General features: G+C 37.9%; 2 protein-coding genes across 5 annotated transcripts in view; one reads left to right on the top strand and one right to left on the bottom strand.

Annotated features, from left to right (window-relative positions):
- The window catches only part of olfml3b (olfactomedin-like 3b), a 31,296-nt gene extending 4,996 nt beyond the window's left edge, over positions 1–26,300 (bottom strand). Inside the window, exons 1-2 of the mRNA XM_053653569.1 lie at positions 26,082–26,300; positions 23,458–23,743 (exon numbers count right to left, since the gene is read on the bottom strand). Coding sequence (XP_053509544.1) covers positions 23,458–23,743; positions 26,082–26,186 — 391 coding nt within the window. The 5' untranslated portion in view covers positions 26,187–26,300. The remainder of the gene's footprint in view (positions 1–23,457; positions 23,744–26,081) is intronic.
- Positions 26,301–41,744: 15,444 nt separating this feature from the next.
- Positions 41,745–71,670, top strand: inavab (innate immunity activator b). 4 transcript variants are annotated; one of them, XM_053653568.1, is made up of 11 exons: positions 52,990–55,879; positions 56,583–56,673; positions 58,361–58,448; positions 59,519–59,652; positions 60,661–60,783; positions 61,021–61,249; positions 61,389–61,442; positions 65,330–65,612; positions 66,193–66,348; positions 66,582–67,284; positions 71,186–71,670. In XM_053653568.1, exons 3-11 carry the CDS (start codon positions 58,394–58,396, stop codon positions 71,261–71,263), a joined length of 1,815 nt encoding a protein of 604 aa, XP_053509543.1. In that variant the 5' UTR covers positions 52,990–55,879; positions 56,583–56,673; positions 58,361–58,393; the 3' UTR covers positions 71,264–71,670. The 4 variants fall into 4 exon arrangements, with proteins under 4 accessions (XP_053509540.1, XP_053509542.1, XP_053509543.1 ...); XM_053653565.1 differs by lacking the exons at positions 52,990–55,879; positions 56,583–56,673 and adding an exon at positions 41,745–42,193; XM_053653567.1 differs by lacking the exons at positions 52,990–55,879; positions 56,583–56,673 and adding an exon at positions 41,746–42,360.
- Positions 71,671–72,089: the final 419 nt, after the last annotated feature.

Raw genomic sequence — 72,089 nt, 5'->3', positions numbered from 1 at the left:
TGTACTGTGAGAACAGAAAATGATCACATCAAATGCTATCCTTAATTTACATTGAGTGAAACTTCATTTACATTACGTGCAGAAAACCTGGTTTGAAACACAATATAAAATGTCTGTACTGATATTGTTTGGGGTTCACTTTGACCCCGAAGTGCTTCATGTACTGTGTCACTGCCACACTGCAATACAATTATTCTTCATTGAGATCTTCGACATTCTCATAATTTTTTTCTTACACTAGCTCACATAATCGGTCAGTCAGTGTGAAGAAAAATGATTATACACTGATTTTTTAAAAATAAAAATTTACCTGTAAAGAGATTGAAACTGAAACACTAACATCCTCTTATGCTAAGCAGGAAAACAAGGTGTAACTGTCTACATGAGTGTCATGTTACGTCAACATGAAATGAGCAGAGCATAAGTACAGCTAACATACTCTGCATGGCACTGTAGCAGCTAAACCCATACAGTGATAGCTTAGTTGTGCCTCCTCTTGTCTAGCTTCATCAAACTAGCCTAGTCTCGTGTTAGATAGCCAAAAGGTTTTATATTTTATCGAGCTTTTAGTCCTGCAAACAGTGATAACACCCGAGGCAAGTTTTATGACACATCCAACTTTTTGTCCAATTTTCACATTTTTATGCAATAAAAATGTATGGAAACAGTCTATTTACAAGTATATTTTTTGATGGAAAAGATACTGGGCTCAGCCCCACGTGATTAATAGCCCCTGGTTAATATGTTAGTTAATATTAGTTGAAGATGGACATTTTGTTTCCTCACTGAGGTTTAATTTCCTATTTGTAAAACAGACCATGAAGTTGTAAAAAAAAAGAAACACTTTATGTTCTGTTAGATATGTTTTCACTACTTTTAAATGTACATTGTATAATTAAATCATCTAAAAAATAGCTTATGAAATATTTTGTTAAAATGTTTATATTTCACAAGGGGAAGGGACACCATTTTGAGACTGTGTCCAGCAATTGTAGGGTAGTCACTTTCTTTATTTGTTTTTCTATGTTCTTATAATACTTTTTAATATAGAAATAAAATCTTCGAAACATGGAATCTACTGCGATTCCTCACCGAAGTGAAGGGTCAGAACAATATCTCAGGGTAACAGGAAGATATAATAAAAACATAAATCTGTCAGAAGGGCCCCACACATTTATTTTGCCAGTGTCCCCCACATAATCTAGGTTCACCTCTGACCAGTAGGTAACGTGAGGATTCTCATCTGTGTGTAATCAATGGGAGTAAATTTTTTGTCTCTGTGTGAGTGGCAGAGAGAGCAAACCAGCACAGAGCTGTATGTGTGTGTTTAGAAAGTAAAGCCGCTGAAAAGCCAAAATTAAAGATGAAGAAAACATCTTTTGTGTTATTGCAAGCCTGTCTCCTGTTCCTCATTTCTGACCCACCCAAGGAGAAGTGTTACACTGGTTCCGAAACTCAGGAAGTGAGGAAGATTCATCATCATGTAGCCCTCGCCACTCCCTGAGATCAACACCAGGCCCTCCTCAAGCTGCGTACGGAGCAGGAGCATGCAGATGAGACTGCAGGATGACCTGTAGGCGTTTGCCGAGCTCTTTGAGTATACTGCGGAAGCGTGGGGCTGGCTAGAGTCACAGTGGGTGGTCCGCCTGTTGCCACTACTGTCGGGGAAGCCCAGTTCATAGCTCAACAACTTCCCAGACACCTGCCGAAGATGGCTGCTGGTGAAGGAACACAGCGCTGAGGATGTGGTCAACCTAGTAGTGCTGGAGCAATTCATCATCTGACTACCCCAGGGGGTGCCGGAGTGGGTTCAGTACCACCATCTGGCATTGCTAGATGGGGCAATTCAGCTGGTGGAGGACAAGTTGACCAATCCAGGAGCAGGTGAGCCTCCCTCTTTTCTTTTTGTTGCACGAAATAGGGATAAGTGGCTTGAGCTCCTGTTATTTGCAGTATGAGAGGTTCTGCAAACCTTCATGGGGGCAGTATGAGAGGTCCTGCAAGCCTCCACAGGGTTTTCCCCATTTGAGTTATTGTTACTGGCTCAAGCCTTGCAACGTCTTAGACATCGTTAGAGAAGGCTGGGAGGAAGGGCCTTCTAAGAGCAAAAATGAAATCCAATACTTGACCTGAGAGTAAAACCCCACATTTTGGGACAATTAACATAGGAGAATTTGCTACAGATGTAAGAACATCAATACTGGCTGTATACAGATGTAGCCTTTGTATAAGAATGCACGTTTTTTCTCGTGGTTTCACGCAATTCATCACATGTGATGATGTGGTATCCTGCAGGCACGGTTCTAAGAATTTAAATTCCTTTATTGTGCTTCACACAATAATCACGAGGTGGCACATGGAACAACATACTGTAGCTGAACACAGTACAATTAAAAAAATGGAAGGTGTGGTTGAATGGTTCACATAAAAATATTACGTTTTTCATCAAAACTTATGATAAACCTAAAGTAGACAAGTTTCTAATTACAACATTTAAGTACTAAAGTATAACGATAGTGTAACGTATTTAAATTTACAGAACTATTTAGAATAGTGTAGTGGTAACATGCAGGTTTAGTATGCCAGTAACTGGGATTTGAAGCCCAGCTCAGTTTAGTGTTTCTTAAATGACCATTTTTTTTTTCACAGATTGGACATTGTATGTTTGAGTTAAAACAACTTCCTTTTTCACGGCAAAACATAAAAATTATTTGTGAGGCCACCACGCCCACGCCGTGCAGCAAAAACTCAAAAGCTCAGTTTAGCATCTTCAAGGCCTTTAGATGAGACTGACCAAATATGATGTCAATCTGATTAAATCTCCAGGAGGAGTTCGTTAAAGTACGAGGCTTGGAAATGGCAAAAACACGGCAACAATTGAAGAGAAAAATCAAAATGGCTGACTTCCTGTTAAGTTTAGGGCATGGGTTCAAATAATTTTTTGTACGTATTGGCATACAACACATAATTACCGAATTTCGTATATATGTAGGTGAAACGTAGCACACATGGTTGAAGATTTGTAGGTGGTGGTATCAAGCCATTTTGCCACACTCAATTCTGGAACCCCATCTGGAATCAGATGTAAATTTTCAGCAGTTCTGACATGTGTGCAAAGCTTTGTGAGTTTTAGGTATATAGCGTCAGGCCAAGTTTTGTACAAAACATGTGAAATTTGGTGCAGATTGAACATTGTATGTCTGAGTTAGTGTAAAACGTCAATTCATGCTGTCAGCAGGTGGCGGTATGGCTATAACTGAACCCTGGCATGTAGATAGGCTCAGCCCCAGATTTGTATCAATTTGTGAAATTTGGAACAGACTGAACATTGGATTATGTTTGCATTATAACAATTAACAATGCCTGTTTTGTGGCATTAATTGCATGCTTTATTACATAGGTAAGTGTAGCCAACATGTTTCTAGTATGTTAATAGCATATTTACCACTTGCTGGCATATTTTAAAATGTTGACAGGAGGGCATCATAGGTGGTGCTATGACTATAACTGAATATTGGCATGTAGATGTCTTCAGGTCTTCATATCAAATATTTGAAGTCTGGTGCAGATTGAACATTGTATGTCTGAGTTAATGTAAAATATGTCAGTTCATGTTGCCAGCAGGTGATGCTATGACTATAACTAATCTTGGTATGGAGATGTATACAGGCAGGGACTTTTATCAAACTTGTGAAGTTTGATGGCGAAACATTGAATTTGTGACACTGCCATGCCCACGCCGTGCAGCAAAAACTCAAAATCTTCGCAATTTAGCATCGTCAATGCCTTTAGATGAGACTGACCAAATATGATGCAGATCTGATGAAATCTCTTGGTGGAGTTCGTTAAAGTACGAGACCTGGAAATGGCAAAAAAATTGAGCAAAAATTTAAGAGAAAAATCAAAATGGCTGACTTCCTGTTGAAGTCAATACATATTGACAGGTTACACATGCGTACTGAATTTCGTACATGTAGGTGAAACGTAGCGCGAGAGGCACATCGGTGAAATTTTGTAGGTGGTGCTATCGAGCCATTTTGCCACACTCAATTCTGGACCCCCTATCAGATGTAAATTTTGACCGGTTCTGACACGTCTGCAAAGTTTCGTGAGTTTTCGGATATGTTTAGGCAATCTAAAATGCAATTTATTTGAGAATGGAAGAAGAGGAAGAGGAATAATTAAAGCTGCAAGCAGCGATGAACGGGCCTCGCACTCGGGTGCACGTTGGAGCTGCTCTGCCAGGGGAATGACATTCCATTTTTTTTAGCACTTCTTAGCACTCATATGTTGTTAGGACTGTATCACGATGTAAAAAATGTAATTTCCTGTTGGCAGTATGTGGTGCTATGACTCTAACTGAATACTCGTATGTAGGTGTCTTGAGGCCAGGATTCTTATCAAACGTGAAGTTTTGGGAAGATTAGGCATTGTATGCTTGAGTTGTAACAACTTCCTGTTCAATAGCAGTAATAACACGCTTTAGCACTTGGCTAAGTGTTGCTAGCATGTTCTAACATGTTCCTAGCTTGTTGCTACCATGTTTAGAATTTGCTTGCATATTTTTTTATATGTTGCTAGGAATACATTACTGTAAAACATGTAACTTCCTGTTACCAGCAGGTGGCGGTATAATGATGAATGAATATTGGTATGTAGATGTCTTCAGGGCAGGATTTGTATCAAATATGTGAAGTTTGGTGCAGACTGAACATTGTATGTCTGAGTTAGTGTAAAATATGACACTTCCTGTTGCCAGCAGGTGGCGCTATGACTATAACTGAATATTGGCATGTCTATAGCCTCAGACCAGGTTTTGTACAAAACATGTGTCGAATCCTACTTCAAGGACAGGGACTACTTCGTGTCTATAGGCAATTACACATCTGACATGACAAAAATAACCTGCGGAGTTCCTCAAGGCTCCATTTTGGGGCCTCTTTTGGAAGCATCTACATGCTTCCACTGGCTCAGATTATGAAAAACAAAAAAATGTTACCATAGTTATGCAGATGACACACAGATTGACATAACCATTTCGCCAGGGAAATATTATCCCATACAGGCTCTAAGGAGCTGCATTGAACAAATCAATGATCGGATGTGCCAAAATTTTCTCCAATTAAACAAAGAGAAAACTGAAGTTATTGTTTTTGGAACTAAGGAGGAGCGATTAGAGGTCAGCGCTCAGCTTTAGTCTGTAATGTTGAAGACAACAGACCAAGCCAGAAATCTTGGTGTAGTCATGGACTCGGATTTGACTTTCAACAGCCATATTAAGACAGTTACAAAGTCAGCCTATTCCCACCTGAAAAATATTTGAAGGGTTAGAGAACTAATGTCTCAGTAAGACTTAGAAAAACTTGTCCATGCATTTATCTTCAGTCGACTCGACTACTGTAACGGTGTCTTTATGGGTCTAAACAAGAAATCAATTAGATGGAGGCAGAGTCAGAATGGTAGTTAGCTAATAGGCTCGAGCTTTTCATGAATAAAAAGGCGAAGGCCCTTCAACGCAGACTCTCGTTGTATAGTTTTGCACGTGATGGCCCGCGGAGCTTTAATATTATATATATGATATTATATTATATATTGTATGCACAGTTTTTATAATATATTTTATTATATTGTTTTCCTCGAGCCGGAGGCAGCGCGGATGGGAGGAGTGTCAGAATGGTAGATAGCTAATAGGCTCAAGCTTTTCACGAATAAAAGGGGGAATGCTCTTCCCTTCAACGCGGACTCTCGTTGCATAGTTTTGCACGAGACGGCCTGTATGTACTTTAGTGTTTCATGACACTTTAAAGAATAATAAAAATCCTTACAATTACAATAGGGTTTCAGCCCTTCTGGCTTGAACCCCTGAATATAGCTGCAAGCAGCAATACCGTGCTGAAGCGAATAATCAACACCATGACCAGCAAAAGAAGCTTTGTGATATGTTTCTCATTAGAGTCAGATGAACAGTGTACGAGGAGTTAGAAAAAGTAAACTTTCAATGATAAAAAACATTTATTTTAAAAATAACTAAAAATAGCTACTTCTTTGAAATTTTGTCCAGTGTGTGGTGCTGTTCCAATACTGCTCAGGTAGCCTCTGGGCATGATGGTTATCATGCAGGAAAGCATTCAAGAGTTATAAGCCAAAAAAGGCATTTTTTCTATCTCCTGACCAGTAGGGGGCATTGTGCCGAATCTCTGCAGGTCAGCTCAGGGCCTAATGGCGATGACACCTACCGAGTTTCGTCACAATCCCTCAAAGTGTTGCAGAGTAACAGCCTCAAGTTCAATTATGTGCATTCTTCAAATTCGTTGAAGCGCCATTCGAAAACAGTATGGTTTGTCAAAATTCTGTAAATAAATTTTTGTCCTGAGTGCATGTAGATGATGCAGGCCAATTTTCGTGGAAATTGGACAAACGGTCTGAGGACGAGTTTGAAAAAGTATGTTTTTCAGAATATTCAAAATCGTGGAAAATCTAATCGGGCCGAAATTGAAACCATAGTGTGCACTCTTCCCTTCGATGCGGACTCTCATTGCATAGTTATGCACGTGACAGCCTGTGGAGCTTTAAGTGGTTTAATTAGCTCAAAAGGCAAGTAAAATTGTTCCATCCATCTTTTATATCGCTTATCCTTTTCAGGGTCACGGTGAACCTGGAGCCTATCCCAGGGAGCATCGGGCACAAGGCGGGGTACACCCGGGAGGGTGCCAATCCATTGCAGGGAAGTAAAATTGTTACAGTTAGGTATTAGACACATAACTCATTTGAAGGGATAGAAAAGTCCTCGGGACTGAGTACCACATCATTGTGTAGACGCAAACTGCTTTCATGAACAAGTCCAAAGTCTACCTTTCTCCTAATCTCATAGCTCTCCTGAGAAAACACACTCGAACTCTTACACCACTGAAACAAACACCTCCGACACAGTTGAACGCCTCTCATCTACTACATCTGTAGGAAAGCACCATGTGCTGTCATGAATAATTAAGAGACAGCATTTCTCATAGGATAAGAACACACAGGCTCATGAATAATTATGAAACACCGACACACCATCAAAGTACTATAGTACATTGCCACGTCACTGCCTGTGACTGAGATTTTAAACCAGGAAGACAAGAATAGAGGAAAAAAGCTCAGAATTAACCAGTTTTCTCCTATAATTAAAATTAATGGATGCTAAGATTGTCTATTATGATGTGGGATACAATTAAAATCTCAGAAAATGTAGTTTAGTGTTTCATAACGCTTTAAGTTCTAATATTGCGAGACCGCACGAGCCCCAGCCTCTCCCTTTTCGACTTCCCTCGTCAGTCATCACAGTGAAATTAAACCACTATTAGAACATCCCAATACAGTCAGCCTAAATTAGTCAATAGTCCTCAAGTAAGCTTACCAACAAGCAAGCTAGTCTGGTGTTGGTTTAAATGAATAAAAAATTGCACCCAATATTCAAGATATGAATTGACCTTGTATGAGTTATTGTTTTAAATATTTATAATTTTTTTACAATCAAACATTTTGCTTGTATTTCCTCATTCGTAAGTCTACTAAATGAATCAATGTAAATGTAAACGATATGACATAATATAGTTAAGCAATATCACACGAGCAAGAGTCATGTTTTCCTGAATATCAATTTTTGGAAGAATTGCAAATGTGATTCATTTTATACAACAGTTCAGTAAACAATAGGTTAAGTGACAATTTCTAGACACTGTTTTTGCTTCATTTCGGAAATGAAAATGGTTCCAAACAAAGCAGAACAATTTCGTCTCCCAGCAACACAGTGGTACTTCATTCTCGAATGATTCAGCGTTTTTGAACGAATCTGTTGAATGAATGGATGATTCAATGAATCACTTGTTAATACAGTGACTTGTCACTACCTAATGGCAGTTATAGTTTCATATATAAAATTGTCATTTCCTTGTTTTCCCAACATTTATTTCTGTATTCATTTTATTATTTTCTGTATTTATTTCAGTTTTCGGTACAGTATTTTATTAGTTAAGATAGGCTTTAAAAAAAAAAAATATATATATATATATATATATATATATATATATATATATATATATATATTTAAGTGGATGATACGTTTAAATCTATGTAAAATGGAATATTTTTGTAACTTGTTAAAAAAAAAAAAACAGTTTGGGTTCATTTACTTCTGGTATGTTTGATTAGGGTTAGATCTACACTGTGCTGGAAGGTAGATCACCAGGAGTAGGATTGAGCATCCCTTATATAAAAGATTTAGTTATCAGTTATATATATATTTTTTTTAATAATATAAATAATATTTATATATATATATATATATATATATATATATATATATATATATATATATATATATATAAAACACTCTTTTAAGATGTTCAGCACATGGTCTGTGCTAAAACGTCATGCACAAATTGTTAAGCCCAGACAGAAATAATCAGGTTTATTTGTAAAAGTTCTTGCTTGTATGATGTCCAATTCTCTTAGTAGTAATATGTATGTGCTATTATTTTCATGTCTTTTTAAGTCAGCTGTATCGATTTGTGCCATTAAATATATATTTTTGCACTTTTTTTGCTGTAGGTTGAAAACTGACTCTCCATATATATACCAGTACAGGCTAGTGTGTTTTCCTGTGTTATCCATTGTTGGAGAACATGGATAAAATAACTGTAGTAAGCACTGTATTCAGTTGATTTCTCTGTGTGTATTTATGTAATTGCAGATGCTGTGTGGAAAGGGTTTCTGACGACCCTAGGCTGTGAAGAGGTGGAATGCTGAGCCTAATCGCTGTGCACATTGACTTGACTGATGAGGTTATGCCTCCTCATCAAAAAAAGGGTCTGACTGATGGGGTTATACCTCCCCTTGCACAAAAGTTACCAAGTGTTTACAGAAGTATATGGCAAAAGAAGTTGGCTAAAACTCTGAAATTGAACACGTCTCTAATTCTGCTGCTTATCCACAGAAAGTCATACAAGGCTCTTTCCATCAGGGTGATGAGCGATTTGGTTTTAACAGAAACAGACAGTGTGCAATGAACAGTGTGACAGCAGTAATGATGAGCCAGCTGAAGGATGTGCTGACATGGACAAAAATGACTTGGATGCTGTTCTCTTGCATGGCGATGAGCTGTACACATCAGTGCAATTACAGGGCAAGATTGGTGACCCAACACAGCGTGGTTCTGTCACGATTGCTGAATTGCCAACAATGCACACACTCTGTAACAAGTTTCAATAAATTATGGTGATTCCTACACTGGATGTATTGGTGTGGATGTTTATGATGAAGCACTGTGAGATGTATCCCTGTCTCTAGAAGAAGCACTTCAGAGGGCTTTTCTTCAGTTTGATGCATGTTTGTTGAACGTTAAAGACAACATTTGTGCAGTTATAAAGGAGGGGTCAACATCTGCTGTAGTTGATTCTTATTCACATAATGATAAAGGTATGGCTGAATATGCTAAAGGCACAAGCATAGTAACTTACTGTAAGGACATACACATGTTGTTAAGCTTGCTTTGTCACTGAATGCTCAAGGAATACCATTTGAAGTGACTGGCGTGAGAGCAAGAGCAATCGGTAAGGCCACAACTATTGAGACACCTTGTAAGTCTGATCAACAAGGCAGTGTCACACATGTTTCACCCAAGAGGACAGATGAGCTGAATAAGTCTTGTATTGGTGACAGTAGTAAACAAAAGTGTGGGCAGAATAGCGACTCTGCAAATCAGATGAGAAATGTGTGGATTCAAGTGAAAGGAGACAAGAGCAAAACAAGTCAAAACTAACACTGGTGAGCCAGTGACATGATCATTTGATAATGGAGGACGCCATTGGAGATACCATAATTAATTACTTCAGTTTCAAACCTTTTACACCTGCGGATCAGGATGTGTTGTGCGCACGTTTACAAGTGATTCATGAAAACAGTGGTGTACAAAACAATGTGTTCTTTATGAAAACCCTGTAAAACAAAGTGCATCAAACTTTGTTTTTTTTTTTTTTTTTTTTAGGTCAATTGCACATGCAACATGAGACAATGAAGAGAAACATCTGAAAATATAAACACTCAGTTGTGAAACACCTTGAAGCTAGCAGTTCTAAATTTGTGAAATACTTAAGAGAACAGTACATATCGGTGAAAGATTATTTGACACAGTCCAAATGTATTATTGTACAGAAGTAGAACTTTTTGTTGCAGGAGACTTTTTTCCAATAAATGTGATGACCTTTAATGATGACAGATGGAATTCACATATCCCAAGTGGACAGTTATTGACAGATAATGCAATCTATTTGAAGCACTGTAATGGCAATCACTATGACGTTGTTACATGTGTTAAACATCATAATCAAGAAAAGTTTTGTACAGGAGCATGTAAAAATGAAGTGGGTGATGACACCATAAAGCAATGTCTGAGAAAAAGAAAGTTAAATGACCAAGAACTCCAAATGTAAAAGAGAATGTGACAGATGATTACAGGCAGAAAAAGGTTGAGAATTCTAAAATGAAATATTGTGAAGACAGTAATTACAATGATGATAAACTTCAACAGCTTAAAGGTAAATATCAGAAAGATGTTAATGTTCAGCAGTAAAACAAACATTCAAAGATGAAGTATTCAAGCAGTGTTCATTTTCCGAAATGTGTTCGGCAGTATTCTCAGGTCAAATATAAAAGCAATATAGAGATTAAACTAAGTGAATATTCTAAGGATAAATATCACAGAAATCCAACATTTAAAGCAAGCGTATGTGAATACTCAAAGGAAATACCATGAAAACTTTCTTATGAGTAAAATACAAAAAGGATCTGCAACTTATGCAAAGCAGCAGGAAAGACAAAGACACTGACACTATTAGTCAGTTTCATCAAGAAGTGAGTAGAGGACCAGAATTTGTTTGCTGTGTGTGTCTTTATTTATTGCTCAGAAAACAGGTTATTGAATGTAAAAAAGGCTGCTATAAAATCAGAGGTCAACAAATTGCTGATTTGGCTGAAAGATGCATCACACTAAAGTATTTACATGTATGTAACACTGAATGTGAGGATAGTTGCCATGTATCTGGTAATCCAGCTTGTAAATTGTGGATTTGCTATACATGCCATCGAAAAATGCTTGGTGGAAAATGACCTGAAGAGAGTATTGCCAACAATATGCATTTGGAGGACATTCCAAAAGAACTAAAATGCCTGAACTCACTGGAACAACATCTTATTGCCCATAATATTCCTTTCATGAAGTTGCTTTGTCTTCCCCATGATAAACATAAAGGCTGCCATGGACCTATAGTGTGTGCTCCTATTAATACCACAGTTGTCTGAAATATTCTTCCATGTAATGAATGTGATGACCACATGATAAGAATAAAACTGAAATGGACATTAACATATAAAGGCCATTATGAATATAAATATGTCCATACTGATCGTGTCAGAAATACACTGTCTTATTTGGTGAGACACAATAAGTGATATAATGATGTGCAGTTCAATGAGCAGTGGGTAAACTCATTGAATGCAACTGATGATGTAGAGAATGATGTTGCTGATTATGAAATGGAGGAACATGATGAAGCAGATAAGAGTGAAGATGAGGAAGGAACTGAAGATCACCCAGATGAAGACACATCATTTATTAAAGAGAAAAGTGGTCTTTTTTCAGACATGTCACTACAACCTGTTGATCTTCATCAATAATTGATCAACATTTTCATGATGTAGTAAATGTAGCACCAGGTGAAGGTAACAGACCTGTTAGGTTGTTATCAGATAAAACCATGAGGCAAAGTGCTTCCCTGTTCTCTATCCTACCGGTGGCCCAACATTTCATGAAAAAAATCACATTGTCACGATACCTGTATGCATGAATACTAAATGCAGAGGGTCTTTTTGCACAGAGCACAGACTTCATTTTGTATGCACAATATAGTTGATCAAATTGTGTAATGTCTCAGTTGCGTTGCTCAAAGGTTCTGAGAAAAAAATGTCTTATCAGTGGTAACACCAGATATGCTAACAAACTCTGTTTCACTGCAAAGAATATTGAATTATGATGGATATAAGTTCTTAAGAGCAGTGAGAGGAACTCATCCCTACTGGTTATCTACACTAAAAGATCTGTTTGCCCTGATTAGACAACAAAGCATACCAACTTTCTTTGAATCTTTTAATTCTGCTGATCTCAGATGGCCTTAAATGATAAACACCATTATTAAGCAAGAGGGGAAACAAATAAATGTTGATGACACTGACTGGTCTGAAAAGTGTAGTCTGAAAGATGGCATTGTTTTCTGAAAGATGTAATTATGTCTCCAGCTAAACAGGAATGCATTTGAAGGAATGTTCCCATAAAGTATCATTTATTCCAATACGACAAAATCCTGTAAAGATGAGTTTGCCTTTGCATGTGCTTCAAAACAAACTGGAAAAGGTCAGATGATGAAAGCAGCTTTTGGATGACAAGTATTGTTGACAGGTACAAGAACAGACCAGTTTTTTTGAGTACTGAATTCTGACAAAATCAGAGATTTCTTCAGCAGAAACATCAAAATCAGCAGAAAAAGTAAATAAACTCAATAACAACTGTGACTATGTAAAACAAAGTACACAAACTGAACCTGCAGTAGTGAGGTATCCGAGATTTTCGCCCACAAAAGATCCAGAAAAATATTAACATTCATTACTGCAGATTTTTTTTTTTTTTTTACCACATTAGAATGAATGTCAACTGAAGCCTAGCAATTATGACACATGAGGAGTTCTACAACAGTGGTCTCATAAAATGTGGTCAGGAAGTGCAAAAAGGGAAATCAATTGTTGATGGCAACAGAGCGCAGTTTAAAAAGGAAAGTGATACAATAGATCGAGCTAAACAGCTTTTGGAGCAGGATATTGATTTAGAAGAGGCCTGGGGTCTAATATGTCCTGAAACAGAAAGACAATGTCATGAATGTATAGAACTGATGAAGGATAAAGTATTGCCTGATGAAGATGACAATCAAGGGCTTATTCCAGATCTTACAGGAAACTCTCAAACTACTTGTACTATTGAAACAAAACATATGGCAATGCCTAGAGATGATGCATTGAATTTAATAAGGTCGTTAAAAGAGGAACTGCAGTGTTCTATAAAATCCCGGAGTGGAGTCTACAGAAAGTACATGGACAAAACCCTGAACCATTTTGATTATTTGTTACTGGTGGAGCAGTCACAGGAAAAAGTCATTTAATCCAAGCAATATACTATGAATCCTCCAGACTATTATCTCAGCTGTGTGAGAGTCCTGATGACATTATGGTGCTTTTGACAGCTTCAACAGGAGTGGCCGCATATAATATTGGTGCTGCAACTATTCATAATACATTTACAATTTGACAAATAAAACAAACTGGTGATTACTCTCTCTTTGGAAAAGTGAGCATAGTTGCAGTGGGTGATTTCGATCAGTTACCACCTGTGAAAGGAACTGCTCTTTATGCTGATAGAAAAGGAGTGAACCAATGGGGAGAATAACTTTGAACTTGCTAAATTAACTAGAGTTGTTAGACAACAAGATCCAATATTTGCAGAAATATTAAACTGTCTGAGAGTACATAAGAAAAATGTCCTACCACTGCTGATATTGTCATGTTGAAAAAATGTGAAATATGGGAGAATTGTAATGACCTTCACATATTTCCTACAAATACAACATTGAAAGACTACATGAATGCATCAGTATACGTATACATGCTCAAGATTATGTAAGAAATACAAAAACTGGAAGAATGCATCGTAATGTTGGATTTCACACTAAAGTGTTCAACTCATGTTTATCTAAATGTGTTTCTGTGGGTATTGGAGCAAGGGTTATGTAAAAGATGATGTTGTTGACGTTCTTGTCAATGCAGATTTTCGTACAGTTGTCCAAATAAATGAAGGTTAAAAAATTAGGATAATTACCCATCAGCTATACATGTGGAGTTTGATAATCCAAATGTTGGTAAAGTTCAGAGTTCAAGAACACGTCAGAGATTTTCCCAATATTCAACAGAAATTGAAGAACAAGAAGACCAAGTTACAAATGACAGTGGCATAAGACGTCAGTTTCCACTGAGATTGGCATGAACATGCACAGTTCACAAAGTGCAAGGACTCACAGTAGATAAAGCTGTTGTATCACTTAAGAAAATCTTCACAGCAGGGCAAGCATATGTTGCATTAAGCCATGTCAGATCTATTGATGGATTAAAAATTGAGGACTTTAAGGACTTATATTTTGTAATGACAAAATTGAGTTGGCTATGAAAGATGTGTCAAAATACACTTTGGAAAAGTGCACTTTCCCTACATTTCCTGGAACATTGACAATTGCACTTCATAATGCACAAAGTCAAAAAGCTCACTTTGAAGATGTTCTGGCCCAGAGTTCTAATGAATGCGGAAACATGGCTAACTTTTGATGACAAAGATCCACAAATACCAGGATTTGTGTTCAAACACAACCCAAGAGCTCACTGTTATAAAAAGAACAATCCACTTTTTACTGAATTCAAACACCAGAGAGGAGGTGAAGTTGGAATATATTGTTCTAAGAAAACTGAGTCCAATATCTTTATTCCAAAACTCTATAACTTATAGTTTTTATACTTTGAAATTCTGCATGTCAATTTGACTGCTGCACACTGCTTGTGCAGGCCCAATTCATTCATTTCCAGAGAAGCTCTTACATGTAATTGAAGAGCTAGACAAGCATCCAGGAAAGAAAATCATCATAGGAGAATTTTAATGAAGACATCTTGACTTCGTGTACCATTGTGAAATTAATGGAACAATATGGTTACAGTCAACATGTGAAAAATCCAACAACTGAAAGAGGTACATTGATAGATCATCCATCCATCCATCCATTCATCTTCTATACCGCTTTATCCTTTTCAGGGCCATGGGGAAACCTGGAGCCTATCCCAGGGAGCATGAGGCACAAGGCAGGGTACACCCTGGACAAGGTGCCAATCCATCGCAGGGCACAATCACATACACACTCACACACCCATTCATATACTACGGACACTTTGGACATGCCAATCAGCCTACCATGCATGTCTTTGGACTGGGGGAGGAAACCGGAGTACCCGGAGGAACCCCACAGCACGGGGAGAACATGCAAACTCCACACACATAGGGCAGATGGTGGGAATCGAACCCCCGACCGTGCGGCGAATGTGCTAACCACTAAGCCACCGTGCGCCCCATTGATAGATCATGTTTACATAAAAGATGTAGAAGATTGTAGTTGTAGTTGTGCAAACACAACTACTCTTGTAGTTGTGCAAACATATAGTTTTTATAATGCAATTATTGTTTCACAGGTGTAACAATGAGCAACATTAAACTTTAATAGCTTTGTATGAGTACACTATTAAATATCTAAAAATGTGCAATACGTGTCTAAATATGTTTAAATTAATCAGACATATTTAATTTGTCTAAATATGTACAGTATGTATCTTAACTTGTCTAAATGTTCAAATATATCCAAATATGTGCAACACATGTCTAAATATGTCTACATGTTCGTGATATGTTCATAATTGTAGGTGAAAACATCCACTGACAGTATATTTACTATAGTATTAACATAGGCACTGAATATTTGCGACACTATATGTCTGAGCACTTATAGCACAAAATCTATGTAAGTCATTGTAGATTGTTATATTTGACATATTAAATGGTGAAATATTTAATGCAACTATACACATAGTAATTGTTTATAGCTAGGGAGTATAAAAAATTAACAAGAACCATTAGGGCAAGGTCCTAAGATCACAAAGTAATTTTATTTTTACTAAGCAAATCCAACAACCTTACTTCCTCTTTGGTTTTCCCACATTCAAATGTGTTTGTGAAGTACTGTAAAACATTTTTGAATAGCAAAAATCTGTTTGCTTATTTTTTTCAGACATAGTCTGCAAATAATGTGCAGATTTCAATTTGATGCTGATAGGTGTAGTAAAAATAATAACAATAATAACAAAACCCGCTCTACCACCTGAGCCACAGCCGCCCCACATACAGTGGGTAGGGTTGTCACCAAACTCTTAGGGTACCTTCAGAGCATGGTCCTTTGATCACACGATCCCCCAGTATGTTTTTCTTTGTTTGTTTTTTGGATATTTCTAACCACTACCCCATCAAATTGTTGTCTCAAAAGGGTTAATAATGAGTGGCTGGTGAATTAGCTCACCATAAAATTTGTTGAATCATCACACAATGACTGTTAGTGAATTTGTTGAAAATTCTGTCTAGGAGGTTTAGGAGGAGTTTGAAAAAGTAGGTGTTTGACATGACTCAAACCATATTTGTGAATTTTGTCATATGTTTTGACTACTAGGTTGCACCGGCCCCAAAGTTCTCGGGTACCTTCAGGACATGATGCTAATGACCATTTTCATAACGATAAGCCAGTACTTTTGTAAAATGATGCATTTTACAAATTCACAATGGTAAACACCCAAAATTGTCAACCCCAGAAAATTTTTACATCATTGTATTCTGTATGTCCCAAAAAATCCAAACTATAGAGGAGTCATGAGCAAAAATAGCAATTTTCCAGTATTCAGCACCACTAGGTGACACTGTGGCGAAACTAATCTGGTTGGCTCATAACATGATGGCTATGCTCACAGTCAAATTTGTGTTTAAAAAAAAAGTGTTAAATGAGAACTGATTGATTTATCATCATGAATTCCTTAAATTTTTGCCAGCATGGTGTAATGATGATCTAAGCCAAATGTGGTGAAAATCAGATGTATGGTCTAGGAAGAGTTTGAAAAAGTAGGACCAGTAGGTGGACCAAAACTGTACAAGTACCCTCAGGTCATAATGTTGATGACAACTACCATGTTTTGTCTCAATACTCCCAAGAATTGCAGAGATATAGCCTTCCGCCCATTTTGGCATGCTTGTCATATAATTCAGTTGTGAGATATTCGAGAACAGTTTGACCAATCAACTTGATTTCCAAGTTAAGTTTTGGTTGGAATAGTCTGACGATGATCTCATTCGATGTTGGTGACAATCGGACAAAGGGTATAGAAGGAGTTAGAAAAAGAAGGGTTTTTTTTTTTTTTAGAAATTTCAAAGTGGCGGACAGTAATTTCGCCTGTAGATAACATAATTTGTAAGACTGTTGTTGGCATTACCCAAGGATTCTGTCAAGACCAGTAGCATGGCTATAGGCAAAAGTAATCAAAAGCTATTAGCATTTATTGATATTACATTATAATTTTTGACCACAAGGTGGGGTTGTACTGAAACTTTGTGAGTACATTCAGGGTATGGTGCAGATGACATACCAATTTTTGTAATGATACACCAAGGTGTTCATAAAATACAGCAGTTTAATTCGAACTAATTAATCCAAGTCTAATTCAAAATTGCAGACACAAAATGGCTGACCTAAGAAAATGTCAAATCATTCAACTCAGTATGCCGCAGAGAATCTAATGAGACCAGATTCAAGATTTTACGACAAAAAGCAATCAGAGGTTATAAGCAAAAATGTGCTTTTTTCATATCTCGTGACCACTAGGTGGTACTGTTGTGAAACTGAGGTGGCACTTCCAAGTCATGATGGCTATGACAATCAATAAGTTTGGTATGAATACGCTAAAGTGTTACAAAGATACCCACATGTCCATTTTGGTGTGCTTGTCATCTAATTCATTTGTGCATTATTCAAAAACAGTTGGACTAATCAAATTGAATTACATAAACTTTTGTTAGCATTGTCTGAAGATCATGCCATTCTATTTTGGTGAAAATCGGACTAATGGTCTAGGAGGAGTTCAAAAATTAGGTTTTTCAGAAAATTCAAAATAGTGGAAATTGAAGTATGCAATCGACTCGGAATGAGCCAAGGAATCAGAGACAAAAGGAACTTTGTTTCTTGCCCTTACAGTTCAATAGTTATTAGCATAAACTTGAGTGACATTTTGTCCTGTTGGTGGCGCTAGAGCTTTTGAGATAGATACTTCAAACTGGCTGTGATAACAAGTCAGAGTGTCCTGTGTGCAAAATTTCACAATGTTTTACCATACGGTTTTATGTGCTGCCCTAGATTTCCATGGCGGCAGAATAATAATAATAGGAAAACTAGCGAAAACAATAGGGGCCATTGCCCATTCTTGGCTTGTCCCCTAATAAGACCTTGGACAAGGACAATTCTTGCAAGATTTATTTATCAAGCCTATTGGACCAGTGGTTCCACATTTACTGCAAATTTCATGTTTTGTTCTACTATAGCGCCACCAACTGGTCACACTCAAATATTTTTGCATCTATCTTCAAATTGAGACTATATATATATATATATATATATATATATATATATATATATATATATATATATAGTATCTCACAAAAGTGAGTACACCCCTCACATTTTTGTAAATATTTGATTATAACTTTTCATGTGACAACACTGAAGAAATGACACTTTGCTACAATGTAAAGTAGTGAGTGTACAGCTTGTGTAACAGTGTAAATTTGCTGTCCCCTCAAAATAACTCAACACACAGCCATTAATGTCTAAACCGCTGGCAACAAAAGTGAGTACACCCCTAAGTGAAAATGTCCAAATTGAGCCCAATTGGCCATTTTCCCTCCCCGGTATCATGTGACTTGCTAGTGTTATAAGGTCTCAGGTGTGAATGGGGAGCAGGTGTGTTAAATTTGGTGTCATCGCTCTCACACTCCCTCATACTGGTCACTTGAAGTTCACCATGGCACCTCATGGCAAAGAACTCTCTGAGGATCTGAAAAAAAGAATTGTTGCTCTACATAAAGATGGCCTAGGCTATAAGAAGATTGCCAAGACCCTGACACTGAGCTGCAGCACGATGGCCAAGACCATACAGCGGTTTAACAGGACAGGTTCCACTCAGAACAGGTCTCGCCATGGTCGACCAAAGAAGTTGAGTGCACATGCTCAGCGTCATATCCAGAGGTTGTCTTTTGGGAAATAAACGTATTAGTGCCTCCAGCATTGCTGCAGAGGTTGAGGGGGTGGGGGGTCAGCCTGTCAGTGCTCAGACCATATGCCGCACACTGCATCAAATTGGTCTGCATGGCTGTCGTCCCAGAAGGAAGCCTCTTCTAAAGACGATGCACAAGAAAGCCCACAAACAGTTTGCTGAAGACAAGCAGACTAAGGACATGGATTACTGGAACCATGTCCTGTGGTCTGATGAGAGCAAGATAAACTTATTTGGTTCCGATGGTGTCAAGCGTGTGTGGCGGCAACCAGGTGAGGAGTACAAAGACAAATGTGTCTTGCCTACAGTCAAGCATGGTGGTGGCAGTGTCATGGTCTGGGGCTGCATGAGTGCTGCCGGCAATGGGGAGCTACAGTTCATTGAGGGAACCATGAATGCCAACATGTACTGTGACATACTGAAGCAGAGCATGATCCGTATGCAGTATTCCAGCATGATAACGACCCCAAACACACCTCCAAGACGACCACTGCCTTGCTAAAGAAGCTGAGGGTGAAGGTGATGGACTAAATCTTATTGAGCATCTGTGGGGCATCCTCAAATGGAAGGTGGAGGAGCACAAGGTCTCTAAAATCCACCAGCTCCATGATGTCGTCATGGAGTGGAAGAGGACTCCAGTGGCAAAATGTGAAGCTCTGGTGAATTCCATGCCCAAGAGGGTTAAGGCAGTGCTGGAAAATAATGGTAGCTACACAAAATATTGACACTTTGGGCCCAATTTGGACATTTTCACTTAGGGGTGTACTCACTTTTGTTGCCAGTGGTTTAGACATTAATGGCTGTGTGTTGAGTTATTTTGAGGGGACAGCAAATTTACACTGTTACACAAGCTGTACACTCACTACTTTACATTGTAGCAAAGTGTCATTTCTTCAGTGTTGTTACATGAAAAGATATAATCAAATATTTACAAAAGTGTGAGGGGTGTACTCACTTTTGTGAGATACTGTATATATATATATATATATATATATATATATATATATATATATATATATATATATATATATATATATATATATATATATATATGTACCCCATGTTTAGTGAAAATATATAATTCCTTTATAGCCATTTAAGTAAAAGTGGCCATGCCCACTTCAAATCTTTTGATGTGCCCTTGCAAGGGTAAATCAAAAGTTCAACATTTCAATCAAAAAAGTTGAATCAAAAGTTCAACTATTGATCCAAGAAGTCCAAAGTATTGTCCTGCAATAGTTTTATTTCACTTGAACGAAAAACCTATGACTAGTTCGCAAAAGTAGGTTTTTAACATTATCTGAAATATTTACTGAACGGTTTGACAGACACCAATGATTCTTGAGGCAAATATGTTTAGAATTCGAAGACTTATAATTTGATATATTGTAGTTCTGTTTGTTTAAAACACTACATTATATACAAATGTTAACACCAACAAACATTGTGATAGCACCATCTAGTAGCCAATTTTTAAAACACTTTGGAGAAACCTCTTAGACCAAGAGTCAAATAGGTCCACCAAGTTTCGTTCTGATCGGCCATTGGTAACCTTGTTTAATAGCTACTGAAATTTGATTGGCCAATGGCGGCCATGTTTTTCAACATACGTGAATGTGCTCATAGACATTGATGGCAACTGAGGGAAAGACACTGTATGCAAATTTTAAAGTGAATCGGATTAACAGTTCTATAGTTACAGCCAATTTAAAAATATGGTATTGTGGTAATATAATGGTATTATAGTGCCACCATGTGGCAAAACTGTGGCAACTTTTCTGGCCGACCATAGATTGTCCTCACACATAAGCATGCCAAATTTGGTGAAGATATCTCATTTCGTTCAAGAGTTATAGCCATTTACGTTAATGTGGCAACACCTACTTCCTGTTTTTGCATACAGTAGCTACCTCAAGTTGAAAGTTCAAACTTTTTTGATAATTTTTGATAATGGGTCTTGTAGAATCATTTGGCACTGGTTTAGTCTCGATCAGAAAAAAAACCTAGGACTAGTTGCGAAAGTAGGTTTTACAAAGAATCCAAGATGGCAGAAGCTTTTTATAGGCGGAAATGAAATTGGAGATATACATTTTGTTTGTCTGGTCCCAAAAATCCCATAGATATAAGACAGTTGAATGACAAAAGTTTCAAAAGTTATGGCCATTTTTCTAAACATGCTCACTATTGCGCCACCATCTGGCTGATCGGGCCGAACCTTTGTGACACTGTAGTACTGTGTGGTACTACCTTCCCTCAAAGTTTCAGCTCTCTATGCCATACGGTTTGGTCTTCAAGATCAGTTTTAGGGCAGAATAATAATAATAAATAAATAAATAAATAAAATTATAAAGATCCTTACAATTACAGTAGGGTTTCAGCCGTTCATGCTTGAACCCCTAATAATAATAATAATAATAATAATAATAATAATAATAATAATCCTTACAATTACAATAGGGTTTTAATATTTACAATATGTAAAATTTGTCATATGTTTTAGTGTGTCGCTGCTTGGGCCCTAATAATATAATAATAATAATTGTGAAACTACATTGTAAAAACATTAGGGCTTTAGCAACTCTGGTGCTCAGGCCATAAAAATAATAGTAATCATTAACGTTGCAAGCAGCGATGAACGAGCCCTCACACCCTGGTGCACGTTGGGGATGCTCTGCCAGGGGAACGCCATTCCATACTTTTTAGCACTTATATGTTGTTAGGAGTGTATCACGATGTAAAACATGTAATTTCCTGTTAGCAGTAGGTGGCGCTATGACTGTAAGTGAATATTGGAAAGTATTCAGGTCAGGATTCCTATCAAACATGTGAAGTTTGGTAGAGCTTGAACATTGTATGTATGAGTTAAAACAACTTCCTGTTTCATGGCAAAACATCGAACTTTGTCAGACTGCCATGGCCATGCAGAGAAAACTCAAAAGCTTTGTAATTTAGCATCCACAAGGCCTTTAGATTAGACTGACTGAATATTATGTTGATCGGTTGAAATCTCTAGGAGGAGTTCGTTAAAGTACAAGGCCTGGAAATGGCAAAATCTGAGCAAGAATTGCAGAGAAATATCAAAATGGTTGACTTCCTGTTGGGTTAAGGATAAGGCTCTAAGAGACTAACATGTTACATATACATATCGTTTTTTTATATGTAGGTGAAACACAGTGCGAGGGCTGCTTCGTTGAAATTTTGTAGATTACGCTATTGAGCCATTTTTCCACTCTTAATTCTAAAACCTGTATCAGCTGTAAAAGGCAGACACTTTTGAGGTGTGTGCAAAGTTTCATGCGTTTTCGAGCATGTTTACCCTCAAAAATATAATTTGTTTCATATTGACATTTGTCAGGCTGCCACAGATACACCCTTCAACGAAAACTCAAAAGCTTCACAATTTAACATCGCTAATGCGTTAGACTCACCAAATATGATGTTGATCTGATTAAATCTCTAGGAGGAGTTTGTTAAAATACAAGGCCTGGAAATGGCTGTTGGCCTGGAAATGGCTGTTGCCAGTAGGTCGTGCTTGGACTATAACAGAATTTTGGCATGTAGATGTCTTTAGGCTGGGACTTTCATCAAACATGTATAGTTTGGAGAAGATTGGACATTTTTGATTTATAACAACTTCCTGCTTCATGGCAAATGTCCTGTTGAGTTTAGGGCATGGGTTCAAGAGACTTTTTTGTATGTATTGGTATGTTACACATGTGTACCCAATTTTGTACATGTAGGTGAAATGTAGCGGGAGGCCCACATTGTTGAAATTGGTAGGTGGCGCTATCATGCCATTTTGCCACACTCACTTCTGGAACTCTTATCAAATGCAAATTTTGACCAGTTCTGACATGTGTGCAAAGTTTCATGAGTATATTTTGGTATATTTAGGCCTTCAAAAATGGTAAAAGAAGAAGAAGAAGAAGAAGAAGAAGAAGAATGAACAGAGCAGATCCAATAGGGCCTCACACCATTGGTGTTCGGGCCCTAATAATTGTGAAAAAAACATTCCAAAAACAATAGGGCTTTACCACCTCCGGTGCAGGCCCTAATAAGTGGAGCAGATCCAATAGGGCCTCGCACCATCAGTGCTTGGGCCCTAATAATAAATGGAGCAGATCCAATAGGGCTTCGTACCATTATTGGTTGGGCCCTAATAAACTGTTTTCAAATGAACTTAACTATTTTGAGAGCCTGTTTATATCATTAGCAAATATCTATCACAATATCATTTGAGAAAACATGATTTTATTAGAAGGCCATATCGCCCACCCCATATCAATTTTCCTCTAACCAACACAATTCTTCCAAGCTACTACAGTCCATTTTGTATTTTGTATAGCATACTCCTAGTTTTTCAGCTGTATGCCCAAGTGTAATTAAAATAAATGTTTTCATGGAACATGGGAGCTATACCTGTAAGCTTGGCATATTTGGACTTGTTCTTCTCCCTGGCCACAGTCACCTGCTGCTCCACCAGCTTGTCATCCACATCTACGCAGGGTTGTGCTCCGTTCTGTGTCTCAAGATAATCCATCTCACGTTCCACCCGGTCAACACGGACACCCACCGCATCCAGTTCACTACGCAGTGCCTCCTTGTTTTTGTCTAGGCCCTCAAGCTGAGCCACAATCTGCTGCTTGAGCTCCCGCAGCTCTGAAGTGTAGCGGCTTGTCTGCTCATGCCACAAGGAGATACGATCCTTGCAGTAAAAAAAAGGTGAGGAGTCACAAATTTTAACTTAGCTTAGAGATATTTTACCTGCTTTATAAGCAAGCTCAAATAATCAAAATCAACTGCCTTTTGAGAACAAGCCATGATACAGCTTCTGCTATAGTAATAGATAGTATTCAGTACTTAGAGCAGAATGTGGACTTTTATATTTGCTTATTGATTTTGTACATTATGCTTATAGCGTCTGCAGATATTCTCATAACATCTGTAGATACTCATACTGCTTCATACCTTTAAGATTAGCTTTTTTCACCTCATCATATCCTTTTGCTAAACAAGCTATTTATTTAATCTGTGAGTCACTAGGGGAATTTCTGGAGCATAAATGCAGAGTGAGCAAACAGTGGTGTTTGAAAGTTTGTGAACCCTTTAGAAATTTCTATATATCTGCATAAATATGCACTAAATATTATCAGATTTTCACACAAATCCTAAAAGTAGATGAAGAGAACCCAATTTAAAGAATGAGACAAATATATTATACTTGGTCATTTATTCATTAAGGAAAAGGATTGCATATTACATATCTGTGAGTGGCAAAAGTATGAACCAAGTATGTGAATTTCTAGGATTAGCAGTTTATTTGAAGGTGAAATTAGAGTTGGGTGTTTTCAATCAATGACAACCAAGTGTGAGTGAGCACCCTGTGTTATTTAGATAATAGGGATCTATCAAAGTCTGATTTTCACAACACGTTTGTGGAAGTGTATCTTGGTACAAACAAAGGAGATTTCTGAGGACCTCAGAAAAAGAGTTGTTGAAGCTCATCAGGCTGGAAAAGGTTACAAAATCATCTCTATAGCATTTGGACTCCACCAATCCATAGTCAGACAGACGTGTGTAGAAATAGAGGAAATCACAGACCATTGTTACCCTCCCCAGGAGTGATCGACTAACAAAGATCACTCCAACAGCAAGACGTGTAAATAGTCCACAATGTCACAAGGACCCTATGGTAACTTCTAAGCAGCTAAGGCCACTCTCACATTGGCTAATGTTAATATTCATGAGTCTACCATCAGGAGAACACTGAACAACAATGGTGTGCATGACAGGGTTGCTAGGAGAAAGCCACTGTTCTCCAAAAAGAACATTCCTGCTCATTTGCAGTTTGCTAACAATCACGTGGACGAGCCAGAAGGCTATTGGAAAAATGTTTTGTGGATGGATGAGACCAAAATAGAATTTTTGGTTTAAATGAGAAGCGTTATGTTTGGAGAAAGGAAAATACTGCATTCCAGCATAAGAACATTATCCCATCTGTGAAACATGATGGTGGTAGTATCATGCTTTGGGACTGTTTTGCTGCATCAGGGCCAAGATGGCTTACCATCACTGATGGAACAATGAATTCTGATTTATACCAGTGAATTATAAACAAAAATGTCAGGACATCTGTCCATGAACTGAATCTCAAGAGAAAGTGGGTCACGCAGCAAGACATGTACATAAGTCGTTCTATCAAAGAATGGCCAAGTCAAAGTCCTGACCTGTATCCAATAGAAATGTTGTGGAAGGACCCAAAGCAAGCAGTTCATGTGAGTAAATGCACCAACATCCCAGAGTTGAAGTTGTTCTGTACTGAGGAACTGGCTAAAATTCCTCCAAGCCAATATACAGGACTTATCAACAGTTACTGGAAACATTTAGCTGCAGTTATTGTGGCACAAGGGGGTCACACCAGATACTGAAAACAAAGGCTCATATACTATTGCCACTCACAGATATGTAATTTTGGTTCATTTTCTTCAAAAAATAAATGACCAAGTATAATATTTTTGTCTCATTAGTATAATCGGGTTCTCTGTATCTCCTTTTAGGACTCGTGTGAAAATCTGATGATGTTTTAGGTCATATTTATGCAGATATATAGAAAATTCTAAAGGGTTCACAAACTTTCAAGCACCGCTGTAAAAAGGGGGTGAGTATAAAGACAACCTATTTTAGAACATCCAAGAGACAGAAGGAAATTGTGAGTCAGAATGGAAAGACATGGTAACTTGGGGAAGAGCAGAGAAAGGAAGAGGAGGAATATGAAATCAGGTAGATGCAAAGAAAGAGCAATAATATAATGTCCATTAATTGCGAGGAGCAACAGTCAGGGAAAGTATACTTGTGTTATCGCTGCAAGACACTCTTAATAAGTGAAATAATAAAAAGAGGTGGTCAAAAGTTCAGTTTGCAGTCACAAAGACTCATGCATGCCCATCTAAATGGAAATGACTCTGAATGTGCATTTGATTCCAGTTAAAAAGGAGTTCTGGGTGTGCTGGTATGGCTGGGAGCACAGGCAACTTCAGCCTTACCTCAATCGCAAGCAGTCTCCTTTCTAAGTAGTCCATTAAGGCCTGTTGCTGTGCTGTAGCCAGTCCACCAAATAAAACAACAAGGAAATGAAGGACTCTCATCATGATCCAAGAAGGGAAAGTTCTAGTCCACTGCCTGTGAGTGTGTGTGGTATAAGTGCAAGGAGAGGGAGAAAGTCCTTACACTGAGTGTTCACTTCATCTGGAATGTTTTGAAAAGCCAAATAGGAGGAGCCTGAAACATCTGGAACTGCCACAGCTTTTCTTTACTTAACTCTACTTGACTCTCCTTTTCTGTAATTATCAAGTTCAAAGCTAACACTTCTTATAGAACTGACTTTTTTTTAATGATTAGTATAGCACATAGCATTAAAAAACATGAAAGACAGTTCAAAGTATTTTTGCTGCCGAGAGAAAGCTTCATAGAAAGATCCCAGTTTGCCTTTTCTAAAGGTAAACAGCACTCAGTTGCATTATTGTTTCCAGATAAATAAAGCTAAATAAACCTGAAATGCTCCAACTGCCAGCAGTATGCCATCATGGAAGACTATGCAGGTCTTTCCTCCATGCAGAACATTATGAGAACTTTTATATTCATTAAACAACTTTTCACAAATGGCCTACTCTCTTTAATTTTTTAAAAGGATTAAAACTGGGGACTGTGATGGCCATTGCAAAAAATATTGTGTTCACCAAAGATCCACCACTACATTTTATAAAATGGGTATTAGGTGTTTATTTTTCTTGTTCGCAGTCTCCTTTTTTTCTCCAAACCTCCCAATGGTCTGCATGGTCAATCAGTTTGATTTTAGTCTCATCTAACCACGAGTAAATATGTAGTTTTAATGATGCATGTATCTGAGCGTCTATCTGTATATAGACGGTAAGTACGTGATTTAAAACGCAGCCCACGGCTTCAAGCAGTCATCTATTTGCATGTATAGCATGACAAATAATTAACTGCACTTGAAGCTTTCGTAAAATTAAAAATGAAACACCCAGAACTGTATACGGTTCCATAACGAAGACCAACTGTATGTCGATACGTGAAATCCTGGAGGGATGTCGGACGGCATGTCGCGGTGATGTAATGACATGTGCTGTTAATCATTCTATGTTCTATAACATGTAAAACGGGTACATGAAAGGAGTATTCTAAAAGCAACTCATGTTGCTTAATCACAATATTGTCTTATTCAGAATAAGGTCAATAATTAGATTATTGCTGTCCATGTAAACGTAGTCATTAACACTCACACCATTTCAGGACTATCTGATGTTGAATTACAAAATAAAAGCCCTCCAAAACATATATGCTGTTTTGTCCATACATTTAGACAACCATAAAAAGAATTGATTCCAAAAACTCCTCGATTCCATTGACCAATCTCACTTCAAAATGATAGTACTGAAAACTGAAAGGACAAAAACTATTTTTTATTACAGGGACACAGAAAACAACACATATACAAGTTTTTAAGGGCTCTTTATTCATCTTTTATTTATTTATTTATTTTTATTTTATTTAACAATATCAGTTGACAATCTCAAGTATAGAACAATAATATGCATATGAAAATATACACAACTAACATGTTGTGTATCTATCATTTTGTGTATATATGCTTAAACAGGTTCATGTGTATAAAAGACACAATACCATATCCAGTACAATAAACAAGAAAGTGTAATATTATTCTGAGATGAAATTAAACTAGTCTGTGGAAAGAAGTAATTTGGAGTTTCCTTTTAGTATAAATGTGAATATCAATCTGAATTCATAGACAAAACTTCATAAACAGGTAGAACGATAGATAGATATAACGATAGACAGATAGATATAACAATAGATAGATAGATAGATAGATAGATAGATAGATAGAACAATAGAACGATAGATAGAACGATAGATAGATAGACAGATAGATAGACAGACAGATAGACAGATAGATAGATAGATAGAACAATAGAACGATAGATAGAACGATATATAGATTAAGAGATAGAACGATAGATAGATAGATAGAACGATAGATAGAACGATAGATAGATAGATAGATAGATAAATTTGACAGACAGACTGACTGAATATATGAATGTGAAACCGCGTTCGCCAGATCACTTGTTTGCGGATCAGTTCTCAGACATAATTACCGTAATGGCCAGTATATGTGCAAACCATGAAATAACACGGCGGCTAGATTGACCGTGCTTTTCAAAGTGGAGGCTGGCCTGACCGCGGTGGCCTATGCCACTGTAGACGTTAACTGGTGCACGTCTTTTTTAAATCTCATGTGGCCCAACCAGACATTGCCCTCTGTTTTAGGCAATGTAAAAAAAAAAAGAAAGAAAAGAAATGAAAACACAATTTTTTTTCTTCCCCTCACTTGGGCCTCTGGGTCCGTGCACATAATGCCCATTGGATAAGCTGGCCCAGGTTTAATTGTGCAAACATAAGCATCAACACAGCAGATACAAATTGATTAAATTAACTAGCTTATTATTTAACTATGCCTTTTCCTATGGCATTTCTACAACATGGCTTTTGCAGCCCATGTTTACAGACTTGGACACAGAATGTTCTTTAGCTGTGGCACAATTAACTTTTAATCTCACACAAAAACAACTCTATGCCATCAACATGCATCGATTTAAACAAAATATATTTAGTGACCTACATTTCTTACAGGTTTAGCTATGAATGTCAAATGGCCCACAACAAACACAGCTGTTTGCCGAGCTAAGTCTTAATCAATCCAGTGCAAACTTTAAATTCGGACGACGCTAAACACGTTCAGTGTCAATTAACGTCATTCAGTTGCCACTGTAAAACAAAACATAAAAAAGTCTATTTTGAAGACACTGGCTAGCTAAAAGTCTATTAACATTAGAATCGCTGAATTAACTTAGGGCAAGCTGTAATTTCAGTTTTAGTGTCGTGGTCCGATGATTTCTTGCACTGTGTGCAGATACAGTTGATAGCTGCTGCGATTAAAACAAAGCAAAAATAGTTACTCACCAATAGCCTTAAGTGAAATTGCAAGCACGCGGTTCTCCCGTTTCTCCCGCTCCTTGTGGTACTCCAGCTCTGGCAGCAAAACAAGTCTAGGCAAATTCAAATTCTACATCTTCTAGCGAAATGTAGGGTATTTGGTGATTTGGCCACTGCAACAAATACTTCTTTAAAGCTAAATCCTTAAAGTTTTAATTTTATACAATATACTCTTTTTGAATATCCATCCATCCATCTTCTACCGCTTACTCCTTCTTCAGGGTCACGGGGGAACCTGGAGCCAATCCCAGGGAGCATGGGGCACAAGGCGGGGTACACCCTGGACAGGGTGCCAGTCCATTGCAGGGCACAATCACATACACACTCACACACCCATTCATACACTACGGACACTTTAGACACGCTCTTTTTGAATAAGTAATTATTTTAATTAAGTCAAAGTCACAGCAATAGCATTCACATACTTATGGGAAGACCCAGATTTTTTTGCGGGAGGGGGTGGGTATAAGGCATCTATTGTTGTGCCCAAAAACTATTCCTGCAAATTGATGAAGTGCTGACTATGAATAGTCTTTTTTTGTGGTCAATATGATAACATAACCACTCAATAATGGGGTACTTAGCTATTTGAATAAGAGGTCAAGAATAATTTTATATATATATATATATATATATATATAATATATATATATATAATATATATATATATATATATATATATTTAATATATTTAATATATATATATATATATATATATATATATATATATATATATATATATATATACAGTATCTCACAAAAGTGAGTACACCCCTCACATTTTTGTAAATATTTGATTACATCTTTTAATGTGACAACACTTAAAATGACACTTTGCTACAATGTAAAGTAGTGAGTGTACAGCTTACACAACAGTGTAAATTTGCTGTCCCAGGTATGCCAGGTGCAAAATGCCAGGTCCAAAATAAATACAATGGACTATCAAGCCGCAGATTATCATTTGCATATTTGCAGGGAACAGACAAAGAAACAAACAATGATATTTAGTGTAGAAAGTGTAGTCTAGTGTAAGATCACTTAGAATATATGCTTGCATTTCAGTATAATCAAAAATAGCCAAAACATCATAAATGAGTCGTGAAGTTTTCATCTGCTACTCATTCATTAAAGTTGCATGCAATTATATATAATATTCCCTACCACAACAACTCTTATCAACATTCTTGTAATCGCTGTGGCATTTATCGTAAAGCTCTCAGCGTTCAGAGACCAAGGTCACCAGCAGCTCAACATTCATCTTGCTATTTGCTTGCATCTTCTTCTTTGGCTTCTTTTGTGGCTGTTTTTTCTTCCTCTTTTGTGTTTATTGGCGATTGGCAGAGCAGCTTTTGGTGTATTACCACCACCAACTGAACTGGAGTGTGGAGCATCGATGGGATATTATATTATTACTCTAAATAATAAATTAATATATAAATTATAGAGGGGGAAAAATTATATTCTTGCCTCATTTCCTGTTGCTTTTAAAAAGCCTAAAACTGCATTTTTCATTCGTATTCTCCCATGCTTTTTTGCCAGCAGATTTTTGAGACATAATATTATTTTCCATTACCTGCAAGTTTGCCTGCATTAGTGTTCAACTGTTTCTTGTTCATTGCACTTACTGCATATTCCTGTGGGATGCTTACCGATTTTATGTAAATTGGCATTCAACCCTGTGTGTCCTATACGAAGTCTGGTAATTATTGACTCATGCTTTCTTCGAAATACAGAAGTCAAAACTCCTGTTCCCAATTTTTTCTGAATTTTAAGCAGATGTCTCACCTTTTCCTTTCCTTCTCATAGATTTTGCCATATGTTATTTATCGATTTATGAAAACAAGTATTGGCTTCAGTTTTACTGGTATTGATGGTAATCTCTACATTACAGCATTTAAGTGAGTTCTTTGCAAGTTTATCTGCCATCTCATTACCCTCCACTCCTATGTAACAAGTTAAATAGTCAAATGTTTAAAAAAGAGAGTTAAAAGAGTGTTTATTTTTCGTTGTTGTTCCATTTTAATGTATTAACACATTGATAATTCAAGTAAGTATAACGCTGATCAGTCATCTATTAGGATGATTTGATCATCATGATTTGATGGATATCTACATCATGTGACTTTACTTATTTTACATGTATTGCTTTACCATGTATTGTTCTGATAATATCTAATTTTTCTTAATTTCTTAGAGTAAATTAATGTCTATACAAGGCATTGGAAAAACCCAAGGTGGAATTGTGGGCAATGGCACAGTTTTGCTATAGTTACTGTGGTGCAGTTCCATTGACTGGGCTAATCTAGCCCCTGTCCATCCAAGACTTTGGCTGTTATCCCGAGTATGTTCCCAGCATTCATTGAACACAGACTTGGCTGGATGTCCATCCTTATGCCCCTTTAATGATACCCAATATACCATGGATAGCTGTTGTCGTCTCAGTTTTAGCAGCATCTCACCCATCTCCACTTGCAAAGCTGCTATTGACTATTCTGCATTACCTCCATTTTCATTAAAAGTGTCTTGCACGCTGTACCGTAAGCCATGCAACCATAATCTATTGCAGATCTAACAATGGCACGACAGAGGTTTCTGAGTCAGTTGCGGCTTGCACCCCATCCTGCCAAGGATCTCATGACATTCAGGGCTTTCTTGCATTTTGCCACCAATTTTTCTATATTGATACCAAATGTTACTTTTGTGTCCAGCCATACTCCCAAGAACTTAATTACTGACACTTGCTCAAGTGTATGACCATATAGTGTTAAACCAGCTGGAATATATTTCTTTTTCTTTGAGAAGCATATAACTTGGGTCTTCGCTATAGATAACCGGAATCCCCATCTCATAGCCCACTTTTCAACTTGGTTTATTGCTATCTGTACTTCCACAATGCTCCATCAACCGCATGCAATGATTTCCCCATACTAGATTCTACCCGACTAAAGATATCATTTATCATGAAGTTAAATAAGAGTGGACTACATACACTTCCCTGTGGCGTTTCATTTTCAATTTGATATGTTCTAGAGTAAGATGTTCCCACCCTAACTTGAATTGTTTGATTGAATAAAAAGTCCAATACCTAATTATAAACTACCTCCGATACTCAAGGATTTCATTTTTATTAAAAGACCATATATCCACAGCATATCATGTTTTTCTATATCGAAAATCACAGCTATGACAGTTTCTTTACAGATCTGAGCCTTTCTTGTGTCTGATTCTAGGCAAAACACTGCATCCATTGTACAGCAACCACTCCGAAAACCACTTTGGTGTGGAGAAAAAAGCCCTCTATTTTCAAAATAATACATTAACCTATTTACTATTATTCTTTCCATGAGTTTTGTTGTAGGAGATTTAGATCTCAGTATTATGTAGCCTCAGCCCTACCGTTGTTTCTTGCTTAAGTGTAAAATACAAGCTGATGTATTATGAAATGTGATTATGATTAAACTGTGTTATGATTAAACTATGGAAAGAACCTCAACCTTGACAGCCCAGGGCCAAGAAAAAGAAAGGGCTCAAGCCATTCCCCAGGTACCCAGCAACGAAGACGGATTGGAAAATCTTCTGGTTCGGGGGCCGCTAAGAAAGCTGTTCTTGATGTTCTGCTCCTCCAGCAAGACCTGCGAGAATTACAACTCGACACGCTGGATGTGAAAAGAACTGAAAAGCTGATATTAAAACATGAACATTTAGAGAAAGAATGTGATAGCATATTAGGTGTTTTGAATCAAATGAGAGCTGAAGCTGAGAGATTGAAGGATCGTGCTAAATACAGGAGAGCCGAGGGCATTAGGCAACTAAATCAGAGATATGGGCAAAGGTACACAGAAGAAATAAAAAGAGCCGCTCGTGTAATAAATAACCCAGACCCTCTGCCTTTACTAAACACGTAGATGAATTAGATAAAACTGAAACGGACCAAGTAAAAGCATACATCCTGTTTTCCACACACAGCTTCAAAGTTACAGCTCTATACCACAATCTCCTGTCCATTGTGTCTCTCTGTTAAGCCCAAATAAGGGCATGCATCATGTTTCTTCAAAGCTAGAACATGTAACCCCATTCTGTGACCTTAAAGAAGGCATGGTGGTTTTGTGCGCTAGCCTGGACCCTAGCGCACAGGACCACACTCAAAAAATGTATAAATATCGAGGAAAGGCAAGTGTTTAGTTGCCATGTCTTCGGGTGAAGACTTACTCGTTTTAATTTCTTCTAAAAAGAAAACCATTATCAGACTCTGCGTAGTCTCCGGTTTTTCTTTATTTTTCTTTATATTCTGAGTTAAGATATTTGTAATCCTTTTGTTCTTTAATAAAGAGAAGTCCATATAAAGGACGATTCGGATATCTTACTTCAAGAGTGAATTCCTTTGCTACCAACTTCTTCAGAGAAAGAGAAAGGACTTCAAGGGTTCTCGAGCCCAGCGGCACAAAGACTCCACCTCCTGGGAAGGTAAGAGAAAGTAATTCTACAAGCTCTATCAGTTGTATGACAGAGTAGCGGGTAGAAGGCTAAAAACTGGGATACGGAATTCCCGGGGAAACTCATCAGTTTACACAAATTTGAAGTTAATGCTATTGGTGTGGGTAGTGTGCCTGTTATCCACAACTTGGTAATCACTTGCAGTATATCTATAAGTGCCTCATCAGACAGATGTTATATCATACTATAGCATATTTCATCTTCACCAGGAGATGTCATCTTTGCCCTAGCAATAGCTCTTTTAATTTAAATATAGAGAAGGTAATATCTAGTGGGCTTTCATTTGTGCTACTTTTCTCAAACACTACAGGATTTTCTCTTCTGACTGATTCTCTAATTTCCCTAGTTTCCTCTGCTAGATTACTATTGCTATGCACCTTAACAAAACCATTCACCAACATTTCTGCTTTTTCTTTATTTGAAATTGCCACCTCCTCTCCATTATGAAAAGCAGGCATGTTGCTATTCTTTCTATTACCTCCCATCTTTCTTATCATACCCCATGTATCTGAGATCTGAGTTTCCCTTCCTATTGTATTGCAAAATTCTCTCCAGTAATTTCGCTTTGCCATTCTTATGGTTTTCCTGACTATAACTTGTGCTCTCCTATAATTAATTAGATAGGGGAATGAATGAGATGTTTTCACCTTCCTAAATGCACTGTTTCTGTTTCTAACAGCTGTTCCGCACTCATTATTCCATCATGGAACTGCTTTCCTTTTCCTAACTTTTCCAACCTTACCAATTATCTCCTCTGCTGTATCATGTATTATATTGCTTATCCTTGAGTTGCATTCCTCTACTTCACCTTCTAACTCAACCAATTCAATTAATCTATTACTGCATATTGTGCTAAACTTATCCCAGTCCACATTTCTCAACTTCTATCTGGGCATACACTCTTCTTCAATCATTTGTACTTCCAAATCTAGTGTACAGTAAATAGGATAATGATCACTACCTAATGTAGACTGATTTAAAACTCTCCATGTGCTCTTTCTTGCCACATCATCAGAAGCTATAGTAAGGTCAAGCACAGATTCTCTTCTTCTTACTACGTCCAGTCTAGTACCGCTACCATCATTTAGACAAACTAATCAAAGTTCACCCATCACTTCCTCAATTGTATTAAAATTAACATCAGTGAAAACACTTCCCCAAAGAGTGTTATGGGCATTAAAATCACCACACCAAAGTATCTTGTTATCATTTAAACTCCCAGTATTTTCAAGTGTGTCTTTCCTTAGTTTATTGCATGTATTAACGTCTTGCTCAATTGGGATATATTCGCACATTTAAAATCTGTATACCATGTTTATATGTTTCTGTAAAGCTGCTTTGAGTCAATGTCCATTGTAAGAAGCGCTATACAAATAAAATTGAATTGATTATAATAATTGATAACATTAATACTCCTATTATCATACCATATTTCCACAGAGATCACCTCTTCTTCATTTTTATTAATTTCTCTGTAGTTCAAACCTTGTTTTATAAAAGAAGCTACTCAATTAGCTACTACATTCCAACCTAGGTTGTTCAAATTTTCCTTTCCTCCATCTTCCATCTGACTTCCTGTACCAGCCTCACTTCCTGCCATCTCTGCTCCAGTCACAGCTCAGTGCTGCCTTCCGCCGACTCACTACAACCCTTCCATCGCTTCAGATCCAGCATATGTTGTTGTTCTTCTTCTTTTTCTTCTGTTCTTTATACAGAAGTTGGAAAACCAACTAGAATGTGTGTTTCCGCCACCTACTGGACTGGAGTATGGAGCAGAACTTGGTTGAAGAGAAAAAAAAAAAGAAATTCTATTAAATCCTATTTACCAATCCTCTAGCATTTAAAAATCTGAATAATTCCCTATGAACTCTATAATCTGTTTCATCCCCTAATATGTCCATGAGTGAATAATTTCTTACTCCCCATTCTTTTAGTGCTTGTAATAATTGCAATCTTTCTCTATTGTATGCTGTACATTCTAGCAATACATGTTTTACTGTTTCTGGGTGTCTACAATTATCACATTTGCTCGTTTCATGTTTCCATATTGTATATAAACTTTGATTTAGTGTTGTATGCCCAATTCACAATCTAGTCATTGTCACATCCTTTTTCCTGTTATTAATTGTTCTTCTTTCCACCCCTACATTTCCTTGAATACTATACATATGCCTTCCTCTTACTTCGTTTTCCCATATTCTCTGCCAATTCTTCTTTACTTTAGTTAAAATCAGTCCCTTAGTTTCTGCTTTACTCATTTTTACCCTGACTCCTGGCCCCTTACTATCAGGCTCTTTCAATGCCTCCTTGGCCAATTTATCTGGTTCCTCGTTTCCTTTTACTCCAACATGCGCTGGGACCCACAAAAAACTAACCCTAATTCCCAATTTCTTAATATTATATAGACTCTGTAGAATTTTATATAAAATGTCTTGCCTTGCTGAAGATACTCCACTCCCTAAACCTACTAGCGCTGATTGTGAATCTATACATATCACATTACTGTCAGGCTGTTTATCTTCCACTGTAATGCCAGGGATAAAGCTATCAGTTCTGTCGTAATTACAGATATATGGTCAGTCACTCTTTTTGATATTTTAACATTGCTGAGGAATATATACTGCTGCTGCTATCTACCTGATTTTGGGTCTTTTGGTCCATCTGTATATATTTAAGTCATGTTGTTATATGAGTGATCTTCCTATTCCCATGTCTATTTGTGAATAAATATCATTAATCATTATATTAAACAATATTGGACTGCATATGCTACCTTGGGGAGTATCATTTTCTGTAAAATATACTTGTGAATATGAAGTCCCAACTCTTACTTGTATGGACCTATAAAATAGAAAATCCAATGATCCAATCATACATCTTTTTTGAAATTCCCATTTTTATCAAGTTTCATTAAGAAGTCCTCCTTCCACAACATACTGTATGCTTTTTCTATATCAACAAATACTCTATTACCTCTTTATTCCCTTGAGCCTTTCTTATTGCCGCCTCCAAACTAACAGCATCTGAAAGGAAATGGCATAAATCTAACAATCCAACTGACCTAACCAATTACCAAACACTTCTCTCCTCTTTTCCAATAGCATCTCCACTGCTAAAGCCACATACTGCCAAGAGAAGACTGGCAGTTCTCCCAACACCCGCACTCTCTTCAAAACCTTTTCTTCTTTTCTCTGTCCCCGTCCTCCCCCTTCCCCTACCTCTCTCACTGCAGATGACTTTGCCACTTTCTTTTCCAACAAGGTTATATCAATCAGGAACCAGTTCTCAACCCCAGACATGCATAGACCGGCTCCTCCTCCATGTAACTCCCAACTGACTTCCTTCTCTCCTCTCTCAGAGACTGATGTCTCTAAACTCTTCCTCTCTAGCCGTCCCACAACCTGTCCCCTTGACCCTATCCCTTCTCACCTTCTTCAGTCCATCTCTCCCACACTATTACCTGCACTCACACACATCTTTAACACATCCCTCTCTACTGGCACATACCCTACTTCATTTAAGTAGGCCCAGGTTACCCCATTGCTTAAAAAAACATCACTTAATCCTGCTGTAGTTGACAACTACAGACCTGTTTCCCTCCTCCCTTTTCTTTCCAAAACTCTTGAAAGAGACATTTTTAATCAACTCTCCAATTTTCTCACATAGAACAACCTCCTGAACACCAAGCAGTCTGGCTTCAAGAGCAATCACTCCACAGAGACTGCTCTGCTTTCCATCACTGAAGCCTTACAACTAGCAAGAGCAACCTCTAGATCATCTGTCCTCATCCTACTTGACCTCTCTGCTGCTTTCGACACTGTGAACCATCAGATCCTCCTGTCAACTCTCTCCAGCCTGGGCATCACCGGAACGGTTCTGCGCTGGGTGGAATCCGATCTCTCAGACAGATCCTTCAAGGTATCATGGAGGGGAGGTATTTCTGAAACTCAGCAACTCACAACTGGCGTTCCACAGGGGTCAGTTCTGGGTCCACTCCTCTTTTCTATCTACACTACATCTCTGGGGCAGGTGATTGAGTCTCATGGCTTCTCATATTATTGCTATGCTGATGACACCCAGCTCTATTTGTCCTTCCAGCCTGACGATCCATCCGTCTACGCACATATCTCTGCTTGCATGTCGGACATCTCGGTCTGGATGATGGAACACAACCTTAAGCTCAACCTGGCAAAATCTGAAAATGGTCACTTCCTATATTGCTTTGAGTCAATACTTTCCATGTACTCTTCCTTGCTAAATTTTCTGATACCAACGTTAAGAGACCTTTCCACAACTTATATCTATTCTTGTTCCTGACCCATCATTTATACGCACTAACCCTCTCGAATCTAGCAGTTCCTCCACTACCAACCCATTTTGATCTGTATTTTCATGCCCCCATAATGTACTGTGTGACTTAAAATATCCACACCACACCATCTTATGATTACCTTCCCCACCTATCTTTTCCAAATTTTATTTATTAAGTTTTCCACATTGGTTATTTCAACTATTACTACTTCTTGTTCCTTATTTATCTCTACGATTCTGTATCTAATACCTTGTTTTATGAAAATTGATACTCCACCACCATCTCTATGTACTGCAATATATAAATGTAATGTATAATTTAAGCATGGTTTAAGCCATGATTCTTGAATACATATGATATCTGGGCACCTTTCTTGGTTTAGTATAAATTTCTTAAATTCTTGTCTGTTAACGATCAAGTGTCGTGTGTTCCATTGCAATATTGTTAAAACCATTAAGAACCACCACATGTTACCTGAGTGTTTGCTACCTGTACTTTTAGTTTTTCATTCATCATCTCCACATTAATTCCCCCTAACTCCAAATACATTTCTGCTGCTTTAATTATGATTTTGATTATCTCCATCCGACTTTCTGTTTGTGCAGAGCAATTCACCAGCTCTGCTGTAAATGTAACGAATGGCATTTTATCAACCTCCAGTGAATTCTCCTTAGATATTTCTTGGCAATCCTTCATTTTCAGGGGTGGTACTCCTCTATTTTCTTTTGCTCTTGTTGTCTGATTGACTTTTTTCAGGGCCTCAGCATATGTTAATCCTTCTTCCACTCTGACATTCTGCACTTTCATGACATTTTGTCTTTCCTGACATCCTCCATACCATGCACTATGCTCTCATAGCTCTCATGCTCCCACAGTTACAGCCTTTGGGACTTACACCTTGCTCACATTTTCCATATTCGTGTTCTCCTCCACATCTTTGTTTACCCTACACACTGCCTTCCACATGGCCATATCTTTGACATTTATAACATCTTAACGGTGGTGATACATACAGTTTGACCACATAGCTCATGTAACCTAGATATATCCTTTCAGGCAATTTGTTCTCATCAAAATGAATCATCACAGAAAGGCTATCCTTCCTTTCTTTATCTTTGACATAGTGTCAATACTGTCAATCATACAAGTCATTTTACCTCCTTTACTTCTGCTCTGGAAATATTCCTTTTGATTCTCTTACCCATTTCTTATATTCTGGAATTTAACATATCACTTTTTTCCCCAGGATCATCTTCAACCCCAGCACAATTTTCTGTTGCCTATTATCTTTACAAAATAATAGCAGTTTCACATCCCTCAATGTCTTTGCACTTTCAATCTACCCTATCTCATCTTTAATCGCTTTAGTTCATTTCAATGGATTTATTGTAGATACAGATACAAATTTCAACAATACCTTATATTCTTCCTTCCTTCTCCTTATCTGATTTCTTTCCCTTTCGCTATCAGAATCCAAAACCTGGCCTTTACCATTCAACTTTCACCAAAGGCCAGTTCACACCGGTCCATTTAACGCCCCAGTGGCTGTCTATGGGATTGCTCCCATTGACACCCATGCGTAAAACACGTGGCATCAAAGCGTCAATATTTTTTTTTTATGTCAAAGGGTTTGTTGTTTTTTTGACACGCTGCGTCAAAAACTGGCCGACCAATGAGATTTTTTCTTTTGTTCACATGCCCGGAGCCGTTAAACTTACATAAAAGTATGACTTGATGACGCTCAAGTACAAAACTGGTTTACGAAGAAGAAGCCAAAAAAGAATATGAAGAAGATGCCAGCACCCACCATTTTAGTTAGAGTGCTTAAGTGACATGCCCGAAATTAAATGCTCACTGCTAATAAATCCTTCTGCCTACACATAAACAAAATACTTTCAAATATACACACTAAATACTGTTTACAAGTGTATTTATTATGTTGTGGCTATTTTTAATGACACTGAAATGCAAGCATATATTCTAAGTGCTCCATTTAAGTCTTTCAGTGTTGTTTTCTACACTAAATAGCATTGTTTATTTCCTTGTCCCTTTCCTGAAAATGGTAATACACTGATTGATAATCCATTGTATTTCTTTTGCACCTCGCATATATATCCATATAAGTATTCTTGACCTCGTATTCAAATATCTAAGTGTCCCATTATTGCTTCATTGTGTTATCATATTGACCACAAAAAAAGACTATTCATAGTCAGCATTTCATCAATTTGCAGGAACATTAATATTTTTGAGCACAACAATAGTATACCCACCCCCTCCCAAACAAAATGTATTAAAATAAATAAAATTATCTAGGTCTCCCCATGAGTATGTGAATGCTATTGCTGTGACTTTGAATTAATTCAAATCATTACTTATTTAAAAAAATTTAATTTAAAGATTTAGCTTTAAAGACTTTTTTGTTGCAGTGGCCAAATCACCAAATACCTTACATTTCACAAAAGTGCATACGTGCTTTAGCGAGTTTGCAAAAAGTGTGTGAACTAGTGATGTGATGTGTCGTTCATGAACGATTCATTCATTTATAACGAATCTTCGATATGACCCGGGAACAATGAGTTGTCTCAGAGAGTGATCCGTTCGTTTTTTACGTCGCATGCGCTGCAACATCTTCATAGATTATGTAGAGGAAACAGAAATGATTAATTCAGCTCTCGAGTCTTCGGGTTCGAGTCAATCGTTCATCCTGTGACTGCCCTATAGGCAATGCACCCGCTAGTTGACAGAATCTGATGTGGTCTTCTGCTTTTGTAGCCCATCTGCATCACGTTTTGAAGTGTTGTGCATTCCAAGATACTTTTCTGCTCACCATAATTTTACAGAGTGGCTATCTGAATTACTTTAGCCTTTATCTCAACTGTACTGTTAACTGTACTGTAGCCTGTCATCTCAAACCAGTCTGGCTATTCTACGTTAACTTCTCTCATCAACAAGGAGTTTCCGTCTGCAGAACTGCCGCTCACTGGATGTTTTTTCTTTATGGCACCATTCTCAGTAAACTCTAGAGACTGCTGTGTGTGAAAATTCCAGGAGATCCGCAGTTATAGAAATACTCAAACTAGCCCGTCTGGCACCAACAATGATGTCATGGTCAAAATCATTGAGATCACTTTTTCCCCATTCTGATGGTTGATGTGAACATTCCCCAAAGCTGCTGGCCCTATATCTGCATGATTTTATGCATTGAACTGCTGCCAAATGATTCGCTGATTAGATAATTGCATGAATGAGTAGGTGTACAGGTTTTCCTAATAAAGTGTTAGGTGGGTGTATGTGTTCCAGATTCCAGAACATGCAGTCTCAATTTACCAAACATGTCAGTAAAAATGTGTGTGTGTGTGTGTGTGTGTGTGTGTGTGTGAGAGAGAGAGAGAGAGAGAGAGAGAGAGAGATACTTCTTTAGAATAGGATGTAAATATTTTTGCTTCACATATAGAGTCAACAACTTTGAAGACTTGTGAAATGCATCACGTGCTGACTTATTTTGTTAATTACTGACAGGAAAGCTTAGACAATGTGAAAAAACACAGTACAGCTGAGTGTACAACTTTATGATAGGCCTATCATCAGACTTTAGCATCAGCACCTATAAAGGTCTGTATAGCCTTTCATCTGCCAATATTTCATTTTTACTTTGTATTTATTTTTCTTATTAAACAGAAAATGACAGGATATAAGGTGTAGGCTCTTTTTGTTTAACAGTGAGAGGCGGATTGCTTCGAAACGGTCGTGTTTAACAAGCTCTTTCAAATGATTATTTTTACGGTAATCAGATACGGATTTTACGGTAATCGCTTACGGTAAAAAGTGGAGTCACATACTTTTCAGCTCAATTCGGGGGTGGGTAAACTAACACAGGCCGATTTAGACCATTGTGTGTCTGGTCTCTGTGACTTTTTGAGACGTTACAAGTTCATTACAGTTGTTAGACGTACATTTTAAACCTAGTGACACCGCTCAGCACTCTTGATGTTCCTACGAACCAGAAGGGTTTCTTAATGATGGGAAAACTTTTAGTGAACAGTAAGGATAATACCATTTTGGAAGTGTATGGGGGACACTCTTCCACATATTGCACGTTTTACAAAACCTTGGAATATAACTTAAGTCCATAGTTTGTGAATACCGTAAAATTAGTCATCTCAACATTGTTTTTTGGCTTTAACTATCAAACTACGTAAAATAGGTGTCCGAGAATGAAACTTCAGGAACATCCTCCCTGCAGTGTGCATGGTATGGTATGGTCTTTTTTCAGAGTCTTACCACAAATCTGGAATGCGTTGGTCTGGAAAACGTGGATGAAATATAACTATATATAACTATATATAACTAACTGTGTGTTACACTGTGAAACTTTCTAAAGGTTGAGTGTGAATCTGCGTTTGTTATGACTTCAGGTGGTAAGTCAGCGTTTCTCTTTGTTGATAATAAGAGCATTTTAAATGAACACGACGCGCAGCAGATACATTGAGATGTATAGACAGTAATCTCTGGGGTTTTTGTTTGTTTTGTTTTTGTTTGTTTTTTTGTTGTTGTTGTTGTGTTTTTTTTTTTTTACAGTAGGCCTATAAAATGACTCGATCATTCTTAGCCTATATTCTTTCACATTAGGTAGAGTATAAATCATAAACTTTTAATATTGGAAGGATGCAGCTTCTTTATAGAATAACCAAGCAATGGTCAAGTCGGGAATTTTTTCTAATCAGTAACTTTTCAAAAAGATTCAGTTCTTTAGGTAGGCTTCCTCGTTCCTCGATGTTACATTAGTTAACTCGAAGAAATGTAACTAGGAACTTGTTACAGTGCTTTATTTAACAATAACAATTTCTACAAATGCACGACTCTTGTTTTACATGGTATTATATACATAAAATCAGTCCTAATCTGCTGATCTGTTCCATGAGTAAGATCTGTGTGGATATGAGTCAGTAAATAGTCTGGCAGTTATTTCACAGATGTGTTACTGGAACAGTTTGGGCATTCAGAACCACCAGAACTAATACTCTTGTACAGTGCTGTGAAAAAGTATTTGAGTTCTTCTGTTTTTGTGTTTATCTCATACTAATAGTTTTAGATCTTCAAACGAAATATAAAATAAAACAAAAAGGCAACATGAGTCAACACACAATAGTTTTTATTTTATTTTATTTTTATTGAAGCAAAAAAAAAAAAAAGTTATCCAACACCTATCACCAATGTGAAAAACTAATTGCCCCCTTAAACTTTTAATCTGGTTGTATCTGGAATAGTGTGTTACTGGGTAAGACCTTTAACCAACTTCATGCTGTTGAAGCAGTTCTATTTAAGTGTAGATTTGATTGAGCAGAGCTTCCAGTAATCAGGCCTGGTCTCAGCTAGTCCAGCGGAACTGCATTTTGAAATTATTAACTATGGGGACAAATACATTTTCACACAGGCCCAGTTAGTATTGGATAACTTTTTTGCTTCAATAAATAACATTAATTTAAAAACTAGATAAAGCTTAGATTATGTTTTTGATTAAAATTTCTGAAACAAATTAGTATGAGATATACACACAAAAAAGAAATCAGTAGCGCTGCAACAACTAATCAATAAAATCGATAATAATCGATTATGAAAATCGTTGTCAACTACTCTCATTATCGATTAATTGGTCTTCGAGCGGCATGTTTACTCATTGCGTTAATTCTCTTCCGAAAACACGCGTCGCAGAGTACAGACCAAAGTTTGTCCCAGATAACATACTATAAACTTACACTATGCACTGTGCCGTCTAGCATCTGAATTTTAGAAGGGTAGTATTGTCTCAAATGGAACACGGGCAATTTTTTTTACTAACTGGAAGTATAAGCCAGAAGATGTCACATGACGTCAAACACACGTAATGCGACTCTGCTAGTTTTAGCAGAATACCCAAAGGCAGTGTTACCTTTTATGCATAATGTGACCTCAGTCACCATCAGACGGAGGCGTAATCATCATGTGACAGCGGAAAAAGTGTACGACCCAAGTCCTCTAAGGCTGCAGGGATGCGTTTTATATTAAATGCCATGAAGATGACTGTAACCTGTAAACTTTACAAAATGGAGCTTGTGTAGCCTGGAAGCACGAAAGTGATGCACGAGCACAAACTTATGTTTATATCTAAAATGCTCCAGTATGTGCAAGGGGTAGCAGAAACTGGTGCGAGTTGTTTAAGAGGTTCAGTTTAAATCAAGTTTATTGTCATTATATGCTGTATCTGCGTGATGCAGTGTAAATACTATTGATTATTATAACGGGAGCGATCTGTAAGTGATCTATTAGTAACAAGGCTGTGTTGCTCCTCACTCACAGTGTAGACGCAGTGATAAACAGTGTTGAACGAATAAGATCTGTAAAATCTAATTAAAACAGTATGATCAAAGTAAAATAATATGTCTAAAGGCAGTGAGTAACAGAAAGCATAAGGTGTAGTGAAAGTGGGATTTTATTATCAATTTAGGACTGTAGCCTAATTACCGGTGCTTTTTTGGGCGTCCATGAAAAATAATGCATAAATACATTATATATAATACATTATATATAAAATATAAACTAATATAAAATGTGCATCATCTCTTAAAGTGCATCATCTCGTAGAAGCAAAATATAAATAAAATTGTTCCCAAAATATAGGATAAGTAAAAATAAAAATACCATCAACCAAATGAAAATATGCATCAAATATAACAATATTCAACCAAATTAAAACAATTCAGGCGAATGCAGAAAAGTCAATAACAGTGTTTACAGGAGGAGAGACGCAGACAAATCACCCAATAGAGCGGTGCAGGGACGATGTCATTTTGTACCGGAACCCGGAAGTTATCATCACACCGGTTCCCTCCACAAAAACCCAATAGGATTTTCACATAGACTTTTGGATTACTGCAAAAAAGAATCTCTGTGATCAACAAAAGTTTACAACACTAACACGTTCTGTCCAAGCTCATTTTCACAAATGAACAACTTTTATGAAGTTTGAAGCCTAAATACAATCTCCAGAAATAAACATCTAACCGTACGCTATAAACGAACTACACCACGGTCGCTCAACTTCAACATCACCATCACCGAGCTTCCCACAACTTCTCCAAACTTTATTTATTTATTTATTTTTGGTAATTGTGCACAGCACACCTAAAACAGTTTATCTGCAAAGTTTTTTCCTGTTCAGCGTGATGACGTTTAATGTCCCTGACAACGTGTGTAGTCCCATTTAGCAACATGTTAATGTCGTGATTTCCCCTCGCGTAAGCGCTGGAGCTCGCAGCGTGCTCTTTTAGTGACGTTGACTTTGTTTACTTTCTACATGTGCCTTTGTTATGATTTCTGTCCTGTCTCCGCCCCTGTATTGTCATTGGTTGTTCCCTTCTGTTTCATCATTAGTCTCAGCTGTTTTGTGTTCACCCTTAATTACGTTTGTCATTTAAACCCCTCGTGTCTCATTGCTTGACGCAAAGTGTTGCGCAAGTTTTCCGTGTACCAAGCGTTTGTTCATAGTTTCAGGTCTCATAGTTTTGGTCCTGTTCTTGACCTCGTTGTTTGATTCTAGTTTAGCTTTGTTTACGCCTGTTTGCCGAACCCCTGACCTTTTGCTGGTTTTCAACCACACTATTGTCTCACGTTTTGGATTTGTCTGCCTCTCTTCAATAAAGCTCTTATCTGCACTTGCATCCGTCCTAAACTTACAGCCAGTCACCATAGAGTGGCGCGGAGATGACATCATTTTGTAATACCAAAACCGGGAAACAAGTTAGCATTTTAGCCCTTTGGTTCCATCGGCCCAAATCAATGGGTTTTTTTAAATGGGATTTTGGTTAAAACCCTGAAATAAGGTCTGTATTGAACACAAGCTCAGAATATTTTCACGTTTTATGCCACGATATAAAGTAGGCCAATAAAATCCCACTCATGATTAAAAAAAAAGCTTTTATGTGTATTGAAAAAGGCGGTTGCTAACTGTCACATAATGAGGGTTTAGGAAGCACTTGATTTGATCTGCAGCCAAATTGATAGTGTCAACACTAACAAGTCACATGACACCGGGGAGGGAAAATGGCTAATTGGGCCCAATTTGGACATTTTCACTTAGGGGTGTACTCACTTTTGTTGCCAGCGGTTTAGACATTAATGGCTGTGTGTTGAGTTATTTTGAGGGGACAGCAAATTTACACTGTTACACAAGCTGTACACTCACTACTTTACATTGTAGCAAAGTGTCATTTCTTCAGTCTTGTCACATGAAAAGATATAATCAAATATTTACAAAAATGTGAAGGGTGTACTCACTTTTGTGAGATACTGATACCCTAATCTAAATAATATAATCTAAATACCATAATATGTATACCCTAATCTAAATACATCTAAATACAGCGCATTCACTTCATTTAAACTCACGGTTGCCAGATATCACAAGAAAAGTCATCTCCAGTTTTCATGTTTGGATTTAATCCCCAAAAACACAATATTATCAGTAGACATGGCAACACTGTACTGGGGAGCCCATCTATAACTGATAAACAAACAAAAAATAAATAAATAAAATGTAAAGACAGAAAATGTGCTTCGTTATAAATAAATCATTTAATATATAAAAAAATTTATATTATAATAAATTCATAAAATATAAATAAAATGAGAAATGAAATAATGTTTAATTACTATGGGTTGCATTTAATATCAATTTGGCATTAAGCTTAGTTTGCTATTTCATTAGAAAGCTATTAGCCTTTTTGCTAATATGGATCATTTTTGTGTTAATCTACTTTTAATTAGGACTCTTTATTGTTTAAGATATTTAAAAATAAATATTTTATGCTTGTTTATTTATCAATTAACCAACAGTATTTCTCATTGCTATTATTTTAATTCAGTTAACAGTGACCATGAGCATAGAGCTTACATTTAACTGTTTACGACCTCCGGATTAAAGTTTAAACAAAAAAAGATTGGTATCTGGATCGGCATCGGTCGTAAAAATCCTGATCGGTGCATCAGTAATGAACACCGTTAAACTAAAGCACTTTGCATCTGATGGGTAAATGAACTCGCCCAATCACATCCTATATGAGATTATTCAGATATGTACACAATATACACAGAGCGGTTCCAGAACTGACTCCAGCCCAGAACCATGACAGTGGAAAATGTCTAATAGTGTAGCGTTAAATACATTAAAGAGGAGCAGACTTCAAACACTGAACATTGATGTTTATTGTATTTGTTTACAAGGTGGAACAGGTTAACGGTTGTTTTTCGCATACAGTCTGTAAAATTAACTGAAAATATTACAGTTAGTTTATCAGAAGGTAAATTAATGTGTCATGGCTCACACTATGTTCCTAAATTCTGTCATAAATGACCAGCTCAAGTTTTCTCATGCTACTTGTGTGTTATATTGTGGCACATTAATGTTACCATCGCTTAAAAATTTTTTTTAAAAAACCCAAAAACTGAATTTCACCTGTGCTCAATTGTTGAGTGTTCCTAAATTTTTGTAATTAGGAACACAAGTGCTCCTTAAATTTTTACCGTAGAGCCCTGGTGTACACTATAACATTATTTGTCATTCGGAGTATTTTGTGAGAAAAGTCTGAATGATTGTTTATATCAAGAAAGAGAGATTTAAATGGGAAGGAATCCAAAAGAGGTGTGCAGACAAGTGTACATGAATGGCTCTGGAATTCAGGACTTTTGGGGTCACAGCCACGGCCCATTATCACCTCAGAATGGAGCCTAATCAGTTAGATTTATAGATAAATTTTATTTAGTTAGATAAATAAATAAACAAACAAACAAACAAACACCTATTATGCAAGAGCTGATTTCCATGTTTTAAGCTGATAATAATTTTCACTGTCTTCTGCATGCATTACAGTAGTTAAAGTAGTTTAAAGAAACTAATCTTGGTGGTCCTATACAACAACATAAAATGTAAGCCTGCACAATAAAGACTTTCTTAGGCATATGATTATCAGCAATTATTTGGACACTATAAAATAATTTGTTATAGTTAGTTACTCTTTTGTATTTCATCAGATTATACTTGTGGGGGAAATTTTTTATGGTAGAATGACTGTAATGGCTGTAGAATCTGCCCATCTCTGACACTTAATGGAAGTGCTTTGAAAACACTAAAGCCTATGATATTAGTGCTCATTCTGCATTTCTATGAATATTTTACATCTTGTTATTATTGTTATCTTGGTCTGGTTCTTCAATTTATAAAACATTTGATGTGCTGCTGTGACACCCTAATTTTTCCATCTGGGGATTAATAAAGTATTATCTTATCAAACAGGAACCAGTGAAAACTATAGTATACTATACTATACTAATATTGTCTACTATTTTCACAGAAACGTTAGACATCCTTATACGTTACAAAAGGACAAAAAAAAATTCTGAACCTTTGGGATATTTGATTAATACCAGAGCCCATTTTTAATCTTTATTTCCCCAAAAAGTTGCCCCAAAGCCTTGCAAGTCTGGAATTCAAGGGTGTGGGTAATACTCTTGTCTCCTTCCCATTGAGGCGCTGCATCCAAAGCAGAATTTATTTTAAATTATAGCTTAAAGGAATTTCAAATAATTTATTACTTATGCTGAAATCAGTTCTGGATGTAATCATATATTGGAGACCTGATTTGATTGTCACTACCTTTAACTTAGCTACTTAGCTACTTAAGGATATTGCTCTGAGGTTCAAATGTGGCACTGTGTGAGATTTGCTTATGCTGTTAAGGAATGTTATTTTTACAAACTTGTGGAAGCCAATAGTTATTTTATTATCAATCCGATGTCCAATCCTCTATGTAACAAGAAGTCACAAAAGATTGTGTGCTGAGCACTGATTGGTCTAGTCCTTACCTGCCTTTATTTATTTTTGTGTGAGTATCATTTCTCCATTGATATAATATAGCAGTTTTTTCACATAAATGTACCCGACTTCCTTTTGTGAAGACAGTGCCTAGGTGGAGATTATTGAAAGGCTGTTCACTTCTGGCCTCAATGCACTTGAGTTCCCAGTCTGAAAGGACAGGGACGGTAGGCTTATATATTCTACGTAGTCACCAGGAGGAGAGATAACAGATCAGCAGAACTCTGTGGAACATTTGGCCTAGACTGTGGCTAGATAATCCTTAAAATAATTCCTACTATACTGTACTGAAAGCATATGAATGCCGCAGTAACCAAACACTACATTGGCCCCTAGTCATCAAAGCTATGTATGCTCAAATGTAATTATAAAATGAGTAGGGCTGCAACCAATGATTATTTTTATAATCGATTAGTTGACCGATTATTTTTTCGATTAATCGGATGGGCCGAGGCAAACTTTCAGTACCATTTTTTTTTTCTTCATTTATTTAAAATAAAATCCACAAACTGAGTGTTACAAATATAAGCTTCAGTCTAAAACTTTACACAACAGTTTGTACAATTATATAAGACTGAAAAGAACCCAATACACACACACACACCATATTATTAATTTAGGACTGTAGTTTAAATCCTGCTTTTTGTGCATCCATAAAAAGTAATGCATAAATACTTATTAGTTTATATTATATATAAGTTCATATTATATAGTATTTATGCATTACTTTTTTACTGACCACAAAATCAAGGTCCTGCCATAGCCATCCCAGTCCCCTGACTTGAAACCCATAGAAAACCTGTGGGGTGAACTGAAGAGGAGAGTCCACTAGCTGATAGAGGTCTCAGAGCTGTTATCTTGGCAAAGGGAGGTAGCACAAGTATTGACTAAAAGGGTGCCATTAATTGTTGCACACCTATATTTAACAAAGTTTATTTTTTAAATAAAACTTTGGTTTGTTTGCAATTGTTTGATATCAATGAGAGTAGAGTATTTTTGTGAATTTATTTTAACAAAAGATCAAAAAGTTAAACAATAAAAACAATTTTTCACAGCCTTCTCTGCTCATATTTACCAAGGGTGCCAATATTAGTGGAGGGCACCATGCATCTACCTACTACTTATGTGTCCCTCATAACTATTTAATGACTACAAACATAACATTTATGATGATTCTTTCATTTTTACATGATGGAATTTATTATTAACTTATATTATATTGTAAGTATGAACGCATTATTTTTATGGATGTACAAAACAGCATTGATAATTAAACTACAGTCCTAAATGAATAATTAATAATAAAATCTCACTTTCACTGCACCTTAGTTTCTCTTACCCAGTCTTTAGGCATATTGTTTCACTTATGTTTACTTTGATCATAGTGTTTTAATTTGACATTACAGATCTTACTTGTGCTATACTGTTTATCACTGTCTACATTGTGAGTGAGTAGCAATACTAATAGATCACTCCCATTATGATAAACAACAGAAGTTACACTGCAAGTGCGCAAATACACCATATGGTGACAATAAACTTGATTTAAACTGAACCTTTTAAGCAGCTCGCACCAATTTCCCCAACCCCTTGCACACAGTGTAACATTTTGGATATTAACGTTTGCACTCGTGCATCACTGCCATGCTTCCGTGCTACACAAGCTCTGCTTTATAAAGTTTGCAGGTTACAGCACTCTTAGACCTAGAGGACTTGGAGGTCACACACGTTTTTCTGCTGTCACTTGACGATTACACCTCTGTCTGATGGTGACTGAGGTCATGTTGAGCATAAATGGTAATAATAAATACAGAAACAGCTGAAATAAACAGTAAAATGAAGAAATCCATTGTCGTTGGTATTCTGCTAAAGCCAGCGGCGTCGCGTTACGTGCGTTTGACGTCATGTGCCGTTGACTGTGAAATGGCTTATTTTTTCAGCTAGTAAAAAACTGCTAGTGTTCCATTTGAGACGATACTACCCTTCTAAAATTCATACACTAGACCAAAGGTTCTCAACCTTTTGTAACTAAAGCCCCCCCAAGCCTCCCAATCATGTGACATGCCCCCCCTCCTATATTGTTGCGTTTGTTGTTGACGATGTTTGTTTTCAATACACTTCACTAAAACCCACAGTATGAAAAAAAGAATCATATAAGAATCATATAAAACCCAGTAAACCTTGAGATCATCACTTGTCACATTACAACAAAATACAGCTATGAATATGAGAACATGTATAAAACTAAACTGTACATTCTCATTTTTTTATTTTATTCATTTCATTAAGATTTTTATTAAACACGGATGTTTACTTTCATTAAATAGAGGTTCATTTTGTAAATGTTAGCAATTATGTAGACATAAGCAAAAAGTGGGAGCTTCCTGCAAATGTCATTTCTCACATTTATAAAATCAGGTGATTATGTTCACCCATCAGTGTAAATGTCTCTTTATATACAGAGACCAAATAAAGTTATTACAGAATGATCACGCTGTATGGCTGCCCATCAATGTAAATATCTCTATGTATAAATACAGCAGAATGAGGTTTAATCACTCTGTCTGACGGTGTAGTGTAGTGACTGTGTTTATTTGTGAAGATACTGATGAATGAAAACATGGTGCACCCCAAAAAACTTTCAGCTTGGGCTTTATTTTTTCAGCAGTATGTACAGTATCTCACAAAAGTGAGTACACCCCTCACATTTTTGTAAATATTTGATTATATCTTTTCATGTGACAACACTGAAGAAATGACACTTTGCTACAATGTAAAGTAGTGAGTGTACAGCTTGTATAACAGTGTAAATTTGCTGTCCCCTCAAAATAACTCAACACACAGCCATTAATGTCTAAACCGCTGGCAACAAAAGTGAGTACACCCCTAAGTGAAAATGTCCAAATTGGACCCAATTAGTCATTTTCCCTCCCCGGTGTCATGTGACTTGTTAGTGTTACAAGGTCTCAGGTGTGAATGGGGAGTGGGTGTGTTAAATTTGGTGTCATCGTTCTCACACTCCCTCATACTGGTCACTTGAAGTTCAACATGGCACCTCACGGCAAAGAACTCTCTGAGGATCTGAAAAAAAGAATTGTTGCTCTACATAAAGATGGCCTAGGCTATAAGAAGATTGCCAAGACCCTGACACTGAGCTGCAGCACGGTGGCCAAGACCATACAGCGGTTTAACAGGACAGGTTCCACTCAGAACAGGCCTCGCCATGGTCAACCAAAGAAGTTGAGTGCACGTGCTCAGCGTTATATCCAGAGGTTGTGTTTGGGAAATAGACGTATGAGTGCTGCCAGCATTGCTGCAGAGGTCGAAGGGGTGGGGGGTCAGCCTGTCAGTGCTCAGACCATATGCCGCACACTGCATCAAATTGGTCTGCATGGCTGTCGTCCCAGAAGGAAGCCTCTTCTAAAGATGATGTACAAGAAAGCCCACAAACAGTTTGCTGAAGACAAGCAGACTAAGGACATGGATTACTGGAACCATGTCCTGTGATCTAATGAGACCAAGATAAACTTATTTGGTTCAGATGGTGTCAAGCGTGTGTGGCGGCAACCGGGTGAGGAGTACAAAGACAAGTGTGTCTTGCCTACAGTCAAGCATGGTGGTAGGAGTGTCATGGTCTGGGGCTGCATGAGTGCTGCCGGCACTGGGGAGCTACAGTTCATTGAGGGAACCATGAATGCCAACATGTATTGTGACATACTGAAGCAGAGCATGATCAGTATGCAGTATTCCAGCATGATAACAACCCCAAACACACCTCCAAGACGACCACTGCCTTGCTAAAGAAGCTGAGGGTGAAGGTGATGGACTAAACCCTATTGAGCATCTGTGGGGCATCCTCAAACGGAAGGTGGAGGAGCACAAGGTCTCTAACATCCACCAGCTCCGTGATAACGTCATGGAGGAGTGGAAGAGGACTCCAGTGGCAACCTGTGAAGCTCTGGTGAACTCCATGCACAAGACGGTTAAGGCAGTGCTGGAAAATAATGGTGGCCACACACAGTATTGACACTTTGGGTCCAATTTGGACATTTTCACTTAGGGGTGTACTCACTTTTGTTGCCAGCGGTTTAGACATTAATGGCTGTGTTGAGTTATTTTGAGGGGACAGCAAATTTACACTGTTACACAAGCTGTACACGCACTACTTTACATTGTAGCAAAGTGTCATTTCTTCAGTGTTGTCACATGAAAAGATATAATCAAATATTTACAAAAATGTGAGGGGTGTACTCACTTTTGTGAGACACTGTACAAAGCAAATCAAAATCACTATTTTTTCAAAACCTTTCCATGAATTTTGTGCCATTTGGCTATCTCTGTGGTCCTGCATTGATGGATCATAGAGATGCCTGTACAATAGTACCTTTTGGCAAGAGTCACCTCGAAGTCATTCATTTTCGGATGCTTCGTCGCATGGCAAGTTATGAAAAATGCCGTGCACACTGCCACGTGAAATGAGGCCTGAAGTGCACACTCCCTCGCGCTATTGCGGACACGTCGAGTATAAACCAGACTTAAGTGCAGTGGGAAAGCAATGCCTTGTGCTTGTAGGACAGCACTGGCGACATTTGGAAAGTTGCTAAGGTTTATCCAAAAAGTTGCTAGATTTGTTGTTAGGCACTCTTTTTTTTGCAAAAAGTCTGGAAAATTTTTTTTGTTTCTAGCCCTTACAGTTCAAAGGTTATTATCATAAAAATGAGTGCAATTTTGAGCTGTTGGTGGTGCTAGAGGATTTGAGATAGAGACACCAAAATTGCTCTGGTTAAGGATGAGACTGTCCTCTATCTGTTTGCCAAATTTCATGACTTCTGTGGGCTGCCATAGACTCGAGCGGAATAAGAAGAATAACACTAATGAAAACAATAGGTGCCTATACACCTTTGGTGCTTGGCCCCTAAATATAGCTGCAAGCAGCAGTTACGGGGCTAAGCACTACAGAGGTGAAGTAAGGAGATAAGCAAGCATGGTCATAATTTTATGACAAACCAACAAAAAAAATTTCTAAGCAAAAATGTGTTTTTTTTTCATATTTCATGAACACTAGGTGGCAATGTTCAGAAACTGTGCAGGTACCCTCATGTCATGATGCCTATGACATATACTAAGTTTGGTCTGAATACACAAAAGCATTACAGAGATATAGCATCACGTCCATTTTGGCATGCTCGCTTTCAAATTCATTTGTGCGTCATTTGAGAACGGTTTGACCAATCAACTTGAGTTCCATAATTTTTTGTCGGCATGGTCCAAAGATGATCTATTTCACTTTTGGTGAAAATTAGATGAACGGTCTAGGAGGAGTTCAAAAAAGATTTTTTTTTTACTAAATTCAAAATGGCAGACAGCAAGTTTGGCTGACCATGGCCTAATTGATATGTACTTGGCCTGAGCCAAGGAATCTAGGAAGACCAGTCACATGACAATGGGCAAACGTAATCAAAAGCAATTAGTATTTTTGAAATGGCATAATTTTTGACCACAAGGTGGTTCTGTTCCAAAACAATGACACGCAAACTGACTGACATGAAAATGTAATAACAAATGACTTGGCATGCCCCTCTGAATCTTTAGAGAACAGTTTCATGATTCATGATTTTAAGATGACCCATTCTGAAGTTATTAACAAAAAGGTGCTTTTTTCATGTCTCATGACCACTAGGTTGTGAAACTGTACAGGTACCCTCAAGTCATGATGGCTATGGCATAAACTAAGTTTGGTATGAATACACTAAAGCGGTTCAGAGATATAACCTCAAGTCCATTTTGGAGTGCTCGCCTTTGGATTCATTTGTTGTTCAAGAACGGTTTGGTCTATCAGAAATCTTTCAAATTTTGTGAAAATTGGATGAACAGTCTAGGAGGAGTGTGAAATAGTAGGTTTTTCAGAAAATCAAAAATGGTGGGAAATCTAGTCGGTGGAAATTAAAACCATGGGATCTGCAGGACTCTGCATGAGCCAAGGAATCTGGGGAGGAAAAAAAATTAGTTTCTAGCTCTTACGGTTCAAAAGTTATTAGCATAAACGTGAGTGCAAATTTGAGCTATTGGTGGCGCTAGAGGGTTTGAGATAGAGACTCCAAAATTGCTGTGGTTAATGTTGTGACTGTCCTCTATCTGTGTGCCAAATTTCATAACTTTCCCACAAATGGTTCTATGGGCTGCCATAGACTCAAAAGCAGAAGAAGAAAAAGAAGAAGCGGAAGAAGAAGAATAAAGAACACTAATGAAAACCAGTAATAAGCTTATAGAGCAGAACAGTACGTTGGCTTTGTCAAGCCAACATAATTATAATAGGCCTAGTATACTGTAGACTAAGCCTGGCATGTGTTGTTGCAAAATCTTTGTATCTTCTCACAGATGACAGCCTTCGCCTGTCATACCTGTGCATCAGAAAAAAACAGAACTAAAACGAACAGCGTCATTACCAGTTTGCTTTAGGCATGCATGTGTGCCACTGTTCACACAGGTATGTACGCAACACTCCCTAATCAAGGCTCAAGGGAAATGTTGCCAGGTTCATGCCTTCACCTAGGAATTGAGCTACTTTTAAACTTTTGTCAGAGGTTCCCTGATATTTTTTGTCATCTGGATGGAGTTGGTTGTTTTACATAAAATTAGGTTGTTTACATGGAGTTAGCCTTTTCAGTGAGCTCCTCTTGATACTGTTCTCGACAAAAGCTATGTAGGTTAGCCAGTATTAATTAATGTATGCAGTGAGTGGCACTATCCAATTTGTGTATTTTCTGAAAGAACTGATGAAGAAACTCGCATGTTTTAATGCTGCCTCTCCATTGGTGTCCTATTAAATATTAGGCTGTTTTTTTAGCTGCTTTAAATAGCCTTTGGGCTGAATTTGTCATGCAGAGCTGGCAACCCAGCTCACGGAGTCAATGTGAGTCATACCTGCAGAGGATTGAGTGGAGAGACCTGCTCTTATTTCCATAACTTCAGCTATGGAAGTGAATTGGTGATGTTTTTTGGTTCTTCTTTCACTTACGATACTTGGACATGTAAGTACCAGTTAGTTGCTTTTATAATATCTATGACAGGACTGTAATATTTAGGTTCTCAAGTTTTGTAAACTACAATGAACTTCTGCTACACATACACACCCATTAAAAGTACTAGCATTTTTTAATTCACCTATACATTCAGTTTAGTTCATTAAACAGATTTTTAAAAATGTATAACCTAAGAATCTGTTCAACATTTAAGACAGTCACAGGAAGAAACGATTTCACAATAGTAACTTCTGTAATATGCGTAGTGATGTATCACTGATAAAGAGCACTTACTTGTTAATCATTCTCCCAGCTGTGGATATAACTGCTTACTCAAGGCACTGTCATTTTAACACTGACTGGTACACATTGTCCCATAGGCAGGAAGCTAAGCAGACATTTCCACAGGTCTATAGTCCAAATGCTGGTACATCTGTGCCACTCTGTGTTTATGTGTAGCTGCATGTGACTGTGGTGGAATGAGAAAGTTGATATTTTATAACTAGATAGGTAAAGTTCATCACAACAAACTTTCATGTTGGCTTGAGAAAGCAAGTCTGAAACTTTAAAATAGTTATCAGTCTGAAATCTGAAGTTAATGTGCAGCCAATACATCTAGAGTTGGATAGTTGGACAGATAGGGTACCAATATTTGTAGCAACAGAGAGAGAGAGAGCACGAGAGAGAGATGAAGTGATAGTCTCTGTTACAGGTACATTGACAGAGTGAGAATGAGAGAGGAGGGGCTTCAGGCCGTGTGCGAGTTTTGACAGTTGGAGCCAGGCTCTGAACGTTCCTTCAATGTAAGTGAATGGGAGTTTTTGGGATTTTTCATCGTCCGCAGTGAGAATACCAGGAGTCCGATCAGTTTGGAAAAATAGACATTACCAATCTGATTAGCCTGAAGGACTGTGCTGAGTTTGGTGGAAGTAGTTTGAAAGCTCAAGTAGTTATAACAGTCAGAAATTTTGTATGCAAGTTAATGGGAATTTTGGCCATTTTGAGCTTTCATAACAAGAATTCTGTAATTCTGATCACTTAGAAAAGTCTTAGCAACTCGAGTCAGAACAGGCTGAAGGTCTGTGCCGTGTTTGGTGCGTGTAGCTTGAAAGCTCTGGAAGTAGTAGCAATTAAATTTTTTGGGTCTCAGAAGAAGAATTAAAAAAAATGTGCCAGGTCTTTGAAATCTAAATGAGAAATGCAGCATCATGTTCATGGTGAGGCACTTTGATCAAGTTTCTGTACAAAGATGTCTGTGACACCATTGGTTCCTTGGATTTAAAAGACCCAGAAAGTAACCATAACAGAATAGATAAATAAAAAAAGTCCTTTCCAGCAACTTCTCATTTTTGTTGACTTTTTCAGTGCGACATACCGTTAGTTAATCAAAGTCTTACATTCTCTTGTGCATCTTTCGGTATAATGGTATATAAATGTTATATACCAAGAAGTCACTCAGCTCAGTGGTCAAATAGAAAAAGAACAGAAACTTGAATACCCTTTTGGTTAAATCATGGTCTAAGCTACTGAGAAAGTATGACTGCCAGGCATAGATAGACAGATTTCAAGCAGCCCCACTAAGCCATTTTTTGCCTGACTTTTGGCACTTTTACACTGCACAGTATGACTCGACTCGACTCAACTCTGCTCGCTTTTTGGCGGCTTTCCACTGTGGATAGTACCTGGTACGTTTTTTTTAGTACCGCCTCGGTTGAGGTTCCAAGTGGGCTGAGCCGATAATAAATGTGAGCCACGCACTGAGAGAGTAGGGAATTCTCCTCAACGAGCGGTTCTGTATTTTGCCTGAATAAATTTGTCATTTAATACATACTTTGCGTATGGTAATGTTCTGTTAATTGAAAATTATGTATCGTTTATCTCATTACAGATAAAATTACAACAGAGGTTTCTGTCTTAGATTTTTACATCTCACTTGTTACCGATTTCCAAACAGGTGTTTATTGAAGTCACTCCTGTCACGGCTGAATCTAACTTAGTCACATCAAGCACTACGTAGGTTCTAGAACGCCGTTATTTTACATCCTTTATAGGGTCCATGTTCAGTGAACAGGAAAGGCATTTGGACTGTGTATTTGTACAGGGCTTCGATAATACAACATTATTCCTGCATGAAGACAAGTGGAAGATGGCGCCCACGTTCAGGCCGCACTAAACTGCAGAGGTAAAGCAAGCTCAGAAAAGTAAAGCGAGTCGAGTCGAGCCGTAACGTGCAGTGGAAAAGGGGCTTTAGTTCCATGGAATCTGCTTTGACCCCTGTGGCTCAGGGTCAGGAGCTCCCTGTCATGATTGAAGGCTTAAGTGGTTCCACAGGACTACACTCACTTAGGCAACAGCTACAAATTTAATTCTTTGTGACCATGCATTAAAAAATAATTCTGTACTAATTATATATATATATATATATATATATATATATATATATATATATATATTATATAAAATTATTATTTTTTTTTACATTGAAATCAGTGTTTAGACTTGAAGAGTACCAGTCTTGCAGACATGGAGGCCAAAGAGGAGATCAGTGACACAGACAGTGGGATTATTCTGCATTCTGGTAGGCACACCCATTATTTTCCACAAGTAATTGCTTGCATAATTTTGTAATAACTGTTCATAATCCTTACTCCCAGTTACCATGGTTTAATGATTCTTGACAAGGTGTTGTTAGAGGACAAGCTTCAAACTGAAAAAAAAAAAATCATACTAATTATATACTGATCAGCCATAACATTAAAACTCCTGACAGGTGACGTGAATAACATTGATTATATTGTTACAATGAAGTTGGTTAAAAGTTCTTACCCTGTAACACTGTCAAAATTAAAAGAAATTCCAGAAATGATGAGGAAGAAGGTGATTGAAATACATCAGTCTGGGAAGGGTTATAAAGCTATTTCAAAGGCTCTGGGACTCCAAAGAACCACAATGAGAGGCATTATCTCCAAATGGAAAAATCCAGCACAGTAGTGAACCTTCCCAGAAGTGTCCGACCTTCCAAAATTCCTCCAAGATCACAGCGACAACTCATCCAGCAAGTTACAAAAGAGCCAAGGACAACATCAAAGGACCTACAGGCCTCTCTTACATCAATAAAGGTCACTGTAAAAATGGCAATGTGAAAACCACTACTAACCCAGAGGAACATTAAGGCTCGACTGAATTTTGCCAAAACACACCTTGATGATTCTCAAACCTTTTGGGAGAATGTTTACTCTACTGTTTACTGCTCTTTATGGTTTTTTAAAAAAAATGTAGAAACATTTAATTTCATTATTTTGAAGGCATCTTTGCTCTACAGAGTGTGCGTGTGTATACACACACACACACACACACACACACTGCTGAGTATTGCTAAGTGTACTGAGTGTAGTTTGTGATCAAATGTGTAAAATGTCTGTGCCTATTAGGGTAACACAGACACTATATTATAGAAAATTTAAGAAACAAATCTACCATTAGGAAAGTATTTGACTTTGCATTGTCTTACTACATGCTACCATACTGTAACAAGGTTTCAGAGCCTAGTCAAGTAAAGAGAAAATTGTGGATGGTTGAGAAAGAAATTATATTGTATAGTTACGTTAAATTTGACCTGACATTGGACTATTTCTGTTTATGTTGTAGGACTGGACAGTCCTATTATTGTAACCAAGGATGTGAGTACACACACTCGGGCTGTAAAGCTAAAACGGCAGTCATTACAGGACAGGCTTGAGCTGTGCATTCTGGAGCTGAAGAAACTCTGTATTAGAGAGGCTGTGAGTAATGTTCAAAATACACACATGCACATGCTTCAAACAGACATGGTCTAGTTTGTGATCAAAACAAGCCAACTAAAATCTCTATTTACCTTGGATTTGTGTGAATGACCAAACAAAAGTGGTCATCTAAAACTGATAGAATAATTTTATACTGTATTTTATTCCGAGTTTAATTTAAACTTACATTTTTACATTTAAAAATGCAAAATGTCTCCTTAAACTTCAAGATCGTTATTAACTGATCTGCAAATATATTTAGATAACATTATATAAAAAATTAAATTTTTCTAGATTTTATGACTGTATCATATTTTATTTGGAGGTAGTGCAGATTTTTTATTCAACAATGAGAAATACTTTCCTTACACAGTCACAGTTACAGTCACTTCCTGACCACTCAGTAAACTTTGCTTCTTGTAAGAATACCTTTGCACCTGCATGGGCTTGTCTCTGATGACACCTCAGCCCTCTGTCACAATAAGGACTGAAGTCATTCTCTAGTGACTGTGTGTCTATTGTTTGTACTTGAACAGACACACCATTGATGTGGTTCACCCAAGCTAGCCATGTGAATGTTACTTCCTCGGTTAAAGAGATATCAACACAAGCATTACTCTGTATGCCTCGAACAGAGCTGATCTTAGGAGGGACAGTAGGATTACCTTAGGAAGCAGGATGAAAAAGAAAATCTTCATATTAGCACATTGTGCAAGCTTAAAGTGGTTGAGAACACAAACTTGTCCGGACTTGACTGGACTGGTTGAAATGATTCATACAGGATAAGAAGGATCCACCGTTAAAGCCACATTTCCAATAACTCGTTAGTTTAAATACCTCTGAAAAAGTTTCGGTTACATTTCAGCTATGCTCCTGTGGGTGTGAAGTATGAAATTACATAAAGTATGAAATTACAAGTGTCAGCATGCCCTGAAATGTGTCCTGTTTGGAGCTCTTTTAATTTACTCACTATTTATAATAAATTAATAGCTTTTCCACTTCATACAGGAGCTCACTGGACATTTGTGCTCCGACTACCCTCTGTTGCCTGGAGAGAAACCTCCACAGATTCGCAAACGCATTGGGGCTGCTTTTAAGTTGGATGAACAAAGCATTCTGCACAGACACGAGGTACAAAATGAAACCAAAGGCCATATCTTAATAAAAATAAGATAACTTGTGTATTTTATCTTAATAAAAACTAAGACCTGCATTAAAAGAATTAAATGTATATTCTTTTAGGGGTAAAGCCATATTGTACAGTGAAACCTTGTATTTTTTTCTGGGAGAAACATGGTTTATGGTAATAATTAATGAAATTAGCTTTATTTAATTTAAATGAATTTAACTCTACTAATCATCCTTCAGGACTCAGAGCTATGCTCAGTGGAAGCTAAGCTGGCCTTGCAGCAACAGATCTACGCAGCAGCTCATAGGCTGTGCCGTGAGGAGCACCTGAGCAAGGCAGTAAAGAAAAGCAGAATGCAGCAGTGCAAGCGTGAGGAGCAGAAACTTAAGGAGCTCCAAGATTCCGTATTCCAACTACATCTTGAACACGGCCGCTCCTCACCACAATCTAGTATAATCACACAAAAACGTGAGGACCCTTTCTGTCAGTGGGCCTAGTATATCTGGCTTCCTCTCCTTAATGCTCACTGGTACTGGTCTCTTGTGTCTCTGATCTCCAATCTGCAATACATCACATTTAATGCCAATGTCATTGCTTGTGTTTCCAGATCATGGCACTTCGGATAACAGTTCATTGTCAGATTCTGCAGTGTTGGATGAAGGTAAATGTTAGCGGTGTAAGACAGTGCCATTATCTGTATCCGTATTTGTATTTAAACTAGAAGTGTGCATGGTTTATACCAGAAGTTACTTTTTTTAAAAGTTAACCCTTCTACTATACCCAGGAAAACAAAGTTAATTAAAATTTTTCTTTCACAAATTTTAACAAATAGCATTTGCAGGACATAAATATGCAAAACATAACTTCATTCAACTCCTCAACCAGATGACCTGTGGAAATTTCTGGCAAACTTTCTATCTTCAATCTAATGTGAATGAGTAAGCACACTACAATAGGTTTCAAAGCAGTCTTTCTCTGATCAATAAACTGTTATTTAGGCTATTGTTGACAACAAAAGCCATGTATTTAATTATATTTAATGTATTTACCCTACTTGAAGTTTTTGTGTTTGTTACGTTCAAGAAAGATCAGTAGAGTTTACAGAAGACCCGATCTACTACAGTGCTGGGGAACTTTTAATGCTAGGAATGCTGAGAAATGCTGGGCATTCTATTACAATTCTCCATATAAATTTCTGAAAAACTTTTGATAATGATTAAGAATGATTATTTAAGAACATCAAACACATGCAATGAACATGCAACTTTTGCTTGTTTTTTAAAGTAATTAAATAATTAGTTTTAAAGACCCATCAGAGATGTTCTGCCCTGTGCACAACTCTGTCAAGTCTGCGTGGGCTATATAGAGCAGTAGATCAATATATGAAAACAGTTGTTTTGTGTGAAGAGAATATTTTTTTAGCTTAGAGCTCAGTAAAGCAGTGTTTCCCTTTCAAAGGGAACTTCGACGTTGCATTTAGCATAACAGTATGGGAACGCCTTGTGCGCGTGACCGGTATCTGAAGCTTGTGTAAAATCATGCCTCTACTTATAGGCCTGCCATGAGCAGGTGATGTGGCAATTAAGCACGTCGCATGATATATATATGGCACCTGTGAACCACACCGCCAGCCTTATTATCTTCAGCGAGACTGCATGTCTGTTGTTTGTGGGACAAAAACGCTTCATTTCTACTCGATATTTTCTCAAAATCTCTGAACTTTTCTATCTCTTTTTTAGAGGAAAAGAGAGGTAAGTAATGAGTGAGAAAGAATTCAAGAAGTGTGTTACGGCTTGCTCCCGTTTCATCACGGGGAAAAGTGCACACTTTCTGGGTGAAGTGTTAGCGGTGTAGTATGCTATGGCAGCCTCGAGAGGCTGTGCATGGTAACGCCTACGTTAAGCAGCTCGGCTCGCGACTCGTGCTCTTCTCGAAAAAAAAACGGAAGCCGAAGCGAGTCGGGTTTCAGAGCCTCGCGGATCTGGGCCAGCCGCTGCCGAGGCAGCCAGCCGTCTCAGGTTCATGGGACCTTCTGTCGTCCTGGAAGGTCTGTTGGGTGCCCCATTCGAGCCCCTAGAGTGGATCCCATCCACAAGGAAATTATATGCACTCAAGTGGCAGCTTCGTCTTGTGGTGTGAGGAATGTCAGCTAGACCCAGTGAACTGCGCAATAGCTACAGTCCTGGAGTTCTTACAAGAACGTTTCTCAGCGGGCTGGGCTCCTTCTACAATCAGGGTTACTTGGCCGCCGTTTCGGCCAGCCATGCCCCCGTTGATGGAGCCTCTGTGGGGCAACATCCTCTAACTTCGAGGTTCATGCATGGTGTCAGACGGCTGAGGCCCATCTGCAGGCCGCGCATACCTTCCTGGGACCTTCTGTGGTCCTGAAAGGTCTGTCGGGTGCCCCATTTGAGCCCTTAGGGTGGATCTACTGTCTCAAAAAGCCGGAGGGCTGATTTATCACCCTCAGCCAGAACTATGGAAACTGGGCTGGCCCCTGAGGGGCACCAGCTCATAGATTCTGGTCGCACAACTGAGGTGGTAGAGACCATGTTAAACACTAGAGCACCATCCACAAGTAAATTGTACGCGCTCAAGTGGCGGCTTTTTGTCTTGTGGTGTGAGGAAAGTCAGCTAGACCCAGTGAACTGCGCAATAGCTACAGTCCTGGAGTTCTTACAAGAACGTTTCTCAGCAGGGTGGCTCCTTCTACAATCAGGGTTACGTGGCCGCCGTTTCGGCCAGCCATGCCCCTGTTGATGGAGCCTCTGCGAGGCAACATCCTCTAACTTCGAGGTTCATGCGTGGTGTCAGACGGCTGAGGCCCATCTGCAGGCCATGCATACCTTCCTGGGACCTTGCTGTGGTCTTGGAAGGTCTGTCAGGGGCCCCATTTGAGCCCTTAGAGTCAGCCTCTGAGAAGCTTCTGACTCTAAAGTTAGCTCTTTTACTGGCATGACATCTCTCAAGTGAGTGGGAGGTCTACAAGCTCTCTCTGTTGCCCTTTCCTGCCTTGGCCAGTGGCGTAAGTCGGAGTAGCTGCTGGTCTGCTTTGGCAGCGTTAGGAAAAATGATGCTGTGTCAAAGCAGCGCATCTCTACCTGGATAGTGGAAGCAATCTCTAGGGCTTACGACACGCGGTCTCGCCACGCCTCTGGGCATAAGAGCTCATTCTACTAGGGCGGTTGCCTCCTCGAAGGCTTTGTCCAAAGGGGTATCCTTGCAGGATGTGTGTGCGGCTGCAGGGTGGTCTACGCCACACACAGTCATTCGTTATTACAGCCTGGATATCCATTCCAACCCGGGCCCGAGTGTCTTGCAGTGACCCTCGGGCTTGGGTGTTTTTGAACAGGCCGTACCCTCGGTATGACGGAGTGGGTATTCCCGTTCCCATACTGTTATGCTAAATGCAACGTGGAAGTTCCCTTTGAAAGGGAATGTCGGGGTTACGCATGTAACCCTGTTCCCTGAGAAGGGAACAAGACGTTGCATAGCACTGTCATACCAGGGCAGGCCTGTGAATTGCGTCTTCGCTTCAGATAATAGAGGCTGGCGGCGTGGTTCACAGGTCCCATATATATATATATATATATATATATATATATATATATATATATATATATATATATATATATATATATATATATATATATATATATATATATATATAATATATCATGCGACGTGCTTAATTGCCACGTCACCTGATCATGGCAGGCCTATAAGTAGAGGCATGATTTTACACAAGCTTCAGATACCGGTCACGCTCACAAGGCGTTCCCATACTGTTATGCTAAATGCAACATCTCGTTCCCTTTTCAGGGAACAGGGTTACATGCGTAACCCCGACGTTTCGATTTGGCTAAAACCAAATAGTGTATCTCCCATTAGTGTGATGTTAAGAATTTGCTCTTTTTAATTTCTGCAAACAGGGTTGTCAGGTTGCACATATAAAGGCAAGATATATACTGCAAATCAGAAATGCGCACTATTGTCAACGTATTACCCCCTGAGAAAAAGAAAAAAATGTGTCAGCCTTTTCCTATGCCCAAACATTAGTTTCAATCCTTTTGTGTGGTTTTTGAGTTGTAGTGGGGATGGGAAATTTGCTGAAACTCGGCAGTCCTTCCTCTGAGCGTTGACAAACTGTTCTTTAATGCTCTACATGAAAGAAACTTGACTTTTTTGTTTTGTGGAATCCCAATCCCTAAAGCTGGCAATCATTCTGAAAAATATTGTTTGTATCTGTATTCATATTCATTTAGGACGCATTTTCTGCTCAAGTTGAGTAATATATGTGTATTTGGTTACATCCCTGGTAAGTGTACGAACAAATATGTAAAGCTTATGCTGCCCTTATGCTATATACAGTAGGATGCAAAAGTCCACTACCAAGCTGAATTCCAAAAACTTTTAGTTTTTTTAAATAATAATGATAAAACAAATAGAACATTTCATTCAGGTAATATATATTATTCGATTTTCTATGGGTGGCTGAGACACATTTAATTTTTATTGACAGTATCTTCTTTCTTGTCCGTGTTTCAGAAGAGCTGATGAGCCATTCATCCCAGGCTTCCTCTGAGCCCCCCTCTATTACAGAGTTTCATTCTCTAAAACATCTTTCTCTAAATTCATCTGATCCCCTGCTTCATCCCCCTGAGCCAAGCCCCAGCCCCCATCAGCCACCTGTCAAGCATTTGCACCGTTGTCACAGCCCTTTGCTAGAGTATGATCCTGCCCCCATCCAGAATTCCCCTTGGAAGGAGTCTAGCCTTGATCAGCCTTACCAGAAACAGAAGTCGTCTCACTCCAGTAGCACTAGCTCCAGGTATGTCAACATAAGAGATTTGTTAATGGGAGCCTGCAACTTTTGTTTATAAACTGAATTTTCAGACCCTGCCCTCAGCAATTGAATAAGACTCTCAGGTGCTTTTTGATCATTATAAAACACCTAGTAATTTTTTTACACCTCCACTTAAATAGCCTCTTAAACAAATTATAGAGGTGGTAAGAAATGAATCCTCTTTTACACTGTAGGGCTGAATGACTATCATAGCCATTTTATGCTGTCATTTACTGGTGCAGTAAATAAGAAATGTAAATATGTAAATAAGACAGGAAAGTGTTGTGGAATGTTTAGCACAATTAGTGCAAGTATTTACTATACTGCACAACTACACTGTCTCACAAATTCAACATGCAATGATGAGGAAGTAAAAAACAATAGATGGGTCATCAGAACAGTGACCTTAATGTATTAAGCTATCATACCAGAATGGTTCTGTTGAACTGACATTTGTAAGCATTCCACTCCAAACTATTGTAGCGGTTAACTATTTGGCCCTACAGTGGAAAAGTGGCTGAAAATATTTTATATCACATAATCACTGTAATTGTTTAACTTGCAGTCCTGCTGTTACATCTACATTGCCCCCATTGGAAACATGTTTAAAAGAGGTAGACCTACAGGTGCAGATACCCAAACATACAATCCTGAGACACTCACAGTCCCACAGTACCCCCTCTACTCCAGAGATGCATCTTCGGAGAGTACTGTCCCTCAGGTCAGAAATGGCTTCAAAAATTACTTGTGTGAAAAAATGCTTTTCAGCCAGTCATGTATCAGTTTGTAACAATATTGGTTCACATTCCAGTGCAATTGCTGTATGCACCAAGTTTCGAATCAAACGCATTTAGCTGCATGTGTAAAAGCACCCTCACATATTTCTTTATTTCCTTGACTTCCTGATTTTGATGATTTTCATATTAATGGATGCAACTCTCTGCACTTTGACAGAGTTCCCAGTAGTGAACCACCAAATAATGCAGAGCGAGACAGAGGCCGGTCGCACGGTCCCAGAAGACGACTGACTGATGTTATTTCGATGACACCGGAGCACTCCCCTATTACGTTGGCTAAGGGAAACCCACTACACCACTCCAGTTTAGAGGACAGGAACTCTGAGCAGTTGTTGGCACCTTCCTACACCAGCTCACCATGCCAAGTGCTTTTGGCTGAGCCAGAGCAGCTATGCCATGCACAGCACAGACACAACTGCTCTAATCACATCTCATTGTCCTATGTAACTCACAGCTACCACAAAAACTCCTCAGCCCAGCTTTCCCCCAGGCTCTACAGAGGATATATAGATGAGGGAAGAGGTCATGATATGGACTTGAGTAGAACACGTATCAGGCGCCAGCCTTCTCCTTGCACCAATGGTCACTACTCATACTGGCACGAAGAGATGCCACTATACCAGCAAGGGGGCAGACTGATCCCTCACCACCTGAAGCTATCGCGGGCCCCATCATTCAAAGAATACCCCCAGCACCCAAGCAGAGCTCTCCCACGACAGGTGGTTTCTGACGAGCTGAAGTCATGGCATCAGCGCTGCCATCTGCGGCCACAGTCTCTAGACAGACAGGGTGCTGTGCACATTCGGAACCGGCCCTTACATGAGTTGCCATTCTCTCATCAGCATGACTTCTATGATCAGGTAAAATATCTCATTCTGATACTTATGGTTGATGGGTAGAGAGAATAACTTAGACACTCTAAGGACAACAACAATTGCGCCTCTTTTTGAAGGAAGCAGCTATATTATTATTTCTTGACTAATCAATTACAACAACAACAACACATCTATTTATATAGCACATTTAAAAACAACACATGTTGACCAATGTGGTTTACATACTAAAGACCTAACAATTCAAAAACCTAATACAACACAAATAAATATAAATAATAAAAGAAATAAATTAATAATGAAAATGTTTAAGTCAGTGGTTAAATAGTTAAATTCTAATATGAAAATGAAAAATGAGTGAATTTAAATTAACTCAATTGACAACAATAGCAAATGAATCATGTAATAAAAATAAAGCTGAAGATTTGATTTTCATAAATAATTACATGTTAAACATAATACTTACATTTATTTTTGTTCTTTGCATAATTTACTGTTTTTTTTTACTTGTTTATTTTTAAACCACTTTGCCATGAGGTGGTATTGAACCTGATGTGAGTCATTTCACACAGTGGTACAGAATCTCTCAGTGGTTTAGGGTTCTCTTGATTGGCATCACACTGAGTAGTGGTGATTAAGTAACCCAATGTGGTAATCATCTGCAAGCATATTACAAGAATGTCTCTTATTAAGGGAAGCAGCAAAACACTTTACTGATTCTTCCATACCCATTTTCCTGGACGGCTGTTGCTGTCTGCTGTAACTTCATCGTAATCTGTTTGTTTTCAAGACCTAGGTAGCTATCATTATTTTTTTGCCACATCTAACTATGATCCGATTGTATAATCAAGCAAGCTAGTGTTAGCGTGCATTAACTATGTATCTAGCAAGCTAATATACATCAAATTTACAGAACAGAAAGCAGACATTGCACGTTAATCTAGATGTTATGTTTGTCAAAAGCCACAAGCACAAATACAGTGTTAAGTGGTTCTCTATTCACTTTGTTCATCTGAGTTTTGGAGAAAAAAAAATACACATTTGCATTAGTTTATCTAGATTTCATATTTATTGGTTGATATGTTCATCAATTATCCATTGCTTTATTAAAGGTTTACTTGATTATAGTAAGTAAGTAATTAAATTTTATTTATAAAGCACATTTAACACAGCAAAGCTGACCAAAGTGCTGAACAGAAAAAAGTAAAATAGAAAACAGAATAAAACCAAATAAAGACAGACAATAGTAAAAAAAAAAAAAATGAGATTAAAATGCCTGGGAGAAGAGATATGTTTTAAGCTTTTTAAAAGTGGTAATAGAAGGTGCAAGGCGGATGTCCAGTGGCAACTGATTTCATAAACGAGGGGCAGCAACTGAAAAAGCTCTATCCCCCTTTGTTTTTAACCGGGATCGAGGGACATACAGAAGAAACCTATCAGAAGATCTTAGTAGTCTGTTAGATGAATGTGGTGTAAGAAGATCTTTGAGATAGGAAGGAGCTTGATCATTAAGAGTTTTAAAAACAAACATCAGAATCTTAAACTGGATCCTATTACGGACCGGGAGCCAATGGAGCGATGCTAAAATTAGGGTGACACGATCAAATTTCTTTGCCCTGGTCAACAGGGTTACATTCTGAACCATCTGGGAAGAAATTAAGGGTAAATGGTTACGAAGCTCATTCATGAGACCATCTCTCAATCTCAGGGGACCAAAAAGATTACACGGTTCCTTTAGAGAAACATGTTGAAATTGATAAAAGGAAACCAATATAGCCAGCGAATTCGGGGACAGGTCTGAGAACTGTGAAGTGAAGGAAGAACGAATGGTAATTACTTTATCAGCAAAAAACATTAAAAATCTCTCACAAAGTTTAGCCGAGGATTCCCCATGGAATTGGCAACTCGGATTAATTATTGAATTTATCATGGTGAGTAAAATCTTAGGTCTAGGACAGTATGTAGTGATTAAATCAGAGAATTACCTAGACCTAGCTGACTTTGTTGCGTTCTGAAACTTAAGCAGACAACCTTTAAAATTCTGAAAGGACACAGTTAAACAATCATGCTTCCATCTCCGCTCGACTTTAAGACATTTATAGTTTTGTCAATTAATTAATGGATTCATTAATTAAGTGCCACATACAAACATCCCTCATCTTCTCTCATAGCTGAGAGGGTCATGAAACAGAATTCCTCAAGCTCAGCTTCCTCAAGCTCAGCTTATCATGTTTCTATCTGTTGGAGGTGGAAGGAATTTACTGAAAATGCACATCAAGGGATTTTGGCACTGTCTGGGCCTGTCTGTGAAGCCACGTCTGAAGAAAAACTCGCGTGTTAAAAATCCAGTATGATTTCTGCAAGATTATTTAGTACCAAGGAAAACAATTGTAAACCAAAGATTTGTTGCACATACCCAAGTAAGATTACTTCCAGCTCTAAAAGGAAATGCTTTGTTTTTTAAAAATTTTAAAAATACCTACGTTGACATCTGATTCATAATTTTGTAGCAGCCAACCTAAGAAAATTGCCTCTTAGTTAAAATTACACATGATTTGGTTGTTTTCAGATTCTGCACTGCACTGCAGATTTAAGGTTTCATTGAGTCTAAGTTTGTGTGCTTCAGTCTTCAGGAAAAGCCTTTGATGCAAACCCTCTGTTTTCAGAGTTTATTTAGGGGACAGGATGTGGGAACTCTGATGCCGCTTGGCACACATAGTTGCTGTATTCCACTATCACATTTCAGCCATTACTAATGATCTAGATGGTTGAGTGTTCTAAAGACAGCTGTTGGGGTAATGTGCAGCACATAATATGTCCAAATAAAAAAGAATGATGATTTTACTCATTTAACTTACTTTTCAGTATTTATAACCTGCCACAGTGTTCCTTTTGACCGTTTAGCTCAAAAAGTAGTAAACGAGCCATAATTGATTTGATTCTCCTGAATTGATCTGAAGCAAAGTGTTATTTTGACACAAATTAATCTTCTAAACCACTGTAGAACCCCGGTGTGGGAGAGTGTAGAGGAAGACTTGGGCGACAGGCGGAATTTTAACTCTGCGCCAATGTGTGCTTTAAATAAACTCACCAAAATCAAAACACAACGGAAACTGGTCTGTCCTTTCACTCAGTCAAGTTCATGCTGTGTGTGTGTCTTCTCTCTCTCACCGGTTACGGGAATCACTGTAAGCACAAAGAGACAAATAAGTAGACTACTGGTAATGAGACACAGGTGAGAATCAGGAAGTGTTTTCACTCTTCGCTGCTCAGGTTCAGTGTGGGCTCTGTAGCCTCAGATTCCTGTTCTTGCCTGAACCTGATGAAATCTGCTGTTATAGCCCATTTATCTCAAAGTTTGACGTGTTTTGCATTCTGAAAAGCTTTTCACCATGGTGTTCAACATGGTTGTAAAGAATGGTTATTTGAGCTACCAAAGGTTTCCTGTCAGTTCAAACCAGTCTGGCCATTCTCCTCTGACCTCTCTCATCAACAAGGCAGAACTGCCACTGCCTGGATGTTTTTTTTCTTTCTATAGATTCTGTGTAATCTGTAGAGACTGTTGTATGTGAGCATCATGAGATCAGCAAGTTCCTCAAAAAACTATGTAAAATCATGTATCTGCATTATTTTATCCACTGTTGCCACTTGATCGACTGATTGGATAATTGCATGAATGAGCAGGGGAACAGGTGTTCCTGTTAAAGTGGCCGATAAGTGTAAATAACGTAACAATAAAATAAGAAACCAAAAAAGGAATAACATTTCAGTGAATCGGAGACAATATTGGCCACATAGTCACTCTGTGTGAAGGCATTCCCTCAGTGTTTCAGTGGTGAAACACAATACAGGATCATGGTTCTCTCTCTCTCTCTCTCTCTCACTTTCTCAGCAGTTTGCAAATTTCTTTTTGTTTGTTCTGTTCCAGATCCCCAAAAGGACTGCAGACAGAACACCAGTGAACTGGTATGAAGAAGAAGACCAAGAGATTGTAAGCCAGGTGTAGCAAAAGGACCTTCACTGAAAAAAGTCCTATTTATGTTTTAATTTATTGACTAATTAGATGAAAATATCAGTGCTTGTATCTGTAGTTTGTCTGAGCTTTTATATTTTCAAAAACATTTTTATATAAAAGACACTATAGTCATTTTTTACTTCTTTTTCTTTTTGAAATTCTGTGGGAAACAATGTTGTAGGGTTGTCACGATACCATACTAGCTGAAGTATCACGATACCAAGTAGTATCACAATACCATGCAATATTATGTTAATTCATAATTCAAATCTACAAAATGAACCAAATTTGCAGAAATACATACAGTATCTCACAAAAGTGAGTACACCCCTCACATTTTTGTAAATATTTGATTATATCTTTTCATGTGACAACACTGAAGAAATGACACTTTGCAACAATGTAAAGTAGTGAGTGTACAGCTTGTGTAAGTGGTCATCTTGCCTTGCGGCCCAGTCTCCGAAGGGAGGGGATCATGCTCTGCTACAGTACGCCACAGTACATGTTGGCATTCATGGTTCCCTCAATGAACTGTAGCTCCCCAGTGCCGGCAGCACTCATGCAGCCCCAGACCATGACACTCCCAACACCATGCTTGACTGTAGGCAAGACACACTTGTCTTTGTACTCCTCACCTGGTTGCCGCCACACACGCTTGACACCATCTGAACCAAATAAGTTTATCTTGCTCTCATCAGACCACAGGACATGGTTCCAGTAATCCATGTCCTTAGTCTGCTTGTCTTCAGAAACTGTTTGTGGGCTTTCTAGTGCATCGTCTTTAGAAGAGGCTTCCTTCTGGGACGACAGCCATGCA

Source organism: Ictalurus furcatus, chromosome 21 (assembly GCF_023375685.1).
Source record: "Ictalurus furcatus strain D&B chromosome 21, Billie_1.0, whole genome shotgun sequence".
NCBI classification, from domain to species: domain Eukaryota; kingdom Metazoa; phylum Chordata; class Actinopteri; order Siluriformes; family Ictaluridae; genus Ictalurus; species Ictalurus furcatus.
Note: the sequence above shows the minus strand (reverse complement) of the source record. Positions and strands in the feature narration are given on the sequence as shown.

What these genes read in the sequence shown, in the direction of transcription:
- inavab (XM_053653565.1), top strand. An exon ending in TAGTATAATCACACAAAAAC is followed by an intron (nt 61,250 to 61,388) that starts GTGAGGACCCTT and finishes TTGTGTTTCCAG; the next exon opens with ATCATGGCACTTCGGATAAC. An exon ending in TTCTGCAGTGTTGGATGAAG is followed by an intron (nt 61,443 to 65,329) that starts GTAAATGTTAGC and finishes TCCGTGTTTCAG; the next exon opens with AAGAGCTGATGAGCCATTCA.